This window comes from Ambystoma mexicanum, chromosome 2p (genome assembly GCF_040938575.1).
Source record: "Ambystoma mexicanum isolate Mex_15411 chromosome 2p, UKY_AmexF1_1, whole genome shotgun sequence".
Classification (NCBI taxonomy): domain Eukaryota; kingdom Metazoa; phylum Chordata; class Amphibia; order Caudata; family Ambystomatidae; genus Ambystoma; species Ambystoma mexicanum.
In genome coordinates this window covers 400691902-400763990 of record NC_090923.1, presented here as the reverse complement: position 1 = coordinate 400763990, position 72089 = coordinate 400691902, and positions in this window count along the sequence as shown.

Sequence of the window (72089 nt, the reverse complement as noted above, 5' to 3'; positions counted from 1 at the left end):
GGAGACATGAGTGGGGGCCTGGTGGAGGGTGCCCCTGGATGCTGGGGGTGGGGGTGTAGGGGGACATGAGTGGGGGCCTGGTGGGGGCTGCCCATGGTGGCTGGGGGTGGGGGTGGGCGGGAGACATGAGTGGGGGCCTGATGGAGGGTGCCCCTGCACTGCTGGGGGGTGGGGGTGGTGGGAGACTTGGGTGGGGGCCTGGTGGAGGGTGCCCCTGGTGGCTGGGGGGTGGGGGTGGTGGGAGACATGAGTGGGGGCCTGGTGGAGGTTGCCCCTGGTGGCTGGGTGGTGGGGGTGGTGGGAGACATGAGTGTGGGCCTAGTGGAGGGTGCCCCTGCACTGCTGGGGCGTGGGGGTGGTGGGAGACATGAGTGGGGGCCTGGTGGAGGGTGCCCCTGCACTGCTGGGGGGTGGGGGTGGTGGGAGACATGAGTGTGGGCCTGGTGAGGGTGCCCCTGGTGGCTGGGGTGTGCGGGTGGTGGGAGACATGAGTGGGGGGGCCTGGTGGAGGGTGCCCCTGGTGGCTGGGTGGTGAGGGTGGTGGGAGACATGAGTGTGGGCCTGGTGGAGGGTGCCCCTGGATGCTGGGGGGTGGGGGTGGTGGGAGACATGAGTTGGGGCCTGGTGGAGGGTGCCCCTGCACTGCTGGGGGGTGGGGGTGGTGGGAGACATGAGTGGGGGCCTGTTGGAGGGTGCCCCTGCACTGCTGGGGGGTGGGGGTGGTGGGAGACATGTGGGGGCCTGGTGGAGGGTGCCCCTGGTGGCTGGGGGGTGGGGGTGGTGGGAGACATGGGTGGGGGCCTGGTGGAGGGTGCCCATGATGGCTGGGGGGTGGGTGTGTTGGGAGACATGAGTGGGGGCCTGGTGGAGGGTGCCCCTGGATGCTGGGGGGTGGGGGTGGTGGGAGACATGAGTAGGGGCCTAGTGGAGGGTGCCCCTGCACTGCTGGGGGGTGGGGGTGGTGGGAGACATGAGTGGGGGCCTGGTGGAGGGTGCCCCTGGTGGCTGGGGAGTGGGGGTGGTGGGAGACATGGGTGGGGGCCTGGTGGAGGGTGCCCCTGGTGGCTGGGTGGTGGGGTGGTGGGAGACATGAGTGTGGGCCTAGTGGAGGGTGCCTCTGCACTGCTGGGGGGTGGGGGTGGTGGGAGACATGAGTGGGGGCCTGGTGGAGGGTGCCCCTGCACTGCTGGGGGGTGGGAGTGGTGGGAGACATGGGTGGGGGCCTGGTGGAGGGTGCCCCTGGTGGCTAGGAGGTGGGGGTGGTGGGAGACATGAGTGGGGGCCTGGTGGAGGGTGCCCCTGGATGCTGGGGGGTGGGGGTGGTGGGAGACATGAGTGGGGGCCTGGTGGAGGGTGCCCCTGGATGCTGGGGGGTGGGCGTGGTGGGAGACATTAGTGGGGGCCTGGTGGAGGGTGCCCCTGGATGCTGGGGGGTGGGGGTGCAGGGGGACATGAGTGGGGGCCTGTTGGGGGCTGCCCATGGTGGCTGGGGGGTGGGGGTGGGTGGGAGACATGAGTGGGGGCCTGGTGGAGGGTGCCCCTGGTGGCTGGGGGGTGGGGGTGGTGGGAGACATGGGTGGGGGCCTGGTGGAGGGTGCCCCTGGTGGCTGGGGGGTGGGGGTGGTGGGAGACATGAGTGTGGGCCTGGTGGAGGGTGCCCCTGGTGGCTGGGTGGTGGGGGTGGTGGGAGACATGAGTGTGGGCCTGGTGGAGGGTGCCCCTGGATGCTGGGGGGTGGGGGTGGTGGGAGACATGAGTGGGGGCCTGGTGGAGGGTGCCCCTGCACTGCTGGGGGGTGGGGGTGGTGGGAGACATGAGTGGGGGCCTGGTGGAGGGTGCCCCTGCACTGCTGGGGGTGGGGGTGATAGGGGACATGGGTGGGGGCCTGGTGGAGGGTGCCCCTGGTGGCTGGGTGGTGGGGGTGGTGGGAGACATGAGTGGGGGCCTGGTGGAGGGTGCCCCTGCACTGCAGGGGGTGGGGGTGGTGGGAGACATGAGTGGGGGCCTGGTGGAGGGTGCCCCTGCACTGCTGGGGGGTGGGGGTGGTGGGAGACATGAGTGGGGGCCTGGTAGAGGGTGCCCCTGGTGGCTGGGGGGTGGGGGTGGTGGGAGACATGGTTGGGGGCCTGGTGGAGGGTGCCCCTGGTGGCTGGGGGGTGGGGGTGGTGGGAGACATGAGTGTGGGCCTGGTGGAGGGTGCCCCTGGTGGCTGGGTGGTGGGGGTGGTGGGAGACATGAGTGTGGGCCTGGTGGAGGGTGCCCCTGGATGCTGGGGGGTGGGGGTGGTGGGAGACATGAGTGGGGGCCTGGTGGAGGGTGCCCCTGCACTGCTGGGGGGTGGGGGTGGTGGGAGACATGAGTGGGGGCCTGGTGGAGGGTGCCCCTGCACTGCCGGGGGGTGGGGGCGGTGGGAGACATGAGTGGGGGCCTGGTGGAGGGTGTCCCTGGTGGCTGGGGGTTGGGGGTGGGGGGAGACATGAGTGGGGGCCTGGTGGAGTGTGCCCCTGGATGCTGGGGGGTGGGGGTGGTGGGAGACATGAGTGGGGGCCTGGTGGAGGGTGCTCCTGCACTGCTGGGGGGTGGTGGGAGACATGAGTGGGGGCCTGGTGGAGGGTGCCCCTGCACTGCTGGGGGGTGGGGGTGGTGGGAGACATGAGTGGGGGCCTGGTGGAGGGTGCCCCTGGTGGCTGGGGGGGGGGGGTAGTGGGAGACATGAGTGGGGGCCTGGTAGAGGGTGCCCCTGGATGCTGGGGGGGTGGGGTGGTGGGAGACATGCGTGGGGGCCTGGTGGAGGGTGCCCCTGGATGCTGGGGGGTGGGGGTGCAGGGGGACATGAGTGGGGGCCTGGTGGGGGCTGCCCATGGTGGCAGGGGGGTAGGGGTGGGTGGGAGACATGAGTGGGGGCCTGGTGGAGGGTGCCCCTGGTGGCTGGGGGGTGGGGGTGGTGGGAGACATGGGTGGGGGCCTGGTGGAGGGTGCCCCTGGTGGCTGGGGGGTGGGGGTGGTGGGAGACATGAGTGGGGGCCTGGTGGAGGGTGACCCTGGTGGCTGGGTGGTGGGGGTGGTGGGAGACATGAGTGTGGGCCTGGTGGAGGGTGCCCCTGGATGCTGGGGGGTGGGGGTGGTGGGAGACATGAGTGGGGGCCTGGTTGAGGGTGCCCCTGGTGGCTGGGGGGTGGGGGTGGTGGGAGACTTGGGTGGGGGCCTGGTGGAGGGTGCCCCTGGTGGCTGGGGGGTGGGGGTGGTGGGAGACATGAGTGGGGGCCTGGTGGAGGCTGCCCCTGGTGGCTGGGTGGTGGGGGTGGTGGGAGACATGAGTGTGGGCCTGGTGGAGGGTGCCCCTGCACTGCTGGGGCATGGGGGTGGTGGGAGACATGAGTGGGGGCCTGGTGGAGGGTGCCCCTGCACTGCTGGGGGGTGGGGGTGGTGGGAGACATGAATGGGGGCCTGGTGGAGGGTGCCCCTGCACTGCTGGGGGGTGGGGGTGGTGGGAGACATGAGTGTGGGCCTGGTGGAGGGTGCCCCTGGTGGCTGGGGGGTGGGGGTGGTGGGAGACATGAGTGGGGGCCTGGTGGAGGGGCCCCTGTTGGCTGGGTGGTGAGTGTGGTGGGAGACATGAGTGTGGGCCTGGTGGAGGGTGCCCCTGGATGCTGGGGGGTGGGGGTGGTGGGAGACATGAGTGGGGGCCTGGTGGAGGGTGCCCCTGCACTGCTGGGGGGTGGGGGTGGTGGGAGACATGAGTGGGGGCCTGGTGGAGGGTGCCCCTGCACTGCTGGGGGGTGGGGGTGGTGGGAGACATGAGTGGGGGCCTGGTGGAGGGTGCCCCTGGTGGCTGGGGGGTGGGGGTGGTGGGAGACATGGGTGGGGGCCTGGTGGAGGGTGCCCCTGGTGGCTGGGGTGTGGGGGTGGTGGGAGACATGAGTGGGGGCCTGGTGGAGGGTGCCCCTGGTGGCTGGGTGGTGGGGGTGGTGGGAGACATGAGTGTGGGCCTGGTGGAGGGTGCCCCTGGATGCTGGGGGGTGGGGGTGGTGGGAGACATGAGTGGGGGCCTGGTGGAGGGTGCCCCTGCACTGCTGGGGGGTGGTGGGAGACATGAGTGGGGGCCTGGTGGAGGGTGCCCCTGCACTGCCGGGGGGTGGGGGTGGTGGGAGACATGAGTGGGGGCCTGGTGGAAGGTGCCCCTGGTGGCTGGGGGTTGGGGGTGGTGGGAGATATGAGTGGGGGCCTGATGGAGTGTGCCCCTGGATGCTGGGGGGTGGGGGTGGTGGGAGACATGAGTGGGGGCCTGGTGGAGGGTGCCCCTGAATGCTGGGGGGTGGGGTGGTGGGAGACATGAGTGGGGGCCTGGTGGAGGGTGCCCCTGGATGCTGGGGGATGGGGGTGCAGGGGAACATGAGTGGGGGCCTGGTGGGGGCTGCCCATGGTGGCTGGGGGGTGGGGGTGGGTGGGAGACATGAGTGGGGGCCTGGTGGAGGGTGCCCCTGGTGGCTGGGGGGTGGGGGTGGTGGGAGACTTGGGCGGGGGCCTGGTGGAGGGTGCCCCTGGTGGCTGGGGGGTGGGGGTGGTGGGAGACTTGGGTGGGGGCCTGCTGGAGGGTGCCCCTGGTGGCTGGGTGGTGGGGGTGGTGGGAGACATGAGTGGGGGCCTGGTGGAGGCTGCCCCTGGTGGCTGGGTGGTGGGGGTGGTGGGAGACATGAGTGTGGGCCTGGTGGAGGGTGCCCCTGCACTGCTGGGGCGTGGGGGTGGTGGGAGACATGAGTGGGGGCCTGGTGGAGGGTGCCCCTGCACTGCTGGGGGGTGGGGGTGGTGGGAGACATGAATGGGGGCCTGTTGGAGGGTGCCCCTGCACTGCTGGGGGGTGGGGGTGGTGGGAGACATGAGTGTGGGCCTGGTGGCCTGGTGGAGGGTGCCCCTGGTGGCTGGGGGGTGGGGGTGGTGGGAGACATGAGTGGGGGCCTGGTGGAGGGGCCCCTGGTGGCTGGGTGGTGAGGGTGGTGGGAGACATGGGTGTGGGCCTGGTGGAGGGTGCCCCTGGATGCTGGGGGGTGGGGGTGGTGGGAGACATGAGTGGGGGCCTGGTGGCGGGTGCCCCTGCACTGCTGGGGTGTGGGGGTGGTGGGAGACATGAGTGGGGGCCTGGTGGAGGGTGCCCCTGCACTGCTGGGGGGTGGGGGTGGTGGGAGACATGAGTGGGGGCCTGGTGGAGGGTGCCCCTGGTGGCTGGGGGGTGGGGGTGGTGGGAGACATGGGTGGAGGCCTGGTGGAGGGTGCCCCTGGTGGCTGGGGGGTGGGGGTGGTGGGAGACATGAGTGGGGCCCTGGTGGAGGGTGTCCCTGGTGGCTGGGTGGTGGGGGTGGTGGGAGACATGAGTGTGGGCCTGGTGGAGGGTGCCCCTGGATGCTGGGGGGTGGGGGTGGTGGGAGACATGAGTGGGGGCCTGGTGGAGGGTGCCCCTGCACTGCTGGGGGGTGGGGGTGGTGGGAGACATGAGTGGGGGCCTGGTGGAGGGTGCCCCTGCACTGCCGGGGGGTGGGGGTGGTGGGAGACATGAGTGGGGGCCTGGTGGAGGGTGCCCCTGGTGGCTGGGGGTTGGGGGTGGTGGGAGACATGAGTGGGGGCCTGGTGGAGTGTGCCCCTGGATGCTGGGGGGTGGGGGTGGTGGGAGACATGAGTGGGGGCCTGGTGGAGGGTGCTCCTGCACTGCTGGGGGGTGGTGGGAGACATGAGTGGGGGCCTGGTGGAGGGTGCCCCTGCACTGCTGGGGGGTGGGGGTGGTGGGAGACATTAGTGGGGGCCTGGTGGAGGGTGCCCCTGGTGGCTGGGGTGGGGGTAGTGGGAGACATGAGTGGTGGCCTGGTGGAGGGTGCCCCTGGATGCTGGGGGGGTGGGGTGGTGGGAGACATGAGTGGGGGCCTGGTGCAGGGTGCCCCTGGATGCTGGGGGGTGGGGGTGGTGGGAGACATGAGTTGGGGCCTGGTGGAGGGTGCCCCTGGTGGCTGGGGGGTGGGGGTGGTGGGAGACATGGGTGGGGGCCTGGTGGAGGGTGCCCCTTGTGGCTGGGGGGTGGGGGTGGTGGGAGACATGAGTGGGGGCCTGGTGGAGGGTGACCCTGGTGGCTGGGTGGTGGGGGTGGTGGGAGACATGAGTGTGGGCCTGGTGGAGGGTGCCCCTGGATGCTGGGGGGTGGGGGTGGTGGGAGACATGAGTGGGGGCCTGGTGGAAGGTGCCCCTGCACTGCTGGGGGTGGGGGTGATAGGGGACATGGGTGGGGGCCTGGTGGAGGGTGCCCCTGGTGGCTGGGTGGTGGGGGTGGTGGGAGACATGAGTGGGGGCCTGGTGGAGGGTGCCCCTGCACTGCTGGGGGGTGGGGGTGGTGGGAGACATGAGTGGGGGCCTGGTGGAGGGTGCCCCTGCACTGCTGGGGGGTGGGGGTGGTGGGAGACATGAGTGGGGGCCTGGTGGAGGGTGCCCCTGGTGGCTGGGGGGTGGGGGTGGTGGGAGACATGGGTGGGGGCCTGGTGGAGGGTGCCCCTGGTGGCTGGGGGGTGGGGGTGGTGGGAGACATGAGTGTGGGCCTGGTGGAGGGTGCCCCTGGTGGCTGGGTGGTGGGGGTGGTGGGAGACATGAGTGTGGGCCTGGTGGAGGGTGCTCCTGCACTGCTGGGGGGTGGTGGGAGACATGAGTGGGGGCCTGGTGGAGGGTGCCCCTGCACTGCTGGGGGGTGGGGGTGGTGGGAGACATTAGTGGGGGCCTGGTGGAGGGTGCCCCTGGTGGCTGGGGTGGGGGTAGTGGGAGACATGAGTGGGGGCCTGGTGGAGGGTGCCCCTGGATGCTGGGGGGGTGGGGTGGTGGGAGACATGAGTGGGGGCCTGGTGCAGGGTGCCCCTGGATGCTGGGGGGTGGGGGTGGTGGGAGACATGAGTTGGGGCCTGGTGGAGGGTGCCCCTGGTGGCTGGGGGGTGGGGGTGGTGGGAGACATGGGTGGGGGCCTGGTGGAGGGTGCCCCTTGTGGCTGGGGGGTGGGGGTGGTGGGAGACATGAGTGGGGGCCTGGTGGAGGGTGACCCTGGTGGCTGGGTGGTGGGGGTGGTGGGAGACATGAGTGTGGGCCTGGTGGAGGGTGCCCCTGGATGCTGGGGGGTGGGGGTGGTGGGAGACATGAGTGGGGGCCTGGTGGAAGGTGCCCCTGCACTGCTGGGGGTGGGGGTGATAGGGGACATGGGTGGGGGCCTGGTGGAGGGTGCCCCTGGTGGCTGGGTGGTGGGGGTGGTTGGAGACATGAGTGGGGGCCTGGTGGAGGGTGCCCCTGCACTGCTGGGGGGTGGGGGTGGTGGGAGACATGAGTGGGGGCCTGGTGGAGGGTGCCCCTGCACTGCTGGGGGGTGGGGGTGGTGGGAGACATGAGTGGGGGCCTGGTGGAGGGTGCCCCTGGTGGCTGGGGGGTGGGGGTGGTGGGAGACATGGGTGGGGGCCTGGTGGAGGGTGCCCCTGGTGGCTGGGGGGTGGGGGTGGTGGGAGACATGAGTGTGGGCCTGGTGGAGGGTGCCCCTGGTGGCTGGGTGGTGGGGGTGGTGGGAGACATGAGTGTGGGCCTGGTGGAGGGTGCCCCTGGATGCTGGGGGGTGGGGGTGGTGGGAGACATGAGTGGGGGCCTGGTGGAGGGTGCTCCTGCACTGCTGGGGGGTGGGGGTGGTGGGAGACATGAGTGGGGGCCTGGTGGAGGGTGCCCCTGCACTGCCGGGGGGTGGGGGTGGTGGGAGACATGAGTGGGGGCCCGGTGGAGGGTGCCCCTGGTGGCTGGGGGGTGGGGGTGGTGGGAGACATGAGTGGGGGCCTGGTGGAGGGTGCCCCTGGACGCTGGGGGTTGGGGGTGGTGGGAGACATGAGTGGGGGCCTGGTGGAGGGTGCCCCTGGATGCTCGGGGGTGGGGGTGTAGGGGGACATGAGTGGGGGCCTGGTGGGGGCTGCCCATGGTGGCTGGGGGTGGGGGTGGGTGCGAGACATGAGTGGGGGCCTGGTGGAGGGTGCCCCTGGTGGCTGGGGGGTGGGGGTGGTGGGAGACTTGGGTGGGGGCCTGGTGGAGGGTGCCCCTGGTGGCTGGGGGGTGGGGGTGGTGGGAGACATGATTGGGGGCCTGGTGGAGGCTGACCCTGGTGGCTGGGTGGTGGGGGTGGTGGGAGACATGAGTGTGGGCCTGGTGGAGGGTGCCCCTGCACTGCTGGGGCATGGGGGTGGTGGGGGACATGAGTGGGGGCCTGGTGGAGGGTGCCCCTGCACTGCTGGGGGGTGGGGGTGGTGGGAGACATGAATGGGGGCCTGGTGGAGGGTGCCCCTGCACTGCTGGGGGGTGGGGGTGGTGGGAGACATGAGTGTGGGCCTGGTGGAGGGTGCCCCTGGTGGCTGGGGGGTGGTGGGAGACATGAGTGGGGGCCTGGTGGAGGGGCCCCTGGTGGCTGGGTGGTGAGGGTGGTGGGAGACATGAGTGTGGGCCTGGTGGAGGGTGCCCCTCGATGCTGGGGGGTGGGGGTGGTGGGAGACATGAGTGGGGGCCTGGTGGAGGGTGCCCCTGCACTGCTGGGGGGTGGGGGTGGTGGGAGACATGAGTGGGGGCCTGGTGGAGGGTGCCCCTGGTGGCTGGGGGCTGGGGGTAGTGGTAGACATGAGTGGGGGCCTGGTGGAGGGTGCCCCTGGATGCTGGGGGGGTCGGGTGGTGGGAGACATGAGTGGGGGCCTGGTGGAGGGTGCCCCTGGATGCTGGGGGGTGGGGGTGCAGGGGGACATGAGTGGGGGCCTGGTGGGGGCTGCCCATGGTGGCTGGGGGGTGAGTGGGAGACATGAGTGGGGGCCTGGTGGAGGGTGCCCCTGGTGGCTGGGGGGTGGGGGTGGTGGGAGACATGGGTGGGGGCCTGGTGGAGGGTGCCCCTGGTGGCTGGGGGGTGGGGGTGGTGGGAGACATGAGTGGGGGCCTGGTGGAGGGTGACCCTGGTGGCTGGGTGGTGGGGTTGGTGGGAGACATGAGTGTGGGCCTGGTGGAGGGTGCCCCTGGATGCTGGGGGGTGGGGGTGGTGGGAGACATGAGTGGGGGCCTGGTGGAGGATGCCCCTGCACTGCTGGGGGTGGGGGTGATAGGGGACATGGGTGGGGGCCTGGTGGAGGGTGCCCCTGTACTGCTGGGGGGTGGGAGACATGAGTGGGGGCCTGGTGGAGGGTGCCCCTGCACTGCTGGGGGGTGGGGGTGGTGGGAGACATGAGTGGGGGCCTGGTGGAGGGTGCCCCTGCACTGCTGGGGGGTGGGGGTGGTGGGAGACATGAGTGGGGGCCTGGTGGAGGGTGTCCCTGGTGGCTGGGGGGTGGGGGTGGTGGGTGACATGGGTGGGGGCCTGGTGGAGGGTGCCCCTGCACTGCTGGGGGGTGGGGGTGGTGGGAGACATGAGTGGGGGCCTGGTGGAGGGTGCCCCTGCACTGCTGGGGGGTGGGGGTGGTGGGAGACATGAGTGGGGGCCCGGTGGAGGGTGCCCCTGCACTGCTGGGGGGTGGGGTGATAGGGGACATGGGTGGGGGCCTGGTGGAGGGTGCCCCTGGTGGCTGGGGGGTGGGGGTGGTGGGAGACATGAGTGGGGGCCTGGTGGAGGCGGCCCCTGCACTGCTGGGGGGTGGGGGTGGTGGGAGACATGCATTGTTGATCAGTAGTGCAAGGTGACATTTGGGTTGGCTGGGGGGCATGCCCATGGTGGATGGGCTGCCTGCGGGACATGAGCAGGGGTGCAGGGTAGTCCCCCGTGGTGTGGGCTGCCTGCAGGGGCCGTGGAGGTTGTGGAGCGTACACCTGGGAGGACCCACACGTCCAATTCACGTGTAGTACTCCCCAGAACCCCTAAAATACACATACCCTGCTGAAATTGGGTGTGGAACTTCCCGCGCACCCATGGAATACACGTACCCTGCTCGCACTGGGCCAATCGCGTTTGTAACTTCCCGCGCACCCCTGAAATACACGTACCCTGCTGAAATCGCGTGTGGAACTTCCCGCGCACCCCTGAAATACACGTATCCTGCTGGAATCGCGTGTGGAACTTCCCGCGCACCCCTGGAATACACGTACCCTGCTGAAATCGCGTGTGGAACTTCCCGCGCACCCATGGAATACACGTACCCTGCTCGCACTGGGCCAATCGCGTGTGGAACTTCCCGCGCACCCCTGAAATACACGTACCCTGCTGGAATCGCGTGTGGAACTTCCCGCGCACCCCTGGAATACACGTACCCTGCTGAAATCGCGTGTGGTACTTCCCGCGCACCCATGGAATACACGTACCCTGCTCGCACTGGGCCAATCACGTGTGGAACTTCCCGCGCACCCCTGAAATACACGTACCCTGCTGGAATCGCGTGTGGAACTTCCTGCGCACCCCTGGAATACACGTACCCTGCTGAAATCGCGTGTGGTACTTCCCGCGCACCCATGGAATACACGTACCCTGCTCGCACTGGCCCAATCGCGTGTAGAACTTCCCGCGCACCCCTGAAATACACATACCCTGCTGAAATCGCGTGTGGAACTTCCCGCGCACCCCTGGAATACACGTACCCTGCTGAAATCGCGTGTGGAACTTCCCACGCACCCATGGAATACACGTACCCTGCTTGCACGGGGCCAATTGCGTGTGGAACTTCCCGCGCACCCCTGAAATACACGTTCCCCGCTTGGCGTTTGCTGTTTGCCAGCCCGGTGAACTGGTCCAGGGTTAGCGCAGCCCTTTGCGATGATTTAGCGATTTTGATGGCTTTTCCTTGCGCGAGGGCGTTCTTGGGGGCGTTACTGGCGCTGCTGCAGGGTCGCTGCGATTCTCTGCGCCACGGCTGGTTTGGGAGCCTAAAATCCATGAATACGCTGTGCGCGGAAATCGGTTTTAGCGCACGTGCCTGGCGCAGACAATCGCACGCGGACACTCTGCGCCAGCCGCTTGCAACACTTTTCTGCGAAATTCTATGAATTACCTTCTAACCTCTTCACTTACAAGCCCACATGGGTTTTATCTAGTGCGGTGGTTGTGGGCAAGATGTCTGCTTTTGGGTGCATGGTTGCAGGCTGTATGCCATACACCCAAGCATGCACCCAAAAGGAAACTTGTAAGCACTGGAGTTATAAGCCATTTCACAAACATATATCAAAATGTATGGACATACACCTAAGATTTTAGGCCCTGCCCACAAACAGTGCAGCATTTCAGAGCTACAGAGACACCCCTAGTATTCAACATCAGTCAGGTGGCTGTGGGGAGGGTCTGCAGTCATGAGTGCATGGCCGCAGGCCATGCACCCAACAGCACAGTTATATGTAGTGTACTTACAAGGCACAATGGGTGTGATATGGTGTGGTAGTGCATCACTCAGGCAGCTGTGGGGAGGGGCTGCAATCATGGGTTCATGGCCGAAGGACATGCCCCCAAAAGCACATTTGTGCGTAGTGTAGTTATATGCCACAATGGATATCATATGGTGTGGCAGTAGTGGCCAGGATGCAGAGAAGTTGAACAAAGTAATAAGCACTGCAGTTGTAAGAAACTATGCATTTTATGTACGGTATACCCATACGTTGATAATTGTATGGCCTCAAACTCACATCTGTAGCCTGTGGCTACAAACTACTGCACCATATCACAGCTATTGGTACACTTGTACTATGCAACATCATTAAGATGGTTGTGGGGAGGGCGTAGCGTTTTGGGATCATGGCCAAAGGCCCTCATCTATTAGTAGCATTTTCATTTGTTTCAATACTCTGCATAATTCCATTGCAGCTTCTGCAGAAAGTTTGTAATAGTCTAATTTATTTTGATGCTCTACTGGAAGCAGTAGTATTCGGTGCAAAGTGACACCACCTATGTTGTAGGCAGCTAAACCTGTGGGGCCGTTACAACAGCTGACAGTTTGTTGTTTGTCAATTGTTGAAGGAACTTGCTGATGATTTTGATTAAGAATGTTTTCCCTGATCCAGCTTCACCACTCACGTACAGCAGTATAGGTTTGTAATTTTGGCAGCAACATTCTTTATTTTCGTGTTGTACACCATGTTCAAAAATGGTGCGCTGACCTTTGTTAAGTTTTGCTTGTTGTACAGTTAAGTCTTCTGTATCTTCTTGATACAGATACATGGTGTTTTCTACTTCTGCCATAGCTACTTCAGCCTCATTTGCTATTAGTGGTTGTCCTAGTGGTTCTTGACTTCCTATTACAAAAGGTTGACTACTGTCGGAAGATTCCTTATCTAGTTGGGTCTGAAGTTCTTCTTCCTGTTGCTGCTCATTGTGTAACATTGTTTTATATTGCGTAAAGTTCACATCGGTAATAGCGCTTTCATTTGCTTTGAAAGCATCTTCATAGCAGTCATAGTTATCTAGTATATCTTCCATGGTTCGAAAAGTTGTAATATAGTTCTTTCTGTTGAGTTTTTAATGACAATTTTACATGATTAAGCTTTGTTTGGTAAGTTTCACTAAGCTCCCTTCACAATCGGTCACTCTACATCTACATTTGCTTTCATCAGGTTTTACATTATTTTTGTATGCACCGTTTTGAGCTATGTGGTATAAATACATGCTTTCCAAAGTGCTACTCCTGTTTGGATAGTATGTGTCCAGTCAATTATTTTTTAGAATGTCTTGGCTGTTGGGATAATTTCTGGCAATTGTTTCTATGTCCTCATCTGATTTCTGCACTCTTTTTCTAGACTTAGCCATGCTATGTTGTCTGATTTTCCATACAAAACAGTACCAGTTAAATGAGCTGCTGCTTCATAGGCGCCCCATTCTCTATGAGAGAGCATTTTTATGCCTAGGCTGTACAATTTCTTTGATAATGTTTTGTCTGATGCTAGGTCATCCCAGAGGTCTTAAAGCTCTGTTTTTTCTACTTTTGTTAAGTATCAGCAACAGCACTTGAATTGTCTGCAATGTACTGCACATCTACGTTTGCATTTCATAAGAGGACAATGATTGCATTGTAATCATTGATATATTTTGATTCTTCCCTTCTTTTTATGTAACAAGTATTCTTAGGTGATTTACATTTAACACTATGTCGAACTGAAGACATGAAGTTGTTTACTTCACCTGTTTCTGTAACTGGTCTAGGGAAACCAAAGCAGCATTTGGTGTAGTATTTACCTTTCTTTTTGTATTTGCGGCGACAATATTCGCCACATTTTTGTCTTTGAAATTGTAAAATCTGCCCATGCAGCTCACTATGTGTCTGTTTTGCAGGGATTTCACAAGTGACATATTTTTGGATAAACTGCAAAACAGTACTATCACTGTCGTGACCAAATTTCGGTGCACCTTTGATCCATAACAGCATGTGAATATGTGGTGCTCCTCTCGCTTGATATTCTTTTCTCCAAAAGAAGTGTTGCACTTCTCCAAGGGGAGGAACAGTTTTATTGCAAATAAAGTATAGCATGGCAATGAAACGATGAAGGAAATATCTTGACACATTAACTGGATCTAGAGAGCAAAGTTCTCCAGGTGTTAATATATCTATGTTGTTTTTGGTGGTGTTTGCTCTGCGTAGGAACTCATGTAAATCTTCCCATGCATATTCTGCACAACTTAATGTAACAAACTAAGTAGGTGGTCCAAGGTTTCTGATCATACAACGCATGTCTCTGTGCCGTCGGAACCAGTATTCCTTTGTACCATGCATGTTTGCAAACAAATTTGTTATACTTGATTGTAAAACCTCATCTTTTTCTTGTACTTTTTGTATTAACTGCGTAGCTGACCTATTTTGAAAGTGGGTTCCAGATTTTGAAAATGTGTGCAACTCTGTAACATAGCATTGCTAATTCACTTTCATAGATTATTTGGAATATGTATTCCACATTTTTTCTAAATCTGGGATATTGCGAATACATTCATAATGAGCGGTATTCTGATGCCCCAATCTGAGTGGTTCTATCATCGTATCTTCCACCTTTGGCAGTAGGAAATAGCAATGGAAAAGCACATGTTTCTATACTTTTTTCCCATATACTCATTGGTGACCTTTGGTTTGTCGCATTTGGTAAGTTTCAAGTGCATCATCTATGCTTTCATTGGAATGCAATGGATGAATTGTGTAATGGTCCAAAAGAGTGGAAACTGTAGCAGGATCCAGAAGTTCGAATTGTCCAGTTTCTGATGGCTCTTGAATTATTTCAGTTGTTTCCCTTAAGCTTGCATCAATATTTATTTACTTGTAGTACTCATTATTGTCTTTTAGATATTGCAATGCTTGTCTAACTTTATCTAAGTCCACCAGTTGTTGCTCAATTGTGTTGTCCTTTGTTGGTACACCATTTACCAAGACTATTAAAGAATGCTCTATTGAACGTTGCACTCCTAGAGTGTGTACATTTTCCGTTAGATCTAATGGCAAATAAACTACTTTGCACCGATGCCTTTCACCAATTCAGAGGAAGGTAATTTTGCTGGTTTTGGATGAAGGCGTATAATTGCTTGAAATGGGTGAACTGTTTGAATTATTATGCTCTCGTACAAATTGAGTTGTTGCAGGATTTCTGGTAGTGGGAACAATTCCAAATTATTTGTAATAGCACACGAAGGAGTGTGGTTGTTGTCTAATTTTTTAGTACAGTAACTGCAAAATATTAGGCATTCAGTTAGTTTGTTTTCTGCTAAAAAGTAGAGAGCTAATTCAAACCATTTAGAATCTACATTGTCTTCTATTTTGTATGCTATGTCTACATTTTTTGTGTTCCTTTTGTAAAACGTTCTGCAGAAACACACACACACATGGTTTGGTACTTCAGCCAATGAAACTATTGAATTTTGTAAGTGGCTTTCACTTCCAAAATACTTTCTCTTATTATGGTCAATTTCTTCTTGTAAGTATTTGGGTGTACCATGCAGAAGAGTGTTATTTAAATTGCCTAATTCTGAAGCTGGACTTTTTGCATAGTATATTTTATACACTAGATTTCTTACATTTGATTGAAGTGTTGATATCCTTTTGATATCATGGAATGTGCTTTTGCAGATAGGCCCAGAAATGCAGGCTAATGTATGTCCTTGTAGTCCTGTGTATTTGAGCACTGGACAAATATCCATATTTTGCAGCACTTTAATTTTACTTTTGTCTTTACCTTTTACATACTGATTGAGGTACTGACGTAAAGATTTGAAAGCTTTGTTTGGAATAGCACACATTGATGTGCAAATCCATTTGTATACTGGACGGTGTGGTTCTGCTAAATAGAGAGGTAATTCTGAGTTTTCAGGGGATACTTTTGTAAGCAGTGTTTCTTGTTCCTTGATGGTAGTATTGATTTTCTCATACCCTCGTCCACTGCTATGGATGGCAATTGTGTTTGTTTGATTTTGTTTGTATGCTTCTTCATTAAAATATGGTTCTGTGGTTGTTGTGTGACTCCATTCACCACCACAAACATTTAAGAAATTATTTTTGTTCACATTCCGTTTATTGCTGATTTATTTTTGTAGTTTAGTGCTTAGTTTTGTTAGTGCTTTCATCCTATTTAACACTACTATAAACAACTTCCTTTTTTTATAGGAAAAGGAAGTTGTTTATAGTCCAGCTGTCCATGAGAGCTTGTAGGATTAACTTTTCACGGTAGGTTTTAAGAGGTGAGGATGATTTTGGTCCTCTTCTTAGTAGATTCTGAAGGACTCTGTGATGAAACATTTTTGATAAAATACTTTTTTAATATGGGTTCTTGTTACACTATCAGGATTATTAGGAGCATTGTTAGCTGTACTGGTAGCCGATTTTTTGCCAACATTTTTGTGTTTTGTGACACATTTTGATGGAGGAGGAAAAGTTCCAGTAGTTGAAGCTTCCTTTGTTTTGCTAACCGACTGCTTTAGCTGGTTTGTTCCATCATACTCTACAAATTCTACAACAGATGGATGCTTACATTGGGCACTTTTATTTTATGTGCTCTACTTTTGCTTCCTTTCTATGGAGTTGCATTTTGGTAGGCATTCTTTGACATCTGTTGAAAAAAAGAAGGCATACTTTGGTCTGGTGAACAATGTATGTGTGCTGTGTGCATGCGTGCATGAGTCTGATGGGGAAGCTCTTTGTCATGGTGTGTAAATGTGCATTGGACTCTTGCAATGATTATGTAAGACTATTTTACTGTTTGTATACTACTACAATGTGCTTCAGATGAGAGTACAAAGTGGGCTAGGGCCGACGAGAAGCATTATTAATAAACAAAATGCCATAAACTTGTAACAGCAAATTCTTTTCTAAATCTAACCTTCTAAGGATTACGTATGTTATTTGAGTTCCAAACACACATGTATTTGTGAGCCATTCTGCCTGTTATTCTTTGGTCAATAAATGGATATTTGTAGTTAGAATGGTTTAGAAATCAACGTTTGCTTTGGAGCCCAAATTAAACAAATTACCGACGCAGCCTCTTTGAGGAGTAGTTACAATATAAAGGTAGTACTGTACTTGCTTATTTTTCTAAAATGACCAGGTCTCTTCGGATATGTCGTCTGCAGTGTAGATGCTGTTGATTCTCAGGAGAGTAGTCTTCACTGCAATTCAAAAAAAATAAATGAATTACTTTGTGTGTTTACAGCAGTGATGATACTGCACACATTAATTGTGCATCTTTCGTTAGAGCATTCTCCTTTCATATTTCAACCCAATGAATGTGTGCATTTCACTTCACTATGTGCAGCCTTTGCATGGTATTTGCAATATGTTAATTGCAAGTCCTTCAAAGATAGTACAAGGTGTACTATCTCTAGGAGAGAGGTCTGTAAGCGATAGGGCATAGTAGTAGATGGTAAAAAAAAATTCTACTTGCAAATTAAAAGCACAATGCTGAAAAATCGGGAGACCCTCAGAGGGAGATGTCACCAAAGCAATTGGGAGCGCTTACTTTTCTTATACGATTACATTGCAAGTAGCATTACTGTATGCCATACACAGTACACGACTCTGACATTTTCTAATACAAAATCGAGTTTCGCCCTAAATAGGCATGCTTGTAACGTATGTATAAGTTATGCGGAAGACTGTAAGAAGTTCTGCGGTTTGTCAATGATAAATCGGACATCTTGCACTTAAAATGGGGAGCATTGGTATGTATTGCCTATGCATATTTAGCAGCATTACTTTGTTTAAATTAAATCATAAGGGTTGCACATGTTCTCTTATTAAAATATACATACCTGTACTCTATACTCATGCATGTGCGCATGCATGGAGCTGTACGTAGAAATTCTCAACACTGGCACAGTAGCTTGTGAAGTAGGTGCTTTGCAATGATATGTGACTTCCATTCACAATTTTCAACAGTAATTTTGAAGTGTGCAATGTTGATGACAGAGTTAGATTTAGCGATGTTCAATGTGATTGGTGGATGGTTGTGTGACTGCTTAGTTGTGTACAATGTGGGACTCGATTTACTACCACTGTGGAGAGGGTGGAAGCTGGGTAAGAGTTACGTGCTGCACACAGGCAACGCTTGTCTGTGGGTAGGGCGTGTCACATATGGGTTTCTACAGCAAACCCTGCATGGAAAGGGGACTGTAGGCATCAGCCAATCAGATGTTCACATTACTCTTTTGTGTCGAAAGACGGTGCATACACTGAAGATGGTAGCGGTGGAGAGGGTCAGGGTTTTGGTGCTTTTAGACATTTTTGTCCATGGCTTACAACACTATGCCGAGAGTAGGCATGTGGCACACCATTTCAATGTGAAAGGAGTGGAGGTGGTGTGGAACTCTGAGACTGATGTCAATGTTGCAGCAATTCTGCAAGTTTGCAGAGACATACGTACGATGACCTCTCCTCATGTGGTAATTTTGCACTGCGGTGCTTGCAATTTGGGCTACATGAGTTCACATACTTTGTTGGCAGATTTGGAACAGTTGGTTCAATCACTCATGAACTTCTTTCCAAGTGCGAAAGTAATTTTTTCTGGTTTACTCCCTTCAGTAAAATGGGACAACAATTATTTTTTCTGTCCAGATCAAAGTATTGGGAGATGTATCATTAATCGCGGCATGCATGCTTTTATGTTACACGCTGGTATGTTTTTCTGCAGCCACGAAAACATTGTTCCATTATTATTATTATTATTATTATTATTATTATTATTTTGAAGCAGATGGTGTTGCACTATCTTCTTTGGGAAATGCGATGTTCTTTTGGAACGTAAGGCTTGCTTTAGAGAAGGTTCTGTAATGGTTGTAGGATTAAAGTAAGGACAACAAATACAAAAAAATAAACAAAATAACAGATGTCTGTAAGGCATCTGCCCAAAAAAAAAAAAAAAAGAACTGATCATTTCAGATGCCCACCTTAAAGGGGAAAAAGGGGAATAATACTTTAATGTACCGTCGTCATGCTCTGATCCTATACATGTCCGCGGACATGGTGGTAATTTGCAGCCAGCGCATATCCCCAATAGGGATTCTGGGGTGGAGAGGCATGCAAATGAAAATGAGCAGAGCTAGGGATTGGTCATTAAACTTCAGTAGGTGTGTTCTGAACGGTGAGATTTAGTAAGACCGTCTTCTCCCTGACATGAGACCACACAGCCATGGCTTTGCGTGCTCAAAAACAGATTATCTGGATTTTGGGAGACTCATGGATACATTGGTTGAACGTGCATACAGAAATCTGCAGTTTATCTGCAGATCTCAGATTTCCTCATGTGGAAGTGCACTGGCGTGGCATGCGTGGAATGAGGTGGCTGGACTTGGTACCTCTCTGTGTTACTTTACTGACAGAGCGTCCTTCAGATATACTTATCATTAATTGCGGAGGAAACAGTTTAGGCCATGTCTCTGGAATTTCTTTGCAATTTGCAATGAAGGAAGGATTTGCGAAGCTCATGGACATGTTTCCAGATTGTCAAATACTGTTTTGCCGTATTGCACAAACACAAATATGGTTGCGTTCTTTTGCTTTTGGTCCACAAATGGAGAAAGCGAAACGCAATGTGAATAAGGCTGTTTGTGCCTTGTTAGGAGATGTTGGCATGGTCTCATTCCACAATGAAAACATTTTGTTTCGCAGCTCTTTCATTTTCCACAGAGATGGAGTCCATCTCAAATATGCTGGCAATCAGATTTTTCTTCGCAATGTACAAAATGCATTGTGACCTCTTTTGGATTCTCAATAACCTATGTGACAATCCTTTTTCTCCAATGCACAGTTTTTGACCCACACAACTCACCACCAAAAGGCTCTTTTCAGAGCCACCACTTACTCCCAGCATACACTTCATTGTGTTTGCTCCGCTTGCACCCTCCTTTTTTTTCCCTACGACTGTCCGCAAACTTTTCCAGAACTCCACGGGGGTCTACAACGGTCACTTAATAGTTCTATTGTTAAACTGAGAAAGGCGGCTCTGAAAAGAGCCTTTTTTGTAATTTTTGTTGTTTTCACGTTTATTGCTTCTCAGTACACGACACACTAGCAGAGAATGCCAAAGCAGGGTAAGGAAGGGACACCAGCCACGGGGATAAGAAAGGGCAAGTGGACAGAGAAAGATATAGGGTGAGCTTTACGAGGTAAGGAGCAGATCTTCTGGTAAACCGTGACCGTAGCCTCAAAAGCACTTCGAAAACTCCCCCCCCTGCAGAGTACTGCGTCACAATACATACACACTATTGTCACCTTTGAAAGGTAAGGGTCAACAGCATTGCGAATGGCTTGTGAGGCAGCAAGAGGGAGGCGCTCCCCCAAAGGAGTGTCTCTTGTGGTGAGAAGATCAGACACAGCGGATGCTGCGGAGGAACTCAATCGACTATGCTCTTCACATGGCACCACCTTGCGAATGTCCGCGGTGTGGAGCGAAGTGAGGTGTTGCTTCATGGTTGTCGTACCAAAGCTGTACGCACCATGTCTCCCGTGACTCAGCACCACCTCGCACTGGTTACACCTCACCAGGTTCACACGTGCTTTTGGTACGTTCCCATAAATGGAAAACAACAACCACACCCACGACTCCCGGCGAATGCTTGTAGTGTGGCGTTCCTCCGCCTCATTCTCTTCCTCCTCTTCTTCCTCGCTCTCTACATTCTCACCCATATATCTCTCTGCAGGCCCTTGGGGAGGTGGTGGTGGTGGCGGGTTTGGGGGTGGTGCAGAGGCTAATGAACCAACATCAGCCATGGATGCCATACCGATTACTTTCCTTTTGGTCACTACAGAAGTAAAGGCAGTACACCTCAATCTGCTGTAGCTAGAAGGACAATGAAGATACGCTTGGGGGTGTGCCATTTCTGTGTCAAAACAACAGAAAGAAAGTATTATTTCTGCACCACATACCAAAAAAAATACACACACATACAAAAAAATGACTCACTATTTTGATGTAATTTCCCTTTGTCCTACTGCGTCCATCCACTGTTGGTCCAGGCTGCAGAGTTTCTGTGAAGTGATTACGATGGAGGCATCCTTTTTTTTTTTTAATGGTACGATCCATTTAATTCTACATGGTTATTAAATGTTCGTTTTCATTTCACACCTTTAGGTTTCCATATTTACTTATTACTACTTTTAATGTCTTTATGTCCTTCTTCTATGTTGCACATTTTTTGTGTAAGACAATAGTACATTGACTTTTGTGATGTTATCTTTGATGTCCTGGGTGTTAGTCTTAGCAATGCACGTAGATGGTGCGAGTTATGGTTGCTTAGCATATCATAATTGGGGAATGTGCAGTATTTTTTGGTTTCACTGTGAAGTATAACTTCCCTTTAACAACATTTTTTTACTGAATGTACATATATATATATGGCAGGGAACAAAACAAAGGGGTTAAACATGTGATGTCGTCAGTGATGTCATCAATGGCATTTTTGATGCCATTGTTGATGTTCTGGGTGTTAGTGTTAGCAGTGCACGGTGGTGATGGCAGGTATGGGGCTTAGTTTACCATAACTGGTGAATTTTAGGGGTTTTTCGGTTTTAATTTGAACCATAATGGGGAGGTTGACATTTTTTTTTAGTGATGTGCACAGGTTTTTGGTAGGGCAACTTACCCATAACGTCCCCTCAACAAAGTTTTTTTTTTGTAGTGAATCATATCTAATAATATAACGGTAGCGGCCGTGTAGTTATGGTTAAGTTCCTGTTCTCATATGAAGAGCACCTTGCAAAAAAAGTATACGGGTCACTTTGAATTCTTTTACAAAGTTTGGTGATGTTTGGTCCAGGGGGGGAAATGTATAGGGGGGGTCCCAAAATGTCTTTTTTTCACATAGACTGAATGGGGGAAAACTTTGCGCATGCCTACAGGCCAAACCGCTGGACGGATTTTCACCAAATTTGCGGCAGGGGCAGGGGCTTGGTCCCGAAAGCGGCCTTTTGTAAATTTGGTGACAATCCGTCCAGTAGTTTTCTTTAAAATGAACAAAAAGTAGGTCTAAAAAAAATTAGTGATATCTATGTCCGCTCCACGGTCACACTTCCCTGTTCGCTCCGTGAACAATATAACGATTGGCTAAGAGGCTGGCGTCATGACCGCACACACACGACATCTCCACCGATTGGCTGGAGTGAGGCGTGATGTGCGTCACATTGTTTGGCTGTGCCTGACATCTTGGATCCGCCGACAGTGTGGCGGCGACCAGAGGTGAAATGCTTCTTTCGGAAACTTTTTTGGTGTGTCATAGTGCGTGGGGAGTAAGAGATGGGTGAAATACTGTATTTGTTTAGGAGGCAGGTGTTAATGATGTATTCCATATGCCCGCCTTGTCCGGGATGTTTGTAAGTACTGAAAATGAGGGGTATCATAAGGATTGTACTTCAGTCCGTGGTGTGAGCAGGCAACTTGAAACTGTTCTAAGGACACGCGTGGTGTTAGCGAACATTAAAATTGAGTACATACCGTAGTTAAATATTTGGTTTCTATGGGTGTGCTATTGATTTATACGGTGCCATGGGTGTGATATGCTTCAGTGGTTGTGGCCAGGGCCTAGAGTCTTGGGTGCATGGCCGTAGGCCGTAGGCCATACTCCCAAGACGCTAGGCCCTGGCCACAACCACCGCAGCATATCATAGCATTTGATACACCCGTAGTATCGAACATCAATCAGGTGGTTGTGGGGAGGGCCGACAGTCTTGGGTGCATGGCCAAAGGCCAAAGGCCATGCACCCAAGACGAAATGTATACATAGTGAAGTTACAAGCCACAATGGTTGTGATATGCTGTGGTGGTTGTGGCCAGGAGCTAGAGTCTTGGGTGCTTGGCTGTAGGCCGTAGCCCCAAGGCCATACTCCCAAGACTCTAGGCCCTGGCCACAACCACTGCAGCATATCACAGCAATAGATACATCTGTAGTATTGCATACCGATCAGGTGGTTGTGGGGAGGGCCTAGAGTATTGGGTCCATGGCCAAGGGCCATGCACCCAAGACCAAATTTATACTTAGTGAAGTTTTAAGCCACAATGGGTGTGATATGCTACAGTGGTTGTGGGCAGGACCTAGAGTCTTGGGTGCATGGCCAAAGGCCATGCACCCATGACTGAAGTTATAAGCAGTGAAGTTATAAGCCACCATGGTTTTGATATGCTGCGATGGTTGTGGGTAGGACCTAAAGTCTTGGTTGCTTGGCCGCAGGGTGTAGGGGGTAGGTTATACATCCAACACTCTAGGCCCTGCCTACAACCACTGCACTATATTACTGTCATAGATCAGACATATAGATTCGAATATGTATGACATGTGTGAAATTATACTTACTGTTTACTTTGTTGAGATTCCATATATTTCTTACATGACTTTAGTACTTTGTCGGAAATATCCCTTTTTAATTTCTGTGATAAAAGAAAAGAGCATGTTAGTGTTTGTATTTTATAAATACTTATGACATTGTACAATACACATTTTAGATTTTTTTTTACCCTCATATTTAGTTTACAGACCAGTGTACTGTGCATTTTGCACAGTTTCTTTGCTTGTTTTTCAAATCCTTGGGTCTGGGAAAAAAAAAATCCTTGTCGGATTAAAAAAACCCTTTCTTTGCTATGCAACAAACTATCTCTTTGTTTACTTTGAGTGTTTACCTGTTGTTTCTGATAAATTCTATGTATGTGGCTTGTTGCAGATTTTTTAAATAGTTAGATACCTGTTGGCGTATTCTAACTATGTATTTTTTGTTACGGATCTGTGGTATTCATTTATCTGTGTGGTTGTTATACACTCTTGGGCAGTTAGATACCTGTTGGCGTATTCCAACTATTTATAGTCTTTTACTTGAATTTTTTTTAATGTTGATGTACAGATTAGTTATTAAATTTTGGCTTTAAGAAAAATAAATACGCATTTGTAAGATTAGCTGGCAATCTCTGCTTTATAGTAATGGTACTATCATTACATTCGACCCATCCACATTTCTTTTTAATATATGCAGTGCAGTGACCTGTATTGGTTGTGGCTCCTGCGTGGTAGATTATACCTATTGTTGTAAAGGTTTTCTTACCAAGTGACACTTCACCATGCGTGAATTTAGTCAGCTTGCAGTTGTTTTTGGTACCATCTGCATTGTACCGTAGAAGCATAAGTATTATGTAGTTACTATGTGTTTTTATCAGTAAGGTGGAGCGATTATCTGAATTGCACATAGTACATAATCTGCCATGGTTTGCATTCTGTAGAAGTTGCTGAGATGGAATAGATTCACAATTATGTATGGATGCATACACAAATCGCTCATTTGGGATTTGTTCCTGTGTCACATTGGGCCTCATTACACGTTGTGTGATAACCATGGCGGTTGCTGCCGGTATTTTAACGTGTCCGCCTTGGTGGATGGCGGAATTACCGGCCTACTCCAAGGTGAGCGGGGCCGGTAATTCCCCATTCACCAAGGCCCTTCCCCATTCCCATTTTTGCCCCCATAGGGCATAATGTGATTGGGGAAGGTGGTAATTACAGTACTGCAAATTGTGGTACCGTAATTAGCACCGAGGTCTCTTTGCGGCACCCTACTTTAACGGCTGGTAAAACCAGCCGTTAAGGTCGGGTCCCGCAAAGGGAACTCGTAGTAAGGCGGTAAGGGTTTACCATTACCGGTGCCCTTACCGGTATCGGTAAACCCTTACCGCCTACCGTGTAATGAGGCCCATTGTCACAGAGAGTGTATGCATGTTTCCACATGTATGAAATCTGGAAGATTTCATTTATAGCTATGTTTTTGTTTTCCAGTACTTGTAGTAAGTAGATTAGAAATTCTAGAGGATCTTCTTGTGAGTTTTTACTGAATCTCACCATTCCAACAGAAGTAGTCGAATTCTTGTCTTATTCCGTGAACACTATACGTGTTGTCAGAATTGTGTGTTGTGTTTCTATGAAGGACAAACATTTGCAAACACAAATGGTCTGTACTGTGTAAGTAAACATTGTTAACAATTGGTGGCAATTGAAATAGAATATTGATTGCTACATTTGCATAGCAATTTACACCAGTTTCATTTGAAAATGTTAATGGACCAGCTAGTTCTGTCTCTGAGTGATTTTTTTGGAGTTTCTGTTCCTTCTTTGAAGAAGTACCTGATTTACATTCCGTAATAGGTTCTTCTTTGCTTGCGGTAATTGGTGAAGCTTCAGCTTCTTTTGTTTTCTTTGAAGGATTTGCCGTCAGATTCTGTTGCATTTCTGTTTGAATTAGTTTTCTTTTACCACATTTTCCTTTTTCTGGAACAGGATATGATTTCACTAGGGGGGTGTACAGTGTACAGTCTTTTGTATTCTAAAATTCAAGGAATATCAGCGTTCAGTTTACTTGCATAAAAGTTGATTAGAAATAGACCATCAAGTGTGCGTAAGCGTGATAGTGCTAAGTAGCTCATGCCTTCTTTAAAGACTGTGTTTCCTATATCTATCAATGCTTTGTCTAGGGTAAGACCTTGGGATTTATGAATGGTGACTGCATATGCAAGAGTTAGAGTAAAACTTTCTCTACGTACATACATGTCTTTGAAGAGAAGGAATCGAGCAGTTGAGCAACCTATCCTTTTCACTTCTGAAAGCTTGTCAAAGTGAATATTGACAAACTGAATGTTGTTGTCACGTGGGTATGTTTGAAAGCCAACAACTGTACCAATTGCCCCATTACCTAGCCCTTGTTCCACAACAAGGTTACTTTTAAACATTACTCTACAATTTAAGGATAATTTTAATATTTTTTCCAACCCAGCTGCGTTGGACATTGAATTTCTAAGGTATTTAGTCTTGTTGTGGCTTGCTCACACATGGGTAGTGTCATATCATGTACGTCTAGTTTGTCTGTGGAGCAAATTTCCATTATTGGTTGCATTTCTTTTTTTAACATTGTTTCATTGAATTTGAAACAGTTTGCAAGAGTTGGCATTAAGGCCATACAATTGACATTTTTGTGCGCTAATTGTTCCATAACATCAGTAGCACATGCGTTATCGCCATAATGTGCATGAATGTGCCATTTTTTCAATATTGCTTGAGCTTCTTGAGATAGTACACCAACTCTAATACTTTTTAAAATGTTGGCGTAAGTGAGATCTGCAGATTGACGCATGTTTTCTGTTAATTCTCTATTGGAAACGTTGCCAAAGGTTCACATTTCCTATGCTGCCAAAAGTTTTACGGCAGAGTTTGTGTCCTAAGGTTTTAAAAATAGGTTCACCTTTCACTGGTGTCAATTGAAGAAGATCTCTGAAAACGATAAGGTGTTTCTCTGCAAAGAGTTCTTCGTAGTTTGTTTTAAGTACTTCTTGCAATCTGAGGTGAATCAAAGCCAACATTTTGTTGGAGACCTTCCTCACTTCATCTATTAGTAACATTTTCATTTGTTTTAATACTCTGTGTAGTTCCAATGCAGCTGCTGCAGAAAGTTTGAAATAGTCTAATTTGTTTTGGTGTTCTACTGGAAGGAGTAGTAATCGTTGTAAAGTGACACCGCCTATGTTGTAGGCAGCTAAACCAGTGGGGGCAGTTACAACAGCTGACAGTTTGTTGTTTGTCAATTGTTGAAGGAACTTGCTGATTATTTTGATTAAGAATGGTTTTCCTGACCCAGCTTCACCACTGACGTACAGCAGTATAGGTTTGTAATTTTGGCAGGTACATTCTTTATTTTCGTTTTTGTACACCATGTGAAATTTCTTTTGTTACTTCTTCAAAAATGGTGCACTGGTCTTTGTTACATTTTGCTTGTAGTACAGTTAAGTCTTCTACATTTTCTTCATAGTGACACATGGGGGCCGATTCATGGAACAAACGTGCGCCGAAAATCTACGCGCAAGCAGGCGCAAGCGGAAAAAAAGAGGCGCACGCGCACGCGTGCGATTCATGGAAGTCCCTGCGCGTGTCTTCCTCGGGATGTGCACCAACCCCGTGCATGGCGCACACGTCACTGCAACATCGCGAAAGGCGTGCACGACGCGCACAGTGAAAGCGCACAACCGCAGCGCACACACCAGAAAGTGGGCGGGACATGGGGCGTAACGCGTGGAATGGGGAACAACATGCAAAAATAAGGGCGTAACTGGGGATGTACTGCAGGGAAGCAGACGGAACGCCCACACGCACTCGAACCACACGTATTCATGGAATCGAATAGGGCAAAGCCACGCACAGCCAAAGACACGCACAAGCTGAAACACGGCCGCCACACGAAGGCAGGCGGTAGAGTCCCAGCGCATCAAAAAAGTGGCGCGCGGGAAGTTAAATACGCGATTGAGCGGGGTACGTGGATTTCAGGGGTGCGCGAGAAATTCTACATGCGATTGGCCTGGGTACGTGTATTACAGGGGTGCGCGAGAAAATCTACACGTGATTGGCCTGGGTACGTGGATTCCAGGGGTGCGCAAGAAAATCTACACGCGATTGGCCTGGGTACGTGTATTACAGGGGTGCGCGAGAAATGCTACACGCGATTGGCCTGGGTACGTGGATTTCAGGGGTGCGCGAGAAAATCTACACACGATTGGCCTGGGTACGTGTATTACAGGGGTGCGCGAGAAAATCTACACGCGATTGGCCTGGGTACGTGGATTTCAGGGGTGCGCGAGAAAATCTACACGCGATTGGCCTGGGTACGTGGATTCCAGGGGTGCGCAAGAAAATCTACACGCGATTGGCCTGGGTACGTGTATTACAGGGGTGCGCGAGAAATGCTACACGCGATTGGCCTGGGTACGTGGATTTCAGGGGTGCGCGAGAAAATCTACACACGATTGGCCTGGGTACGTGTATTACAGGGGTGCGCGAGAAAATCTACACACGATTGGCCTGGGTACGTGGATTTCAGGGGTGCGCGAGAAATCCTACACGCGATTGGGCCTGTGCGAGTGGGGCAGTGTATTACGTGGGTGTGCGGGAAGTTGAAGAGGTGAATTGCCAGTGTGGGTCCTCCCAGGTCTCCCCTCTACCCCCTCCACGACCTCTGCAGGCAGCCCACACCACAGGGGACCACCCTGCACCCCTGGTCATGTCCCGCAGGCAGCCCATCCACCATGGGCATGCCCCCCAGCCAAGCCACATGTCCCCTTGCACCCCCACCCCCCAGCACCGTGGGGCACCTGCCAGCAGGCCCCCAACCATGTCCCACTCATGTCCCCTTGCACCCCCACCCCCCAGTCACCAGGGGCAGCCTCCACCAGGCCCCCACCCATGTCTCACACCACCCCCACCCCTCCAGTCACCAGGGGCAGCCTCCACCAGGCCCCCACCCATGTTTCCCACCACCCCCACCCCCCAGTCACCAGGGGCAGCCTCCACAAGGCCCCCACCCATGTCTCACACCACCCCCACCACCCAATCACCAGGGGCAGCATCCACCAGGCCCCCACCCATGTCTCACACCACCCCCACCGATCCAGTCACCAGGGGCAGCCTCCACCAGGCCCCCACCCATGTCTCCCACCACCCCCACCCCTCCAGTCACCAGGGGCAGCCTCCACAAGGCCCCCACCCATGTCTCCCACCACCCCCACCCCTCCAGTCACCAGGGGCAGCCTCCACCAGGCCCCCACCCATGTCTCCCACCACCCCACCCCTCCAGTCACCAGGGGCAGCCTCCACCAGGCCCCCACCCATGTCTCCCACCACCCCCACCCCTCCAGTCACCAGGGGCAGCCTCCACCAGGCCCCCAACCATGTCTCACACCACCCCCACCCCTCCAGTCACCAGGGGCAGCCTCCACCAGGCCCCCAACCATGTCTCATACCACCCCCACCCCTCCAGTCACCAGGGGCAGCCTCCACCAGGCCCCCAACCATGTCTCCCACCACCCCCACCCCCCAGCAGGCCCCCACTCATGTCCCCCAGCACTGTGGGGCACCTGCCAGCAGGCTCCCAACCATGTCCCACTCATGTCCCCTTGCACCCCCAGTCACCAGGGGCACCTGCCAGCAGGCCCCCAACCATGTCCCACTCATGTCCCCTTGCACCCCCACCCCCCAGCAGGCCCCCACTCATGTCCCTCTGCACCCCCACCCCCCAGCACTGTGGGGCACCTGCCAGCAGGCCCCCAACCATGTCCCACTCATGTCCCCTTGCACCCTCACCCCCCAGCACTGTGGGGCACCTGCCAGCAGGCCCCCAACCATGTCCCCTTGCACCCCCACCCCCAGCAGGCCCCCACTCATGTCCCCCTTGCACCCCCACCCCCCAGCACTGTGGGGCACCTGCCAGCAGGCCCCCAACCATGTCCCACTCATGTCCCCTTGCACCCCCACCCCCCAGCAGGCCCCTACTCATGTCCCCTTGCACCCCCACCCCCCAGCACTGTGGGGCACCTGCCAGCAGGCCCCCAACCATGTCCCACTCATGTCCCCTTGCACCCCCACCCCCCAGCACTGTGGGGCACCTGCCAGCAGGCCCCCAACCATGTCCCCTTGCATTCCCACCCCCCAGAAGGCCCCCACTCATGTCCCCCTGCACCCCCACCCCCCAGCACTGTGGGGCACCTGCCAGCAGGCCCCCAACCATGTCCCCTTGCACCCCCACCCCCCAGCAGGCCCCCACTCATGTCCCCCTGCACCCCCACCCCCCAGCACTGTGGGGCAACTGCCAGCAGGCCCCCAACCATGTCCCACTCATGTCCCCTTGCACCCCCACCCCCCAGCATGCCCCCACTCATGTCCCCTTGCACCCCCACCCCCCAGCACTGTGGGGCACCTGCCAGCAGGCCCCCAACCATGTCCCCTTGCACCCCCACCCCCCAGCAGGCCCCCAACCATGTCTCCTACCACCCCCACCCCTCCAGTCACCAGGGGCAGCCTCCACCAGGCCCCCACCCATGTCTCCCACCACCCCCACCCCTCCAGTCACCAGGGGCAGCCTCCACAAGGCCCCCACCCATGCCTCCCACCACCCCCACCCCTCCAGTCACCAGGGGCAGCCTCCACCAGGCCCCCACCCATGTCTCCCACCACCCCCACCCCTCCAGTCACCAGGGGCAGCCTCCACCAGGCCCCCACCCATGTCTCCCACCACCCCCACCCCTCCAGTCACCAGGGGCAGCCTCCACCAGACCCCCACTCATGTCCCCTTGCACCCCCACCCCCCAGCACTGTGGGGCACCTGCCAGCAGGCCCCCAACCATGTCCCCTTGCACCCCCACCCCCCAGCACTGTGGGGCACCTGCCAGCAGGCCCCCAACCATATCCCCTTGCACCCCCACCCCCCAGTAGGCCCCCACTCATGTCCCCCTGCCCCCAGGTCCTGACGAAACGCAATCATGGCAGTAATGGGCAGCATACCCAGCAAAAACACCCAGCCAAGGATTGCATCCACCCACATAGTAGATGCAATTACATGATACAACCCCAATGGCAAGTATGTAAATGAACACATGTCCCTCACACACACATACACAATGAGTGCAAGTGAATGTCAAAACCCATATCATGACATGCATGAAACCAATGAGAAAATACCACAAATGTAAGTAATAAATATATGTATTAAAGATGAAAATGAAGTAAAGAAATAAAACACACAACAATGGGGATGACAAAACAAATGGTCCATGTCCGAGAACAAATAGAAAAAATCAAAAAACAAAGGAATCCAAAAACTAATGTAGTCCAAAGCAAAATAATGGGGGGAAAAATAAGGAAAAACCATTGCCTCATGGTGAACACAAATATAAATCCAACAAATTTTTTCCAAACATCAAACTATGTACAAGAATATCCCAGGGTCCATGAGCCCAACACCATAAATTAAACCTACTATTACTAACTGATAATAAAAATATATACAGAAAAGTGGCCATTGTCCGAGCGGTCCAAAAAAAACTTAAAAAATAAAGGAAACCTAACACTAACTAACTAAAGAACTATATACAATGGCAGCGGGCAAGTCCTGCGGCTCACTCTGTGATGTTGCCGGCCAGGGCATCCTCGAACTCCATGTCGATGTCCCGGAGGCGGGACTCTGTCCTGGCCCCGAGGTCTCGCAGGGACAACCCCGTGTCCACCTCAAACTCCCTGCGAGCTTCCTCGAGGCACTCAGCCCGCCTCAACGCCCGACGCATGGAGAACTCCGCCCTGACCATGGTGAGCCGCTCCTCTTCCGCCCGCTGCCGCTCCGCACCTATCCGCTGGACCAACTGTTCCCACACGGAAGACACTGCCATCCCAGGGTTCTCCTGCCCTCCGGCCGATGCCTGCCCCTCTGATCTTGATGGCCCCGAGCCATGATGCCTCCCACGTCGAGCCTGCTGCTGCCTCTGACCACACTGCCTCTGCCAGCACGACGGCATCCAGGCTGATGGAATCCTCCAATGCCGTCGTGCACGTGCCCTGCCAGATGATGCCGGCACATCCTCCATCTGCAGGGGGATAGTTGCTGGTGTGTCCACCCCTGCTGGACCTTCGACTCCCGACTGTGGCAGGGATGGGGTCCCCACCGAGCTGGCTGCGTTGGTCGGGGCAGGTCCACAGGGGGCCCTGGTGGCATCTGGGCCGGAAGACGGCATGGAGCACGACTGGCGCATAGCCTCCACAGAGGAGGAGAGGGTCGCCAGAAGGCCACACACATGTAGGAAACCCCCGACCATGGCGGCTCCCAAATGGTTCACGTACGCACGGTGCTCTTCGTGATGATGTGCATGCTCCTCCCGGGAAGCATGCACCTCATCACGAATGCCAGCCGTGCGCAACGCGACACCAATCAGGACCCTCTCCACACGGCCAGGGGTCCCCTCGTCCGCAGGTAGAGGAGTGTCAGATGACATGGACATCTCCCCTACCTGCGGACGGGCCTGGGATGGGGCATCCCTGCTGGTGCATGGTGGTGCAGTCACAGTGTCAGGGACAGTGACATGCACAGGCACCTCCACGGCGACCTGTGCTGCCTCCTGCCCCTGGCCCTGGACTGCACCACTTGCACCAGCGGGGATGCCCCCACCAGGCCCCATGTGTGGCTCAGTAGCGGCCTCCTCCCCCTCTGTGGAAACCACCAACCTGGATGTCTCCACGCCGTCTTCCGCCGGTGCAAGCCCCTGTGGGGGCTCACCCACCCCTTCCGCTGCAGCCGTGGTGGCATCCCCGCCGCTCTGCTCCACAGCGCCTTCTCCGCCCTCTTCTTCACTTGCCACTGTGTAGAGGGAGACATAGAACACAAGCATCAGGGTACTGTACAATGGTCCCCTAGACAGGAAGCAACAGCAGATGAGTGGCACTGTCATACATCACTTCCATCATGTCCCTCCACAACACATGGGTCAGTGCAGGCAAAACACATACAGTAACAGGCATGGCGCATGCCATGGACATTGGCATACATGACCAAGGGACTCATGATTCATACAATGTTGGTTTTAAACTCACATGCATCATGGGTCTTGCCATCACATGCACACACCTCACCGTAGTTCCATCCATCTGGCCTCGTACACCACAGACGCAGTGGATACAAGGATGACTAGGCTGCATCAGTGAATCTGAACATTGTCACAGACATGTGTCATGCATCCATGGCAGTTACAAGTCACAGACACGCAGTTCAGACACACACACATGGGCACCATACGTGTACATGGGACCAGCACCCATCCCTCACCCCCACCCATGTCCAGGAACAGAGACTGCCATGCTTCCATGTGTCCATTCCGCACAGAGCCCCCCATGTTGCAATAGAACACATGCACCAACCATGTGGTTCACACATCACTGTACTCACATGCCTGACCATGATGTCCCTGCACACACACATACGTACATGGCCTATGTCACACATACAGGCAGGTATCAGACAACCAGCACACTGCAACATGCCCTGTCTCACACAGTAATGCTTGGCCACTTACCGGCCAACTCCAGATGGGTCTGCCTCCGAAGGATCTGGGCGTGGAGCGCTGGGTCTACGCGTTCCAGGACCCTCATCTGGATGTCACTCAGGCGTGCCCGGCCCCCCTCCGCGAGGCGCCGGGCCTTATTGAGGGTCCTGGACCTCAAGTCCTCCCAGCGCTTCTTGATGTGCTTGATGTCGCGGGTTGCCACCCCCTCCGCGTTGATGGCAACCACTACATCGTCCCAGATCCTCTCCCGTCCTTCCTTGTTGGCGCGTGGTCTTCCGAAGAGGGCATCATAATGCCCCAGGACATGCTCCACCAGGACACCAACTTCCTTCTCACTGAAGCTGGTGGCCCTCTGCCTCTCTGGCTGGGGGTCGCCACTGGTCTCAGATGGTGCTTGCCCCGACATGGCGACCCCCGAGGCAGGCGTGGGTGGGCAACTGGGTCCTGGGGCTGGGCTGTGGAGCGATGGTATCCCAGTCGGGAGTCTACTGTTCCAGCAGGGGTCGACACAGCAACTGGACCCCTGCAGATGGCTGATGTGCAGGCACCAAATGGCAGGGCACGGTGGCAGCAGGCAGGCAGGCAGCAGCAGATGGCACGTGGGAGGCTGCTCGGGGCACTGGGGGGCAGTGATTCGGCCTTCTGGGCAGGAGCGTGGTCTTCCGTGTGTATTTGCGTGGCCAGCTTGATACGGAGTGATTTGGCACGTGAAAAATCTGCACGTCAGCGTGTAATTCGAGGAAAGGCCCGTAGCGCGTAAGCGCGTCTGCACGCATACGCATTTTCATTGGACCAAAGGCCCTCAGCGCGTGAGCGCGTCTGTGACGTGTCGTGCGAGGGTGTATCCCTCATTGCACGTGATGACAGAACACACGTGGATTTCAACCAATCGCGTGTGGAACTACCCGCACACCCGGAAAAACACGTACCCAGGCTAATCACGTGTGGAAAACTGCATGTCTGCGTGTAATGCACGTAACCGCGCGTGAAAAACTGCACGTCCGCGTGTAATGCGCGTAATCGCGCATGAAAAACTGCACGTCTGCATGTGACGTGACGCGCGCGTGCGTTTCCCTCAGCACGGGTTAAAGGTGAGCGGGCCCAGCAGTTCGCTGTACGTGCCTTCCGTGGAGACCGACGTGTGTTGCTGCTTCCAGTTGTTTCGCGCGCCATCTACTTCACAGCTCTCAAGGACGTATCTCTTCTTTTGGCGGGGGTATTGGCTACGCGTGTTTTTCTGCATCGCGCTAGTCAGACGGTGAGTCGCAAACGCTCCTTTTCCCACTGCGGGTGCCCCTGTGTATTGCACCCATTTTCGATGTCATCGTAGCCTGCGTGTCCCACGCGTACGCGTTATTCGTGTTACTGGGTGCCACCGCGTACTGCGGGAGGTCAAATCCACGCACGTAGGCTGCAGGGTTGCGTGCACGGTTTTACTGCAGTTTTGGGGTGCCTGAGCGTTGCGTGACCCGTCACCACATCACCGGGGTCACATACAGCCTTGCAGGTGCAGGGGGGCTGTTAACATCTTGCTTCCCACCCCCTTCACCCCAATTGCCCAGGACAATTGTGGTGTACACCTCCCATTGGCACCACTCCATCTGTGCCAGCACTATTACATCTGTGCCATGGTTGGGAGGCCACCAAAGGTGAGGGGCGCCTCAGCTGGGCGTACTCCTCGTGGCGGGCGTGGTCGGGGACGTGGCCGTGGTGACCAGGGAGTAGGGGGACTCCAGGGTGTCCAGGGCAGCCACAGAGGGGGAAGAGGCAGGGGTGTGCCACTTGAGCACAATGTTGTGCCATGTGTCGGTGCAGCCATGCCACCACCCCCTGTGGTTCCGGGGGATGCAGCTCCTGCATCTGGCACTGGCACCCATATGACCCAGCAGTCCGTTCCATCGACTGCCACGGGCCCAAGGATAGCGGTAGCTGCAGGTGCAGCTGTGGACACCGCCACCCAGGCTCAGGGTCTGCCAGCGCAGGCTGCGTTGGCACTTGAAGAGCCCTTGGTAGATCTCCAACAGGCCAGGGGGGAAACCATAGGGGCACGCCGGGCTGCTCAGACCAAGACACGTGTCCCTGGGGCAGTCATGTCATCTGCTGCCCCGAACAGCCGGGTGTTGGCAAGTGCAGGGGCAGATGCACCCAACAGCACCCTGGTTGTGAGTCTGCCAACCAGGACCGTTGCGGTCAATGACCCTGCCACAGCTGATGTTGCTGTGCAGGGTCCATTAGTGGGCACCCAGCTGCCACTGACACAAGTCAGGCCTTTGGTCATCTCTCCACCTGCCACTCCCTCGGCTCAATCCACCGAACCCACTGGCCATACTGGTCAGGGCGGCATTAGCCAGCCAGGGTCTGCGCCACAGTCCAAGAGGAGGAAGGTTGCACCTGCAGCACAGGCTGGGACCCCACACACAGCCACGACCTCCTGCACGTCGAGGAAGAAGCCTTTCTGTAAGCAGGAACTGGACTTCCTCGTGGACTACGTGCGGGGACACAGCCGTGACATGCTAGTGGGTGCCAATAGTCAGACTACGGCTGCCCAACGTGACACCCACTGGAAGCATGTTGCGGAACATGTCAGTTCATTCGGCCATGAGGTGCACACGGCGCAGGAGTGGAAAAAGCGCTGGAATGACATCAAGCGCAGCACTAAGGCTAAGCGTGCCTCAAATTACAACTTGACTCTGGTGACTGGCGGTGGGCCTGCACCAGAGGAGGAAGAACTCACTCCGCATGAGGCTCTCGTTGCGGAGTTCATACCACCAGAATTGGTCGAAGGTGTGGGAGAGATGCTGGACTTTGATGCCCAGTCCAGTGAGTGTTGAAGCGTAGTTGTTGAGGAGGTGTGTGTTTCACTTGTGGGATGTGTTGTGCATGATTGCTGCTACATGTGACGTGTACATGGTTCTGATGTGTAAGTAATGCAATGCTACCGTCATGCATGTCTCCTCTGCCTGCATGCGGGACTCCATGTGGACATGCTCCCTTGCCCCTCCTCCGCCACTCTGCACCCCAGTTCCACCTTTGCACTGCTCTGCTACATTCTTGCCAATGTGTAGTTTCTTGTTCATGTGTCCTGTGTAGATGCTAACTTCCAGCTTAGAAACTGCCAGACATATGCCGTGTGGTACAGCCTTAGTACTCGATGCAGGGTATCCCACTTGTACTGTGCATGGGTCAGATGTCCCGCAGGGACATGAGTGCCCATTCATGCTCCATGTGCATTGCACGCATGCCCCTATGTGTCCTTGACTGGATGATCACTGTAATATGAGTCCTTGGTTACATACATTGCCTGCCATATTATCGGCCTCCCCATGTCAACTGTGGCTCAGTCCTGCGTTGCACACATGTTTAGGCAATGACAATCTGTGTGGCTCACAGGCCTCAGCCTGTTCAATGGCCAATGACTCTGTCCAACTCTTGTCGTGTCTTCTTCTTCCATCATGTGTCCTGCCCACTGTCCCAGCATCATTAGCAGTGTTGTAATTTGATTCACATTAAGCTGTTGATGCCAGTCAACACTGCTTGTCAATACACAGGTGTATGGGCAGCCTTTTGATACCATGCTAGGCATCCCTGCTTTGGTACTGGGGTGGAGGGGTGCTTGGCTGCTAGACATGATACACATTGAATACACAATGCACGTGATGTCTGAATTTGACATTGCACTGCCTTCACATTTCCTGGCACACACCATGGAGTGCTTGTACATGTAGGTAGTGAGTGGCGTACACATTTTCAGCACTGCATAGACCCACTTCCATGCAAACTGCCACCTTTCAACAGGTCTGATCACAGTGGCTATTCAAAGTAGACCCAGCATGCATGCCAGGTCATATGTTGTGTGTCACATGTCTGCCGGATGCCTTTGCTGTCGGTGTGTGTGTGTGTGTTGTGTGCTTCTGACATGTGTAGTGACCTTTTCCTCTCTATTTTTCAGGTGATGACGCAATGGATGCAGAGGATGGTGTTGTCATGCCAGACACAGGGTTGGTAAGACCACATCAACCCGGCACTAGTGGGGGTCGTGGGGTGGTAGGCCACGAAACCCCCCAAGTGCTGCAGTCCATCCTGTCTCTGGCTGCCTATGAGTCCAGCCTTGATGACGACTCTGACGTCCATGTTGAGTTGGATGACCATCAAGTCCATGTGTCAGGGGTGAGTGATTCTGATGTGGACACTCCTCTGTCTGCGACACCTGCACTGAGGGATCAGACAGTCTTGGTTCCTCCGCCCGTGGTGGATCGGGACGCAGGGTCACCCTCCACACCAGCCACTGATGTGCCTGGGACATCACGTCGACGGGGGCATGTAGTCGTGCAGCCGCAGGCGGTGCCAACACAGCGAGGACCTCCGGTCCTTGGGTCCCGCAGGGGTCAAGCCCGGCAACGCGGTCGCCGCGCGCAACCGCTGTATACTGAGTGGGAGCAAGACATGACTGCCAATTCCGAACGGCAGGGGGCAGCAATGGAGAACATCGCTGACAGCATGGAGCGTGTGGCCCGATCTGTGCTCCCCCCTGCTAGGCAGGTGCTTCTCCAGCAGCAGGCGGCACGGTCCACGGCCCGCTCGCTCAGGCTGGGCATGGCGGCCTCAGACAGGGCACGCCAGGCTGAAATGTCGTCTCTGCGTCAAGCAATTGCTGCTCACGCAGAGGCTCACATGGATGCCCTGAGGGAGGAGTATGCCTCCCTCAGATCCACTCTGGGTGTCCTTATGATGTCCCAGAGGCAGCAGGCAGAGGAGAGGTTTGCACAGCTTGAGCGCACCATCTCGGCTGAGCTACAGGCTTGCCGGGAGGTGCAGCGGTTGTCCAGCCAGGCCTTGCAGGAGGAACTCCGTGTTACACGTGCTACCTTGCAAGAGGAAGCACGTGTATCACGTGAGGTTCTGCATGCAGACCTATGTAACATCGCCACACAGAACCAGGCTCACCTGTCCGGCAGACTTGCTGCCGACGAGGGGCAAGCTGCGGCTAGGCGTGGCCAGGCTACTGTGCCACGTCCTCCTTTCCAGGATGAGCCAGACTCGGACGACCATCTATCTCCCACATAGGTCGTGCTGTGCAGGCGTTGAGCCCATGGAGGTATTTTTTTTTGGCTCAGCATCATTGCATGTGGATGTTGAGCAGCACCCTGTACCTCCCCCCTCCTGGGTGCCTCCCCTCCCCCCTGGGTCGTATGTGGCCATTTTTGATTTTTCTTTTAGTTTAGTTAGTTAAGTTTCTGTTTGATAGTTAGTTTAAATAGGTAATGTAGGTTTTCCATAGTTAGTGTAATTAGTTAATAGTTGAGTTAGTTTAAAATTTGTAGTCTATTGTGCTTTCATGTGACAGTGCGGTGCCTTGTGGTTTTTGAAGGCATCCACTGTCTGTTCCAGCTGGGCCCTTCATGGTTGTCTTGTGTATGTGTTTGCTGCTTGGGTTCCTTGACTCACATATGCCACTCCTGCCTACCTTATCCATGGGCTCGCAAGGATGGTTCGGTGTTACAGAATTTTACACAAGGGCTTTGGACTGTCATATCTGTGGCATGTCTGGTGCTTTGTGACTTGTGTTGACACCCCTAGTGGGGATGATTTAGGTGTAATTGTCCACTGTTCAGCTTTTGCTAGATGGGGTGTGTCATGATTAATGTGGACATTGATTGCTATGCATTGTGTATTATGTCTCATATCTTTCCTGTACACGTGCCTGTTGCAATTCATGCTGTAGATAGTGTTCCACACTTTGGAAGTCAAAGACGGACTGATGGTGTGATTTGTGATGTGACTCTCTGACATGGTCAAGTAATGAGATGCCTGATGAGACACACACAGATCACTTTGATGCATTGATCATTTGTTTCATGCACTTTCTGCAGGGGGATGAGGCACCAGAGCACCTTTGCCAGCAGACATGGCCCATTGGACGACGGAATTCCTGACCCGTTTGTTGGTGCCCACATGCACATGTGTGCACGAGCAGAGCCACAGTGATTGCAGACCCACATCCTAGAACTGCTGACATGTTCCAAGGAACTCCAGGCAAGGTGAGCATCACAGGGGGGCCACGACACAGCAAAGCTTGCACCAGGCGAGTTGCACATGCAGGCTTAGTCACAGCACTGAGGGTGAGCTTAGATGAATATTGGTGTTGAAGCACACAATGCAGCTCAGATGTGTTTGTGGACTGATGGCTGTTGATAGTAGGGTTGTCTGGGACACATGCAGGGGCAGTGGCACATACCCTGCGGTACACCAAGGTTCATTGAAGCACTTGTATCAACCATGTAGCCTTCCGAGACATGGAAAGGGGCAGCTCACAGGGACATACAGCAAGGGACATACTTGGGTGCAGTGCATGTCTATTCCACGTACTTCATGATAAATGCACTGCCAACTTTGTTTTGGTCATGGTGGTACGCAACTTGCTCTGTAGTCATGGCTTGCCATATGGGTCTGTCTGCTTACCCAGGGAACATTGCATGTTGTGAAGATTGTGACACATTGGTGTTCCATTTGCCACGCACCCACCAGCGCCTGACTTACTGCATTGACTGTGTATGACCTGTCACAGGGGTGATGTTATATATGGGTACGAAGCATCGAGCACTGATTTTCTGTTTGTAGAGTAGTTTGTTGCTATGGGGCATGTTTTGTGTTGTGTTTTCGTGTAATTGGCACATACAGGTTGTTGACTGTGTCTCTCTTTGCAGCATTGCAGTGCTCCTGTAACCGGCCCTGAGAGTGCGCAGGCAGGAGGCCAGCACTCAAAACCAGAGCTAAGTGTCTTGTTGTTTTCCTTACAAACTGCCCTGCATAGGCTTGCTGGGGAGTGTACTGATGCACGGATGTAGGTGTGGTCCTATTTGGTATGTTTTTTTTCCCTAATCACCCGTGAACCTATGCAATTATGAAACCTGTACCCTCTACCCGGTGTTCCTGCTTCCCGTGCCTATCCAAGCAACGTTCCCTGTCCCTCTTTCCCCACTGGGGTTGCGGATGCCTGTGTAAGCCCCGAACTTGCAGGCGCCAAAACCCTAGAGGGGGTGGTTGGTTCGTACCACTCCTGAGCCTGGACTACAGAAGGCCATGACAATGATGTCCAAGTTTGTTTGGATTGTGTATGTGTTCATGCAGGTTGTACATTTTCGTGCATTCCCTAGTTTCATGTGTCATTCCTCCTCCCCTCACCTGCCACTCATTCCAGTCATCCAGTGTGTCTACACCTGTCCCGACTGCATATCCCTGAACCTCATTCCCCACCATGATCTCAGTGGCCTGTGTGAGTTTGACCTTGCAGGCACCCGGGACATGGTGTGGGTGGTTGTTTCATGAGACTCCCGCGCCTGGACACGGGACCTTTGACAGTACACATCCATTCATGGTGCATCATCCTATGTCATGTACCACACATGTCTCACATCCTGTCGTGACATTGTTCTGCTGTGCTACCTTGGTTGTTGCATCATTGTGGTAATACTTGGCGTTTGTGAGGTACTGCTACGTCAAGTCATCTACTGGAGGGTGTTTGGGTTCGTTTTCATGCCTTGGATTTTGTGATTTTGGAAATGAGTGTGGATTCTGAGGGTTCAGGCATCTTTTTACACACAAGGTGGGAGATGGACACGAAGGGTAAAGGTGATCCTGTGGCCAGGTGGAAATGAGGGTTGGAGGCTCCATGACCCAAGTGCAGTTGTTCAGCGGGTCATGGTCATTTGCGCGGGAGGGGGGGTTGTTGTTGATAGTTGCATTGCCCTGCAGTGTGATGGGAACTCTGACATTGTAATGTTGTTGTCCTATGTACATGTTGTGTTCTGCTGATCAATGCATGTTCATGTGTTGTGTTTTCCTTTCAGGTGCGAGGGGATAGTTGTGGTTTGACATGCTGGGGTGTACACATGGTGGATGTTCACATGTGATGTGTAGGGAACACTGATGGTCACTTGAGTGCACATGCATATGTGGAGTGCATGTCCCTGCAGAACCACACACTTGCACTCGGATGCACTCCATGTACTCCCACCCTTGCATATCCACGTGTACACTGTTTGCCTTCTGGTGCCCACTGTGTCCCGGCAGCACATGTTCTGTGACCGATTATGGTTCCAGTACATGCCAAATTTGATGTTTGATGTAGTCTGTCACTTAGATGTGATGCTCAGGGTGTGCATCACACGCAATGGCTGTTCACTGTGCTGTGCGCTGAGCAGTGTGATGCAGGAGTGGGACACTGCACACATGAGCTGCAGTGTTGATTTTGCAATGCATAATGTGCATATAGACAGGCATTCATTGTGATGTTACGTCTACGACTGTTGCAATGCATTTGGAAACGACTTATTTTGGGTGGGACATTTTGTTGGTCTGTCATTTCATCTGATTCCGGGTCAGGCATCATTGTCCGATGCCACTGTACATGTAGGACATGGCAATGTGTACCTTATTGTTACTGCGTCAGTGTATGGGTATTGCTTGCCATGTCATGTTGATGTTTGGGAGGGTTTGAGTGACATGACAGTGATGGCCATGGCCTGTTTTGCAGGTGTGTGTGATGCACACCTTGCATGTCCAGGTCATCCGCTTCTCAGAGCAACTAGCTGGGGGTAGGTTTCTCTCCGCAGCAGGGCCCTCCCCCTGGAACAGACTTCCTGCCTGACTTGAACTTGAGGGGAACCATCTCCAGTTCTGGAAGCACCTCAAGACCTTCCTCTTTGCTTCTGCTTACTCTCTGCCTCTCCCTTGCAGAATTCTTCACTGGAACTGCACAGGAGCTGCTACTGGGACACTCTCACCAACCTCGGTCCCTGGCCCAGCCACTGTCCACTTGCACTGCCACCCTGGCAACCCCTGCACTGCAGTACTGTCTCTCTATCCCTACAGCCCTCCCTTCCCAGCACTTGTCTGCACTTATCTTTGCAGTTGCCACCAGGCGACCTATGTATTATTCTTTTGGCCTACTTCCCCTGTACTGGACTCCCCCCCACCCTTCCCCTTGCACTTTTCCCTTCCCCCTACCCCTGCACTTGCACAATCTCAATGACACCTGGCCTAGTAGTACCGTTCTCTGTGTTCCCTTGTTCCCCCCCCCTGCCTCATTGCGCCTTGGAATACTTCTGTATGGCCCATGTCATGTCACATGTCATATGTGTGCATTTTGGTTGCACAGGATAGCTTGTGTTTAAGTAGCTAGGGATGCAGACGATGTGGCACTTCCATGGCAACTATCTCAGGGTGGTAGGGTTGTGACAGTTGACTGTCACTTTGTCATCATCGATTGTCACCTGGTATGTGCCAGGCCTGTGTGCACTCCGCAGGGGTGGGAGTTTAGGTGAAAAATGTGGCCACAAGCTGGGTCCGGGCTTCCTCGCCACGTGCCCTGTCCCCTCCCATGGGCAGCGCCTGTGCCTGTGGTTGGGGATGTGGGAGCACCACCATGTCCACCGGGACGCCCTGCCGTGTTGCAACATTGTGCAGGACACATGCTGCCACAATGATCCTGCACACTACTGGTGGTGCATAGAGTAGTTGCCCACCAGAGCGGTCAAGGGAGCGGAAACGTGACTTGAGCACTCCGAATGTGCGCTCCACTATGCCCCTGGTTGCAATATGGGCGGCGTTGTATCTTACCTGGGGTGGTGTGGTGGGGTTCCGGATTGGCGTCATCATGTGGTTGCTCAGAGGGTAGGCACTGTCCCCTGGGGAGGTGATAATAATTGAGATTATTAGGGTTGGGATATTTGTCTGTGTGTGACTTGCATGCATGTGCAAGGGCATTTGAACTGACCTAGGAGCCATGTGTCGCCATGCTGCCCAGCTTCCAGGGCCCGGCTCAGGGCGGACATTCTGTATATGAAACTGTCATGGGTGGAGCCAGGGTAGTTTGCATAGACAGAGGTGATGATTCCCTGTACATTGATGGAATGCCAGTGCTTGCGGTTTCGGTAGATGTGCTCAGTGGCCCTAGGTGGACGTAGGGCCACATGGGTGCAATCTATGGCACCGAGCACTTTGGGGAAGTGTGCCACCCTGAAAAAATCCAGGACAACGGCCTGCCTTTCTGCGGGTGTTCTGGGCATGTATATGTGCCTGCGGACTGAGGGGCGCGCTGTCATGATTGCCAGTACCTGGTGTAGGCAGCGTGACTGCGTGGCCTGTGAGACCCCCCCCACTATGGCAGTGGTCCGCTGAAACGACCCAGTGGCCAAAAAATGCAAGACATTGAGCAGCTTCTCCAAGGGGCTCAATGCTTGGGAGCAAAGGGTGGGGGATGTGAGGTCATCTTCCCACTCCCTGACCAGGTCTAGGATGATATGGGGTGGAAACCTATACCTGCCGTAGACCTGGTCGTCAGGCATCCCAAAAAGGCTTGTCCGTGGTGCAAAAATGCGTGCCCTGGTATTCTCCTCCTCCTGCGGTGTCCCACAATCAGTGCAGCAACAAATGGGGCATTCATCGTCGCTGTATATACGCGTTTGTTGTTTGCGTGCACTTTTATGCTGTGTGTGGGCGCGGGACGCCTCCGTGTGGGCGGACTCGTTGGTTTCCCGTATTCGGGTGTCATCGCGTGTGATTGGAGGGGAGCGAGCGTACACGCGATTGGCCTGGGTACGTGTGTTTCGGGGTGCGCGGGTAGTTCCACACGCCATTGGCCTGGGTACGTGTGTTTCGGGGTGCGCGGGTAGTTCCACACGCCATTGGCCTGGGTACGTGTGTTTCAGGGTGCGCGGGTAGTTCCACACGCCATTGGCCTGGGTACGTGTGTTTCGGGGTGCGCGGGTAGTTCCACACGCCATTGGCCTGGGTACGTGACGCCATTGGCCTGGGTACGTGTGTTCCGGGGTGCCGTGAACTTTCACACGCGATTGGTTGAAATCCACGTGTGTTCTGTCATCACGTGCAATGAGGGATACTCCCTCGCACGTCACGTCACAGACGCGCTCACGCGCTGAGGGCCTTTGGTCCAATGAAAATGCGTATGCGTGCAGACGCGCTTACGTGCTAAGGGCCTTTCCTCGAATTACACGCTGACGTGCAGAATTTTCACATGCCAAATCACTCCATATCAAGCTGGCCACGCGTAAGCACACGGAAGACCACGCTCCTGCCCAGAAGGCCGAACTACTGCCCCCCAGAGCCCCGAGCACGCTCCCACCTGACATCTGCTGCTGCCTGACTGCCTGCTGCCCACATGCCCTGCCATTTGCTGCCTGCACATCAGCCAGGGGTGCTGTTGGTGTGACCACCCCTGCTGGAACCAAAGACTCCCGACTGGGATTCCATCGCTCCACAGCCCAGCCCCAGGACCCAGTTGCCCACCCACTCCTGCCTCTGGGGTTGTCATGTCGGGGCAAACTCCATCTGTGACCACTGACAACCCCCGGCCAGAGAGGCAGAGGGGCACCAGCTTCAGTGCCGCCGAAGTTGGTGTCCTGGTGGAGCAAGTCCTGGGGCAGTATGATGCCCTCTTCGGAAGTTCCCGCGCTGACAAGGAAGGACGGACTCGGATCTGGACTGACATCGTGACTGCCATCAACGCGGAGGGGGTGGCAGTCCGCGACTTCCAACATGTCAAGAAGCGCTGGGAGGACTTCAGGTCCAGGACCCTGAACAGGGCCCGGCGCCTCTTGAAGGCAGCGGATGCCAAGGGGCGCCGGGGCCACTTGTCGGAGGAACAGATGAGGGTCCTGGAACACATATCCCCAGCGCTCCACGTCCAGGTCCTTGAGAGGCAGACCCGTCTGGAGTCGAGCGGTGAGTGTACATGCATCCTGATTGTGAGCAGTGCGTGTGGTGATTGTTCAGTAGTGTGCAGGTTGCACATCTGTTTGTATGGGGTCGAGTATGGGTGCGGGTGTACAGGTCCGTGGGGCTGACACATGCGAGGGCTGTAATGTGTGAGACATGGATGGTGCATGTGTGTGTGGGCTTGCATGCCAAATGCAGTTGTGTGGGCACACAAGTTTGTATGAATGTGTATGTGAGTAGACATGTCCGTGATGTCACGCATGTATGTTGTTTTCAGCTGCATGTATCAGCGCTGTGTACATGTGCATGTGTGTGTATTTGACAAGGGTGCAACATTGATGCAACATGGATGCATGTGACAGCGGTATGTGGAAGCCTGATGGGCAGATGTGACATGGATGCCCGTCTGAACACTGCGACACTTGCCAGAGGTGTACACATGCATGCAAGTGTGGTGGTGTGTGTACATGTGTGGTGCACTTCCTGTGTTGCATGTGATGTCTGGCTCACCTTTGGCTGCTCATGCTGTTGTATGTGTATGGATGGTGTTGGCAGTTGCGATATGGCTGTGGTATGGCTCGTGTGTGCGAGTTGTAATGACATGTGTGTTGGGGATCGTGATGACATGTCTGAGGTTTGCCAATGCCACTCATGTACAACTGTCATGTGTGTATGTGTCCATTGTACATTGCCCTGATGCGTGTGTTTTGTTTCTCCCTGTCTGCAGCATCAACTGATGAAGAGGGCGGAGAAGGTGCTGTGGAGCACAACAGCGGGGATCCCACCGCCAGCCGGAGACGCAAGGCCCGGCTCCCCTCCCATGTTGTCATCTCGTCGGGGACTGAGGAGTCCGGTGCCGCGTCCCAGGCCGCAGCTGCCGGGGGGAGGTCCAAGAGGCGGAGGTTGCAGTTGGACTCCTCGGCAGCAGAAGGGGCAGCTGGGACCCCACAGGGCCCAACGGGGGAAGATGGCACAGAGTCATCCAGGTTGGTGGGGGGTTTGGTGGAGGAGGAGGCCGTGCAAGCACCAGAGACGGGGTCTGGGGGTGGGGATCCCACTGGTGCTAGTGGTGCAGTGCAGGACCAGGGACAGGAGGCAGCACAGGCCGCCGCGGAGGTGCCTGTGTGCAATCCTGTCCCTGATCCTGTCCCTGCATCATCTTGCACCAGCAGGGATGCCTATGTCCAGACCAGTTTTCAGGCAGGGGATGAGCTGACGTCAACTGGCCTTCCTCTGCCTGCGGACGTGGCTATCCAGGCCCGGGTTGAGCCTGTCCTGGCTGGTGTGGCGTTGCGTCAACGGGCCATGCGAGGTGACCTGCAGTCTTTTCATGAAGAGACTGCACGTCATCTCGAATGGCTCGTTGACCACGTCAGCCTGCTGGGACAGGTCACCCAGGCTGGATTCCTCCGTCTGATGGGGCTTGCCACGACCCCCTCCTCAGCTGGACCCCCTACGCGCCAGTCGTACTCTGTGCCATCTTCCCACCCATCAGTCACCTGGGTGCCCTGTGGAGCTGCCTCTGACGGTGCGGCCAGGCTGGTGGAGGAGGCATCCCTGCCACAGTCGGGAGTCGGACGTCCAGCAGGGGTGGCCACGTCAACGACTGCACCCCAGCCGGCGGAGGATGTGCAGGCAGCAGGAGGCAGTGCAGGGGCAGAGGCACAGCAGCAGCAGCACCATGGTGGGAGCCATGAAGGCTCGGGGCCTTCGACATCGGAGGGGCAGGCATCGGCCGGAGGGCAGGAGGACCCAGGACAAAAAGTGTCTTCCATGTGGCAGCGGTTGGGCCACGCCATAGATGCGGAGCGGCAGCGGGCGGAAGAGGCACGGCTCTCAATGGTCAGGGCGGAGAACTCCATGCAGAGGGCCCTGAGGCGGGCCGAGTGCCTCGAGGCAATCCGCAGGGGTTTGGAGGTGGACACGTCGACGGCCCTGCGGACCCTCGGGGCCATGGAGGAGGACCGCCTCCGGGACATTGAGGAGGAGTTCGATGATGCCCTGGCCCGGCACATCCAGAAGTGAGCCGTGGAACTAGCCCGCTGCCCTTGTACATAGTTATGTAGGTAGTGTTAGGTTTCATTTTTGTTTTTGTTTCATTTGGACCTTTTGGACATTGGCCACATTTTTGTATATATTTTTTTTATTAGTTAGTGTAGTTAGATAGGTTTCCTTTATTTTGTTGGGATAATGGACCCTGGCTTCTTGCATTGTACATAGCTGTAGACTTGTACATACTTTCTTTTTTAACATTCTCCATGGATCAATGGCTTTTATTTTTATTTCCCATTGGATTTTGTTTTGTGGACATTGACTTTGTACAACATTACTTTGGATTTCAATATTTTTTTTTTTTTAATTTTGAACGGACATGCTTCTTTTCATTTTTTTACATTCACATTTCTGTTTCTTCATTTTTGATTCTATTCATGTTTCCTTTAATACATTATTTTTTTGTTGAACTTCAATGTGTGGTATCTCATTGTTTTCATGCATTTCATGTTCTGTTTTTTGAGATTCACTGACACCCATTGGGTGTATGTGAGGGACATGTGTTTGTTTCGGAACTTGCAATTGGTGTTGGGTGATGTAATTGCAAATTATGAGTGGGTGGATGCAATACTCGGGTGGGTGTTTTGCATTTGGGGGCTGACCATAGAGACCAGGGTTCTGGATTGTGATGACATGTTGGGTGGGGAACATGAGTTGGACATGGGTGGGGGCCTGGTGGAGGCTGCCCCTGCACTGCTGGGGGGTGGGGGTGCTGGGAGACATGGTTGGGGGCCTGGTGGAGGCTGCCCCTGGTGACTGGAGGGGTGGGGGTGGTGGGAGACATGGTTGGGGGCCTGCTGGGGGGTGGGGGTGCAAGGGGACATGGTTGGGGGCCTGCTGGCAGGTGCCCCACAGTGCTGGGGGGTGGGGGTGCAAGGGGACATGAGTGGGACATGGTTGGGGGCCTGCTGGCAGGTGCCCCACAGTGCTGGGGGTGGGGGTGCAGGGGGACATGGGTGGGGGCCTGCTGGGGGGTGGGGGTGCAAGGGGACATGGTTGGGGGCCTGCTGGCAGGTGCCCCACAGTGCTGGGGGGTGGGGGTGCAAGGGGACATGAGTGGGACATGGTTGGGGGCCTGCTGGCAGGTGCCCCACAGTGCTGGGGGGTGGGGGTGCAAGGGGGACATGAGTGGGGGCCTGCTGGGGGGTGGGGGTGCAAGGGGACATGGTTGGGGCCTGCTGGCAGGTGCCCCACAGTGCTGGGGGGTGGGGGTGCAAGGGGACATGAGTGGGACATGGGTGGGGGCCTTGTGGAGGCTGCCCCTGGTGACTGGAGGGGTGGGGGTGGTGGGAGACATGGGTGGGGGCCTGGTGGAGGCTGCCCCTGCACTGCTGGGGGGTGGGGGTGCTGGGAGACATGGGTTGGACATGGGTGGGGGCCTGCTGGCAGGTGCCCCACAGTGCTGGGGGGTGGGAGTGGTGGGAGACATGGGTGGGGGCCTGGTGGAGGCTGCCCCTGCACTGCTGGGGGTGGGGGTGCTGGGAGACATGGGTTGGACATGGGTGGGGGGCTGGTGGAGGCTGCCCCTGCACTGCTGGGGGGTGGGGGTGGTGGGAGACATGGGTGGGGGCCTGGTGGAGGCTGCCCCTGGTGACTGGGGGTGGTGGGAGACATGGGTGGGGGCCTGGTGGAGGCTGCCCCTGGTGGCTGGGGGGTGGGGGTGGTGGGAGACATGGGTGGGGGCCTGGTGGAGGCTGCCCCTGCACTGCTGGGGGGTGGGGGTGCTGGGAGACATGGGTTGGACATGAGTGGGGGCCTGCTGGCAGGTGCCCCACAGTGCTGGGGGGTGGGGGTGGTGGGAGACATGGGTGGGGGCCTGGTGGAGGCTGCCCCTGCACTGCTGGGGGGTGGGGGTGCTGGGAGACATGGGTGGGGGCCTGGTGGAGGCTGCCCCTGGTGACTGGGAGGGTGGGGGTGCTGGGAGACATGGGTGCGGGCCTGGTGGAGGCTGCCCCTGGTGACTGGGGGGTGGGGGTGGTGGGAGACATGGGTGGGGGCCTGGTGGAGGCTGCCCCTGCACTGCTGGGGGGTGGGGGTGCAGGGGGACATGAGTGGGGGCCTGCTGGGGGGTGGGGGTGCAAGGGGACATGTGGCTTGGCTGGGGGGCATGCCCATGGTGGATGGGCTGCCTGCGGGACATGACCAGGGGTGCAGGGTAGTCCCCTGTGGTGTGGGCTGCCTGCAGAGGTCGTGGAGGGGGTAGAGGGGAGACCTGGGAGGACCCACACTGGCAATTCACCTCTTCAACTTCCCGCACACCTACGTAATACACTGCCCCACTCGCACAGGCCCAATCGCGTGTAGGATTTCTCGCGCACCCCTGAAATCCACATACCCAGCCCAATCGCGTGTAGATTTTCTCGCGCACCCCTGAAATCCACGTACCCAGGCCAATCGCGTGTAGATTTTCTCGCGCACCCCTGAAATCCACGTACCCAGGCCAATCGCGTGTAGATTTTCTTGCGCACCCCTGAAATCCACGTACCCAGCCCAATCGCGTGTAGAATTTCTCGCGCACCCCTGAAATCCACGTACCCAGCCCAATCGCGTGTAGATTTTCTCGCGCACCCCTGAAATCCACGTACCCAGGCCAATCGCGTGTAGAATTTCTCGCGCACCCCTGAAATCCACGTACCCAGCCCAATCGCGTGTAGATTTTCTCGCGCACCCCTGAAATCCACGTACCCAGGCCAATCGCGTGTAGAATTTCTCGCGCACCCCTGAAATCCACGTACCCAGGCCAATCGCGTGTAGAATTTCTCACGCACCCCTGAAATCCACGTACCCAGGCCAATCGCGTGTAGAATTTCTCGCGCACCCCTGAAATCCACGTACCCAGCCCAATCGCGTGTCGATTTTCTCGCGCACCCCTGAAATCCACGTACCCAGGCCAATCGCGTGTAGATTTTCTCGCGCACCCCTGAAATCCACGTACCCAGGCCAATCGCGTGTAGAATTTCTCGCGCACCCCTGAAATCCACGTACCCAGCCCAATCGCGTGTAGAATTTCTCGCGCACCCCTGAAATCCACGTACCCAGCCCAATCGCGTGTAGAATTTCTCGCGCACCCCTGAAATCCACGTACCCAGCCCAATCGCGTGTAGATTTTCTCGCGCACCCCTGTAATCCACGTACCCAGGCCAATCGCGTGTAGAATTTCTCGCGCACCCCTGAAATCCACGTACCCAGGCCAATCGCGTGTAGATTTTCTCGCGCACCCCTGTAATACACGTACCCAGGTCTATCGCGTGCGGGGACACCCGCACACCCCTGAAATACACGCTCCCGCTCTGCGTTTGCTGCTGCCCTTTGCGCTGGATTGGGGATTTTGATGGCTTTTCCCTGCGCAAGGGGCGTTCTTGGGGGCGTAACTGACGCTGCTGCAGGGTCGCTGCGCCACTCTGCGCCACGGCTGGTTGTGGATGTTGGAATCCATGAATACGCTGTGCGCCTGAATGTGTTTCGGCGCACGCGGCTGGCGCAGACTACCGCACGCGCACACTGTGCGCCAGCCGCGTGCGCCACTTGTGCGCCGAATTCTATGAATTGGCCCCATGGTGTTTTCATTTTCTGTCATAGCTAATTCTGCCTCATTTACTATTAGTGGCTGTCCAAGTGGTTCTTGACTTCCTGTTACAGAAGGTTGACTACTGTCGGAAGTGTCCTTATCTGGTTGGGCCTTAAGTTCTTCTTCATGTTGATGTTCATTGTGCAACATTGTTTTGTACTGGGTAAAGTTCACCTCAGTGATAGTGCTTTCATTTGCTTTGAAAGCATCTTCATAGCAGTCATAGTCATCTAGTATCTCTTCCTCTTTTCTCAATGGTTTAAAAAGTTGTAGCAGGGACATGTAATATAGTTCTTTCTGTTGAGGAGTTTTTAATGAAAATTTGACAAGATTAATTAAGCTTTGTTTGGTAAGTTTCACTAAACTGCCTTCACAATCAGTCACTCTATATCTACCTTTGCTTTCATCGGGTTTTATATTATTTTTGTATGCAAAGTTTGGAGCTATGTGGTATAGACACATGGTTTCCAAAGTGGTAGATAGTATGTGTCCAGTAAATTGTTTTTTAAAATGCCTTGGCTGTCGGGATCATTCCTGGCAATTGTCTCTATGTCCTCATATGATTTCAGAACTCTTTTTCTAGATTTAGCAGGACCATGACTTATCCATACTATGATCTGCCACTTCATAGGCACCACATTCTCTATGAGAGAGCATTTTTATGCCTAGGGTGAACAATTTATGAGATAGTGCTTTGTCTGATGATAGGTCATTCCAGTGGTCTTGAAGCTCTGTTTCTTCTGCTTTTGTTAATTAGGCTGTAACATATTGTGCAACTGCAGTGGAATTGTCTGCAATGTACTGCACATCTATCTTTGCATTCCATAAGAGGGCAATGATTGCATTGTAATCATTGATATATTTCGATTTTGCTGTTCTTTTTATGTAATACGTGTTCTTAGGTAATTTACCTTTTACACTATGTCGAACTGAAGACATGAAGTTGTTCACTTCAGCTGTTTCTGTAACTGGTCTAAGGAAACCAAAGCGGCATTTGTTGTAGTATTTCCCTTTGCTTTTGTATTTGCAATGACAATATTTGGCACATTTGTGTCTTTGAAATTGTAAAATCTGTCCATGAAGGTTACTATGTGTCCGTTGTGAAGGGATTTCACAAGAGATATATTTTTCGATGAACTGCAAAACAGTGGCATCACTGTCTGGACCAAATTTAGTTGCACCTTCGATCTATAATAACATGTGAATATGTGGTACTCCTATGGCTTGTATTCTTTTCTCCAAGTATTGCACTTCTCTGAGGGGAGGAACAATTTTATTACAAATAAAGTGTAGCATAGCAATGAAACGATGAAGGAAATATCTTGACACATTAACAGGATCTAGAGAGCAAAGTTCTCCAGGTGTTAGTATATTTATGTTGGTTTTGCTGTTGTTTGATATGCGTAGGAACTCATGTAAATCTTCCCATGCATATTCTGCACAACTTAATGTAACAAACCAAGTGGGTGGTCCAAGGTTTCTGATCATACAACATACATCTCTGTGCCGTCGGAACCAGCATTCATTCATACCACGCATGTTTGCAAACAGATTTGTTATACTTGATTGTAAAACCTAATCTTTTTCTTGCACTTTTTGTATTAATTGTGTAGCTGACATATTTTGAAAGTGGGTTCCAGATTTCAATATCTGTGCAACTCCGTAACATAGTGTTGCTAGTTCACTTTCAAAGTGTAGGTGGAATATGTATTCCACATTTTGTCTACATCTGGGATATTGAGAATACAATCGTAATGAGCGGTATTCTGATGCCGTAATCTGAGTGGGTCTATCATCGTACCTTCTGCCTTTGCCAGTAGGAAATAGCAGTGGAAAAGCATGTGCTTCTATACATTTTTCCCATATGCTCATTGGTGACCCTTTGGTTTGTCGCATTTGGTAAGTTTCTAGTGCATCATCTATGCTCGCATTAGAGTGCAATGGATGAATTGTGTAATGGTCCGAAAGAGTGGATACTGCAGCAGGATCCAAAAGTTCAAATTGACCAGTTTCTGATGACTCTTGAATTATTTCAGTTGTTTCCCTTAAGCTTTCTTCAATATTTATTTCTTTGTAGTATGCGTTATTGTCTTTCAGATATTGCAAGGCTTCTCTAACTTTATGTAAGTCCACCAGTTGTTGCCAAATATTTTTGTCTTTTGTTGGTACACCATTTACTAAGTCAATTGAAGAATTCTCTATTGGACGTTGCACTACTAGAGTGTGCACATTTTCTGTCAGATCTAATGGCAAAAAAACTACTTTGCCACGAATGCCTTTCACCAATTCAGAGAGAGGTCATTTTGCTGTTTTTGGTTGAAGGCGTATTATTGCTTGAAATGTGTGAACTGTTTGAATTATGATGCTCTCATACAAATTGAGTTGTTGCAGCGGTTTTGGTAGTGGGAATAATTCCCAATTTTTTGTGATAGCACGTGAAGGAGTTTGGTTGTTGTCCAGTTTTGTAGTGCAGTAACTGCAACATATTAGGGGTTCTCTTATTTGGTATTTGTTTTCTGCTAAAAGGTAGAGAGATAATTCAAACCATTTGGAATCTTCATTGTCTTCTATTTTGTATGTTACCTCTATAGTTTTTGTGGTCCTTTTGTAAAACGTTCTGCAGCAACACACACACACATGGTTTGGTACTTCAGCCGATGTACTTTTAAATTTTAGTATTTCTTTTTTGTATGTGTGTAATAGAAGGTTGCTATGTGCAGAATTGTTGCTAGTCTGTTCTAAAACTATTGCATTTTGTAAGTGGATTTCACTTCCAAAATATTTTCTCTGGATATGGTCGATTTCTTCTTGTAGGTATTTGGGTGTACCATGTATAAGAGTGTTATTTAAATTGGCCAATTCTAAAGCTGGACTTTTAGCATAGTACACTAGATATCTTACACTTGAATGATGTATTGATATTCTTTTGATATAATGGAAGGTGCTTTTGCAAATAGGTCCAGAAATGCAGGCTAATGGATGTCCTTCTAGTCCTGTGTATTTGCGCACTGGACAGATATCCATATTTTGCAGCACTTTAATTTTGATTTTGTCTTTACCTTTCACATACTGATTGAGGAACTGACGTAAATATTTGGAAGATTTGTTAGGAATGTTACACATTGACGTGCACACCCATTTGTATTCTGGACGGTCTGGTTCAGTTGAATGGAGAGGTAATTCTGAGTTTTCAGGGCATACTTTCGTAAGCAGTGTTTCTTGTTCAATGATGGTATTATTGATTTTTTCATACCCTTGTCCACTGCTATGGATGGCAATTGTGTTTGTTTGATTTTGTTTGTTTGCTTCTTCATTAAAATATGGTTCTGTGGTTGTTGTGTGTCTCCATTCACCTCCACAAATAATTAAGAAGTTATTTTTGTTGACATTCCATTTATTGAGACGTTTCTTTTGTAGTTTAGTATTTGTTTTTTTAGTGGTTTCATCCTATTTAACACTAAAATAAATAACTTCCTTTTTAGAAGGATTGCACTGTCTATGAGAGCTTGTAGGATTAATTTTCTACGGTAGGTTTTAAGGGTTGAGGATGATTTCGCTCCTCTTCTTATTAGATTCTGAAGGACTCTGTGGTGAAACATTTTTGCTAAAATACTTTTTTTACTATGGGTTATTTTTACTATATCAGGATTCATAGGAGCATTGTTAGCAGTACTGGTAGCCGATTTTTTGAAAAGAGTTTTCTGTTTCGTGCCACATTTTGATAGAGGAGCCAAAGTTTCGGTAGTTGAAGCTTCCTTTATTTTGCTAAATGGCTGTATGAGCTGTTTTGTTCCAATGTTCTCTGCAAACTCTGGTAGAGATGGATGCTTACATTGGACACTTTTATTTTCATTTACTCTATTTCTGCGTTCCTTTCTACGGACTTGCTTTTTGGTAGGCATTCTTTGGGGTCTGTTGAAAAAAGAAGGCATGGTTTGGTCTGTTGTACAATGTATGTGTGCTGTGTGCATGCGTGCATGAGTTTGATGGGGAGCTGTTTGTGGTGGTGTGTGAATGTGCATTGGGCAGTTACAATGAGTTGGGAAGGCTATCTTTCTGTTTGTATATTACTACACTGTGCTTCAGATGAGAGTAGAAAGTGAGCTAGTGGTGAGGAGAAGCATTAATAGTAAATGTAATGGTATAAAATTAAAACAGTTATTTGTTTTGTAGTACTAACATTCTAAGGCTTCTGTATCTGATTTGTGTTCCAAAAACACAGGGATTTATGTGCCATTCTGCCTGTTATTCTTTGTTTAATAAATGAGGATTTGTGGGTAGAATAGTTCAGAAATCAATGTTTTTTTTGGTGCGCAAATTACATAAATAACCCACATAGTGTCTTTGAGGAACAGTAAGAATATAAAGGTAGTACTGTACTTACTTTTTTTTGCCGAATGACCAGGTTTCTTCGAAAATGTTGTTTGCAGTGTAGATCCTGTTGATTTTCAGGAGAGTAGTCTTCACTGCAATTGTAAAAGGAAGAAGTTAGTAACTTTGTGTGTTTAAAGCAGTGATGTTAATGTACACTGTATTTTGCATCTTTCGTCTGAGTATTTTCCTTAGATATCTCAACACAGTGCATGTGTGCATTTTATTCCACTATGTGCAGCCTTTATATGTTATTTGCAGTATGTTAGTTGAACCTGCTTCGCAAATGAGTACAATTTTCAGTTATGAAATCCCCTTGTTTTTTTTAAGCTGTGTTGTCTATAACAGGTTTGTAAGTGATAGGTCATTATAGTAGATGGGAAAAATTTGACTACTTTCATATTATAAGTACGAATGCAAAAAATCGGGAGAACCTCAGAGGGAGATGTCACCACAGCAATCGGGAATGTTTATTTTTCTCATACGATCGCATTAGAAGTAGCATTAATTTAGGTGGTAGACAGTAAAAAATGGTGACATTTTCTAATGGAAAATCGAGTTTCACGCCTAAATCGGGAGGGTTGTTACGTATGTATAGGTTATGCGGGAGACAGTAAGAAGTAGTGTGGTTTCTCAATGAAAAACCGGAAGTCTTGCACTTAAAGGGGGAGCGTTGGTATGTATTGGCTATGTAGATTTAGTGGCATTAATTTGTTTAAATGAAATCATAAGGGTTGCACATGTTCTCTGAATAAAATATGCATACCTGTACTTTGTACTCATGCATGTGTGTATGCATGGAGCTGTAAGTCGAAATCCACGACACTTGCAAAGTAATTTTTGAAGTAGGTGCTTTGCAATGACATGCGACTTGCATTCAGACTGATCAACAGTACATTTGAAGTGCGGCATGCATGCTTTCATGTTATGCGCTGGTATGTTTTTCTGCAGCCACGAGAACATTGTTTCCAGTAGTGTGGCTTATTTTGAAGCCAATGGTGTTTCGTTATCTGTTTTGGGAAATGCCACGTTCTTTTCGAATTCTGTAATGATTGTAGGAGTCAAGTAAGAAGAAAAAAAATCAAAAAAACACAAAATAACAGGTGTCCGTCATGCATCTGCCTAAACATTTTTTTAAAAAACTCTCTTTTCACAGCCCACCTTAAAGGGGAAAAGGGAAATCGTATTTAAATGTACAGTCGTCATGCTCTGATCCTCTACGTGTCTGCGGACATGGCGGTAGTCTGCAGGCAGCGCGTATTATCAACGGGGTCTCTGTGGGTGGAGACGCATGCAAATGAGAATGTGCGAAGCTAGGGATTGGTCAGTAAAGTTCAGTGGGTGTGTTCCGAACGGAGAGATTTAGTCAGAACGTCTTTTTTCTGACAGGAGACCAGACAGCTATGGCTCTGTGTGCTCGAAAACAGATTATCTGGATTTTGGGAGACTCATGGATACATTGGTTGAAGGTGCATGCAGAAAGTCGCAGTATAACTGCAGATCTTGGATTTTCTCATGTGGAAGTACACTGGTATGGAGTGCGTGGAATGAAGTGGCTGGACATGGTACCTCTCTGTGCTACTTTACAGACAGAGCGTCATCCTGATATAATTATCATTCATTGTGGAGGGAGCAGTTTAGGGCATGTCTCTGGAATTTCTTTGCAATTTGCAATGAAGGAAGGACTTGCGAAGGTCATGAACATGTTTCCAAATTGCCAAGTAGTTTTTTCCCGTATTGCACAAAGACAAATGTGGCTGCGTTCTTCTGCATTTGGTCCACGAATGGAGAAAGGGAGGCGCAATGTCAATAAGGCTGTTTGGCCTTTCTAAGAGATGTTGGCATGTCCTCATTCCACAATGAAAACATTTTGTTTCGCAGCACTTTCATTTTTTGCAGAGATGGAGTCCATCTCACATATGCTGCCAATCAGATTTTTCTTAGAAATGTTCAAAATGCATTGCAACCTTTTTGGGATTCATAGTGAGCTATTTGGCAATCTGTTTTTTCGAATCCACAGTTTTTGAAACACACAAATCACCACCAATTACTCCCGGCGAAAAGTGCATTGGTTGTGCTCCGCTTGCACCCTCCATTTTTGTGCGTCCTACGACTGTCCGCAGACTTTTTGAAAAATGCACGGGGGCCTACACCGGCCACTTGATAGTTTCATTGTTAAACTGAGAAAGGCGGCTCTGAAAAGAGCCTTTTTTGTATTTTTTGTTGTTTTCCATTTTTTTATTTTTTAACACACGACACACTAGGAAAGGAGGGTGAAGGAGGGTAAGGAAGGGACATCAACCACAGGGATAAGAAAGAGCAGGTAGAGAGAGACAGATGTAGGGTGGACTTTACTTAGGTAGGGAGCAGTTCTTCTGGTGCTCCATGACCATAGTCTCAAAAGCACTTTGAAGAGTCTGCCCCCTGCATAGTACTGCATCGCAGTACATACACAATATTGTTATCCTCGCAAGGTAAGGGTCAACAGCATCACGAATGGCCTATGAGGCAGCTGGAGGAATGCGCTCTCCCACAGGAGTGTCCCTTGTGGTGAGAGGATTGAACGCAGAGGATGCTGTGGAGGAACTCAACCTACTACGTTCTTCACATGGTACGACCTTGCGAATGTCCGCACTGTGGAACGAAGTTAGGTGTCGCTTCATGGTTGTCGTACCAAAGCTGTACGCACCAGGTCTCACACCACTCAGCACCAATTTGCACTGGTTACACCTGACCTGGTTCGCCAGTGCTTTTGGTACGTTTAAACAACTGCCACACCCACGACTCCCGGCGAGTGCTTGTAGTGCGGAGTTCCTCCACCTCATTCTCTTTTTCCTCTTCTTCCTCGCTCTCTACATCCTTACGCCTATTTCCCTCTGCAGGCCCGTGGGGAGGTGGTGGTGGTGGAGGGTTTGGGGGTGGTGCTGAGGCTAATGAAACAACAGCAGCCATAGATGCCATTAGGATTGGTCAGCTACTATTCGCTATAGCGGTAAAGGTAGCACAACTCAATCTGCTATAGCCAGAAGTACAATGAAGATGAGCTTGGGGGTGTAGCTTTATATAGGGGTGAAGGGGTGCGCCGCGTGACCATATCGATCACTCAAAAGCGTTGCAAAAATTCTAAACAATACGTTGAAAGGTAGGGCCATTGTATGGGATATGTGAAATGGTGATTTTATACTGTAAAATAATTTCCCATGTCTATATAAATTCTTTTGAAATGTTGCGGAAGCACACAAACCGTGCAAATTAGGCCACACGCTCAGCGTGGGTGCAGTCACATGATGATGTTGTGAACACATCCGCAAAGGAAATGGGTGCCCACTGGACACCAAATGCAGAGTAACGGCGTGCACATGCGCGCAGGTGTTCTATAGACAGTGTTCAGGTCCTGAAACTAATTAAAAGACCTACACAAGTGAGACGGACAGTTACGGACAGGCGCAATGTTCGCAGTACTTATGGGTGTGATGCGCATGTGTGTAGATGTTCTGCTGATTGTACGGCCAGGCACAGTGTCCTTAGGACACCTCCATTTTGTTTGACTACAGACATGCCGGCCACCGCTCCTGAAATATGGACAGTTCTTTCTTGGCTGAGGACAGTACGGAAAGGTATAGTGTCCTTAGGACACTCCCATTTTGTTCATTTACAGACATCCTGGACACCTGGTGTGTTCTAACACCATGTTTTAGCTTGGTTGTGACCAGTACAGAGAGGTATAATGTCCTTAGGATGCCGCCATTTTGTTCATTTACGGACAATTTGGAGACGTGGTGTGTTCTGAGATTAGTTCCATCTTGGTTGCGAATGGTACGGGCAGGGGTATTGCCCTTAGAACATCCATATTATATTCATTACGGCCAGCCGAAACAGGCGCGCTGTACGCTGACATTTTAACTCTTTTTAAAAAAAATGTTTGATCCAAATCATTCCACTACAACTAACATAAAAAATGTCAATGCGCGCACATACATCAATCAAGAGAAATACAGGGGGAAGCAGATACTGAAACGAATATAGGGGAATTAGGGTTTAACACGGGCGGTTCGTGCGGGGGTGATGGGATGGATGTTTTGTCAAAACGTTTATGTTCTTCTTGAGGGTTTGGGATGCTTCACTAGGAAATGGAGAAGGAGGACAGGTACAGGTGGGGCAGTGATATCTTATTTTTCCTCTCACGTATTCCTCCACAAATTGCCTTAACCTGTTAAAATTCTCATTTAGTATGTCCATTTTCTCTTCTATCCATTTCAGGCTGTCTTCCTCTCTGTTCTTTGGTGGAATTTCTTCTTTTTTTACCTGGTCTGTTAAAAATAAATATATATATGTTAAATGCCCATAAAATACTGAGTATTAATTTGCTTATGCAGAGAAGGTGTACCATTATTATTGCTATCTTCCGACATTTCCCCATGCGAAAAATTCTCCTCCAGCCACTCCAAAGGACTGCACATTTCTGTGTCAAAACAACAGAAATACATAATTTTTTCTGCACCTTATACAAAAAGTACACACACATATAAGAAAAATGAAGTTCACTTACTATTTTCTTGTAATTTGTCTTTGTTGTGCTGTGTGCGTCTACTGTCGCTCCTGGCTGCACAGTTTCTGTGAGGTAATTACTTTGGAGGTATATCTTTTTTTTGTTATGGTATAATCCCTTTCATTCTACATGGTAATTAAATGCATGGGTAATGTTTGAGACGTGTAGGTTCAATTGGTTACTTATTAGTACTTATAATGTGTTTATGTGTTCTTTTTTAAACTTGTGCATTTCTCATATGGCACAATAGTACAATTTCAAATACCCCCTGACTGTTTGGGTAGTGTTGATCTCGACTGCGCCCATCTGCAGACAGGCGCTCTGTCCGTGCCTTTCAAATATCATTAGCAAGGGGGTTCTGTATGTCCTATGTTACATGTATATAAAGTAAGGGAATTATAGTACATATCTCCCAAATTCATATCATGAAAGTGTATATTCAGTAAAAAAAACTTTGTTAACGGGATGTTATGATTAAGTTGCCCTACTAAAAACCTATGAAATTCAGTAAAAAAAAACTTTGTTAAAGGGACGTTATGGTTAAATTGCCGAAGGCCTTGCACCCAAGAACAAAGTTATAAGTACTAGACGTGGAAGCCACTGCACACCCATCCCATGTAAGATGTATGGACATACAGCTAGGAGTGAAGCCTCTGGCCAGAAGCACTAAAGGATACCACACCTATAGAAAAATCCCCACTACCACACATCACTGAGGTGGTTGTGGAGAGACCCTGCAAACATTATTGAGGTGGTTGTGGAGAGACCCTGCACTCTTGGGTGCATGGCCAAAGGCCATGCACCCAATAACACAGTTATAATATCTTCATGATGTATTTCCTATGCCCACCTTGTATGCACAGAAAATGATGGGTCCAATAAGGGCAGTATTTCAGTCCATGCAGTGGACAGGAAACTTCTAACTGTTGAAAGCACACGCATCGTGGTAGCCAACATTGAAATTGACAACATGCTGTGAATGCATTACTTTTCCAGATGGCTATTATTATATTCATTAGTATGCCGCCATGGGTGTCACATGCTACGGTGGTTGTGGCCAGGGCCTAGAGGCTTGGATGCATGGCCGTTCGATATACCCGTAGTATTGCGTTTCGATTGTGGGGAGTGCATGAATTCTTGGGTGCATGGCCATAAGTACTAGATGTGGAAGCCACTGCACACCAATACCATGCAAGCTCTATGGACATACACCTAGGAGTGAAGCCTCTGGCCAGAAACACTGAAGGAAACCACACCTATAGAAAAAACCCCACTACCACACATCACTGAGGTGGTTGTGGGGAGACTCTGTAGTCTTGGGTGCAAGGCCGAGGCCATGCGCCCAATAACACACTTATACCTTCTTCATGATGTATTTTCTATGGACTCCTTGTATGCACAGAAAATGAGGGGTCCAATAAGGGCAGTATTTCAGTCCGTGCAGTGCACGGGGAACTTGTAACAGTTCTAAGGACATGTGTGGTGTTAGGGAACATTGAAATGAACCCCATGCCGTAATTGCAATACTTTTTCCTATGGTTATTGTATTCATCAGTATGCCGCCATGGGTGGCACATGCTACGGTGGTTGTGGCCAGACCCTAGTGTCTTGTCTGCATGGCTGCAGACGATGGTCCGAAAATAAATGTATAAGTAGCTAATTTACAAGGACCATGGTTTTGATATGCAGCGATGGTTGTGGCTAGGACGTATACTCCTTGTACCTTGGTCGTAAGGCGTAGATGGTAGGTTACACACGGAAGATGCAAGGGCCAGCCTACAGGTACTGCAGCATATTAGTACCATAGATTAGACGTGTAGATTTCCATGTGTAGAAAATGACTGCCAATATACTTACTCCTTACTTTATTCAGAATCCACATTTGTAAATGGTATTCGTACTTGGCGGAAGTATCCCTTTTTCCATTTCTGTGATAAAAGAAACAGGTATGTTAGTCTTTGCATTTTTTGAAAATGTACTACATTGCTTAATTGACAGTTTACCTTTTTTTTTTAACCCTCATATTTAGTTTACAAACCAGTGTACTGTGCATTGCGCTCAGTTTCTGTGTTTGCTTTTCTAATCCTTGGGTCTGTGGAAAAAAAAATCCTTGTCGGATTAAAAAAAAAACTTCATTTACTATGGTACTAACTACTTCCTTGTTTCATTTGAGTGTTTCCTTCATCTTTCTGATTAATGTTATGTTTGTTGCCTTCCTGCCGATTTTTGCCAACAGTTAGATACCTGTAGGTGTATTCTACCTGTGCATTTGTTCCCAACGATCTGTGATATTCATTTATTTGTGTCATTCTTACATCCTCTTGGGTAGTTAGATACCTGTTGGCGTATTCTAACTGTTTGTAATCTTTCACATAATTTTGTTTAAAAATATTGAAGTACACATTATTTCGTAAATTTTGGCTTTAAGAATATTAAATACGCATTTGTAAGATTAGCTGGCAATCTCTGCTTTAGAGTAATGGTGCTATCATTACATTCAAACCATCCACAATTCTTTTTAATGTATGCAGTGTGGTGACCTCATTGGTTGTAGCTCCTGCATGGTAGATTATACCTACGGTTTTAAAGGTTCTCTTTCCAAGTGATACTTGATCGTGTGTGAATCCAGTCAGTTTGCAGTTGTTTTTGGTGCCATCTGCATTATAACGTAGATGCATAAGTATTATGTAGGCACTATGTGATTGTATCAGTAAGGTGGAGCGATTGTCTGAATTGCAAATAGTACATAATCTGCTATGGTTTGCATTTTGTACAAGTTGCTGACATGGAATGCTCTCACAATTTGGTATGGAAACATACACAAATCGCTCATTTGGGATTTCTTCCTGTATCACATTGCTACAGAGAGTGCATGTATGTTTCCACATGTACAAAATATGGAAGATTTCATTTACAGGTATGCTTTTGTTTTCCAATACTAATAGTATGTACATTAGAAATTCATGTGGATCTTCTTGTGAGTTCATAGTGAATCTCACCATTCCAACACAGTCGTCCAATTGTTGCCTTACTCCAAAAAAAACTGTATGTGTTGTCAGGATTGCTTTTTGCATTTCTATGCAGCACTAACATTTGCAAACACAATTGGTCTGTACTGTGCAGGTAAATATTGTTAACAATTGGTGGCAATTGAAATAGAATATTCATTGCTACATTTGCATAGCAACTTACCCCACTTTCATTTGCAAATTTGAATGGTCCAGCAAGTTCTGTATCTGAGTGGATTTTTTGGAATTTCTGTTGCTTCTTTGCCGACATCCTTGGTTTACATTCCCTAATAGGTTCTTTTATGTTTGCGGTAATTGATGAAACTTTAGCTTCTTTTCTTTTCTTTCCGGAATTTGCTGTTGGATTCCGTTGCATTTCTGTTTCATTTACTTTTCTTTTACCACGTTTTACTTTATCTGGAACAGGGTATTGTTTCAGATGAGGGGTGTACAGTGAACGCAATCTATTGTATTCTAGAATGCAAGGAATATCAGCTTTGACTTTACTTGCATCAAAGTTAATTAGCAATAGACCGTCAAGTGTACGTAAGCATGATAATGCTACGTAGCTCATACCTTCCTAAAAGATTGTGTTTCCTACATCTTTCAATGCTTTGTCTAGGGTAAGACCTTGGGATTTATGAATGGTAACTGCATATGCAAGAGTTAGAGAAAATTGCTCTCTACGTACATACATGTCTTTGAAGAGAAGGAATCGAGCAACTGAGCACCCTATCCTTTTCACTTCTGAAACTTTATCAAAGCGAATATTGACAAACTGAATGTTGCTATCACGTGGGTATGATTGAAAGCCAACAACTGTGGCCAGTGCTTCATTAACTAGCCCTTGCTCTACGCCAAGGTTACGTTTAAGCATTACTCTACAATTTAAGGATAATTTCAATATTGTTTCCAAACCAGCTGTGTTGGAGATCGTATTTTCTAAACTATTTCATCTTGTTGTGGCTTCTGACACATGGGTACTGTCATACCATGTACGTCTAGTTTGTCTGTGGCACTAATTTCCAATATTTGTTGCATTTATTTATTTAACATTGTTTCATTGAATTTGAAACAGCTTGCAAGAGTTGGCATTAAGGCTATACAATTGACATTTGTGTGTGCATAACATCAGTTGCACATGCATTGTCGCCATAAAGTGCATGTATGTGCCCATTTTTCAATACAACTTGTGCTTCTTGCGATAATACACCAACTCTAATACTTTTTAAGATGGTGGCATACGTGAGATCTGCAGATTGCTGCATGTTCTCAGTTAATTCTCTATATTAGAAATGTTGCCAAAGGTTAACATTACCTATGTTACCAACAGTTTTCCGGAAGAGTTTGTGGCCTAAGGTTTTAAAAATCGGTTCACCTTTCACTGGTGTCAATTGTCGAAGATCTCTAAAAACGATAATGTGGTTCCCTGCAAAGAGTTCCTCGTTGTTACTTTTAAGTAGTTCCTGCAATCTGAGATGAATTAAAGCCAACATTAGGTTGGAGACCATGCTCACTTCATCTATTAGTAGCATTTTCATTTGTTTCAATACTCTGCGTAACGCCATTGCAGCTTCTGCAGAAAGTTTGTAGTAGTCTCATTTAATTTTATGCTCTACTGGAAGCATTAGTAATCAGTGTAAAGTGACACCGCCTAGGTTGTAGGCAGCTAAACCAGTGGGGGCCGTTACAACAGCTGACAGTTTGTTGTTTGTCAATTGTTGAAGGAACTTGCTGATGATTTTGATTAAGAATGTTTTCCCTGATCCAGCTTCACCACTGACGTACAGCAGTATAGGTTTGTAATTTTGGCAGGTACATTGTTTATTTTTGTTTGGTACACCATGTACAATTTGTTTTGTTACGTCTTCAAAAATGGTGTGCTGATAGTTGTTAAGTTTTGCTTGTTGTACAGTTGGGGCCTCATTACACGATAGGTGGTAACCATGGCGCTATTAGCGCCATGGTTGCTGCTGGTATTTTACTGTGTCCGCCTTGGTGGATGGCGGAATTACTGCCCTACTCCAAGGTGAGCGGGGCGGTAATTCCCCATTCACCAAGGCCCTTCCCCATTCCCATGTTTGTCCCGATAGGGCATAATGGGAATTTGGAAGGTGCTAATTACGGTACTGCAAATTGCGGTACCGTAATTAGCACGGAAGTCCCTTTGCGGCACCCTACTTAAACGGCTGGTAAAACCAGCCGTTAAGGTCGGGTCCCACAAAGGGAACTCGTAGTAAGGCGGTAAGGGTTTACCAGTACCGGTGCCCTTACCGGTACCGGTAAACCCTTACTGCCTACCGTGTAATGAGGCGCATGGTGTTTTCTACTTCTGCCATAGCTACTTCAGCCTCATTTGCTATTAGTGGTTATCCTAGTGGTTCTTGACTTCCTGTTATAGAAGGTTGACTACTGTCGGAAGAGTCCTTGTCTAGTTGTGCCTGAAGTTCTTCTTCCTGTTGCTGCTCATTGTGTAAACTTGTTTTGTACTGCGTAAAGATCACATCGGTGATAGCGCTTTCATTTGCTTTGAAAGCATCTTCATAGCAGTCATAGTTATCTAGTATGTCTTCCTCTTTTCTCAATGGTTTGAAAAGTTGTAACAGAGACATGTAATATAGTTCTTTCTGTTGAGGAGTTTTTAATGACAATTCTTCCTGATTAATTAAGCTTTGTTTGGTAAGTTTCACTAACCTCCCTTCACAATCGGTCACTCTATATCTACGTTTGTTTTCATTGGGTTTTACATTATTTGTGTATGCAAAGTTTTGAGCTATGTGGTATAGACACATGCTTTCCAGAGTGCTACTCCTGTTCGGATAGTATGTGTCCAGTAAATTGTTTTTTAGAATGTCTTGGCAAAGCGGCATTTGGTGTAGTGTTTACCTTTGTTTTTGTATTTGCGGCGACTATATTTGCCACATTTGTGTCTTTGAAATTGTAAAATCTGCCCATGCAGGTCACTATGTGTCTGTTGAGAAGGGATTTCACAAGTGACATATTTTTGGATAAACTGCAAAACAGTGCTGTCACTGTCGTGACCAAATTTCGGTGCTCCTTTGATCCATAACAGCATGTAAATATGTGGTGCTCCTCTCGCTTGATATTCTTTTCTCCAAAAGAAGTGTTGCACTTCGCCAAGGGGAGGAACAGTTTTATTGCAAATAAAGTGTAGCATGGCAATGAAACGATGATGGAAATATCTTGACACATTAACTGGATCTAGAGAGCAAAGTTCTCCAAGTGTTAATACATCTATGTTGTTTTTGTTGCTGTTTGCTATGCATAGGAACTCATGTAAATCTTCCCATATATATTCGGCCCAACTTAGCGTAACGAACCAAGTCGGTGGTCCAAGGTATCTCATCATACAACGCACGTCTCTGTACCGTCAGAACCAGTATTCCTTTGTACCACGCATGTTGGCAAACAAATTTGTTATACTTGATCGTCTTTTTCCGGTACTTTTTATATTAACTGCATAGCTGACATATTTTGAAGGTGGGTACCAGATTTAAGAATTTGTGCAACTCCGTAACATAGTGTTGCTAATTCACTTTCATGGTATTCTGATGCCCCAATCTGAGTGGGTCTATTATCGTATCTTCCACCTTTGCCAGTAGGAAATAGCAGTGGAAAAGCACGTGCTTCTATACTTTTTTCCCATATGTTCATTGGTGACCCTTTGGTTTGTCGCATTTGGTAAGTTTCTAGTGCATCATCTATGCTTTCATTGGAATGCAATGGATGAATTGTGTAATGGTCCAAAAGAGTGGATACTGTAGCAGGATCCAGAAGTTTGAATTGTCCAGTTTCTGATGGCTCTTCAATTATTTCAGTTGTTTCCCTTAAGCTTTCATCAATATTTATTTCCTTGTAGTACTCATTAATGTCTTTTAAATATTGCAATGCTTGTCTAACTTTGTGTAAGTCCACTAATTGTTGCCAAATGTTTTTGTCCTTTGTTGGTACTCCATTTACCAAGACTATTAAAGAATGCTCTATTGAACGTTCCACGCCCAGAGTGTGTACATTTTCCGTTAGATCTAATGGCAAATAAACTACTTTACCATGAATGCCTTTCACCAATTCAGAGGAGGTAATTTTGCTGTTTTTGGATGAAGGCGTATAATTGCTTGAAATGGGTGAACTGTTTCAATTATTATGCTCTCATACAATTTGAGCTGTTGCAGGATTTTTGATAAGGGAAACAATTCCAAATTATTTGTAATAGCACGTGAAGAAGTGTGGTTGTTGTCTAATTTTGTAGTACAGTAACTGCAACATATTTGGGGTTCACTTATTTAGTATTTGTTTTCTGCAAAAAGGTAGAGAGATAATTCAAACCATTTAGAATCTTCATTGTCTTCTATTTTGTATGCTATGTCCACATTTTTTGTGTTCCTTTTGTAAAACGTTCTGCGGCAAAACACACACACATGGTTTGGTACTTCAGCCAATGACCTTTTAAATTTTACTATTTCTTTTCTGTATGTGTGTAATAGAAGGTTGCTATTTGCAGAATTGTTGCTGCTATGTTCTAAAACTGTTGCATTTTGTAAGTGGCTTTCACTTACAAAATACTTTCTGTGAATACGGTCAATTTCTTCTTGTAAGTATTTGGGTGTACCATGCAGAAGAGTGGTATTTAAGTTGCCTAATTCTGAAGCTGGACTTTTGTGCATAGTATATTTTATACAATAGATTTCTTACATTGGAATGATATATTGATATCCTTTTGATATCATGGAAGGTGCTTTTTCAAATAGGCCCAGAAATGCAGGCTAATGAATGTCCTTTTAGTCATGTGTATTTCCGCACTGGACAAATATCCATATTTTGCAGCACTTTTACTTTTGTCTTTACCTTTTAGATATTGATTGAGGAACTGACGTAAAGATTTGAACGCTTTGTTTGGAATGGTACACATTGATGTGCACGGGCATTTGTATTCTGGACGGTGTGGTTCTGCTGAATCGAGAGGTAATTCTGAGTTTTCAGGGAATACATTTGTAGGCAGTGTTTCTTGTTCCATGATGGTAGTATTGATTTTCTCATACCCTCATCCACTGCTATTGATGGCAATCATGTTTGTTTGATTTTGATTGTATTCTTCTTCATTAAAATATGGTTGTGTGGTTGTTGTGTGACTCCATTCACCACCACAAACATGTAAGAAATTATTTTTGTTCACATTCCGTTTATTGCTGAGTTTATTTTGCAATTTAGTACTTAGGTTTGTAAGTGTTTTCATCCTATTTAACACTAATATAAACAACTTCCTTTTGAGAATGATTGCACTGTCCACGAGAGCTTGTAGGATTAACTTTCTATGGTAGGTTTTAAGGGGTGAGGATGATTTTGGTCCTCTTCTTAGTAGATTCTGAAGGACTCTGTAACAAAACATTTTTGATAAAATACTTTTTTTACTATGCTTCTTGTTACACTATCAGGATTATTAGAAGCATTGTTAGCTGTACTGGTAGTTGTTTTTTTGACAACATTTTTGTGTTTTGTGACACATTTTGATGGAGGAGGTAAAGTTTCGGTAGTTGAGACTTCCTTTCTTTTACTAACCAACTGCATTAGCTGTTTTGTTCCAACTTTCTCTACAAACTCTTGGGTGGGTGCTTACATTGGGCACTTTTATATTATTTGCTCTACTTTTGCGTTCCTTTCTACTGAGTTGCTTTTTGGTAGGCATTCTTTGGTGTCTGTTGAAAAAAAGGTATACTTTGGTCTGTTGTCCAATGCCTGTATGCTGTGTGCATGTGTGCATGAGTCTGGTGTGTCGATGTGCATTGGATTCTTGCAATGATTTGGTAACTCTACTTTATTGTTTGTATACTACTAAAATGTGCTTCAGATGAGAGTACAAAGTGGGCAACTTGTGACGAGAAACATTATTAATAAACGAAATGCCATAAACATGCAACAGCAACTTCTTTTCTAAATCTAACCTTTTAAGGATTACGTATGTTATTTGGGTTCCAAACACACAGGGATGTGTGAGCCATTCTGCCTGTTATTCTTTGTTCAATAAATGGATATTTGTAGGTAGAATGGTTTAGAAATCAATGTTCGCTTCGGTGCCCAAAGGAAACAAATAACCCACACAGCCTCTTTGAGGAGTAGTTAAAATATGAAGGTAGTACTGTACTTACTTTTTTTTTACAAAATAACCAGGTTTCTTCGGTGCAAAAAAACAAAATCAATTACTGTGTGTGTTTAAAGCACTGATGATACTGCACACATTAATTGTGCTTCTTTTGTCACAGCATTCTACTTTCATATTTCAACCCAGTGCATGTGTGCATTTCACTTCACTCTGTGCAGTCTTTGCATGGTATTTGCAATATGGTACTTGAAAGTCCTTCAAAATTGTTAACAATTTTAAGTTTATGGAAATGCCTTGTTTTTTACACAGTGTACTATGTATAGAAGAGAGGTTTGTAAGCGATAGCGCATAGTAGTAGATGGGGAAAAAATGCCTTCTTGCAAATTAAAAGCACGATGCCGAGAAATCGGGAGACCCTCAGAGGGAGATGTCACCACAGCAATCGGGAGCTCTTACTTTTCTCATACGATTAAATTGCAAGTAGCATTACTGTAGCCCGTACACAATACACAACTCCGACATTTTCACATACAAAATTGAGTTCTGCCCTAAATAGGCATGCTTGCAACGTATGTATAGGTTATGGGGAAGACTGTAAGCAGTCGTGCGGTTTGTCAATGATAAATCAGAGCGTTGGTATGTATTGACTATGCACATTTAGCGGCATTAATTTGTCTAAATTAAATAATAAGGGTTGCACATGTTTTCTGATTACAATATACATACCTGTATTCTATACTCATGCATGTGCGCATTCATGGAGCTGTACGTAGAAATTTGCAATACTTGCAAAGTAGCTTGTGAAGTAGGTGCTTTGCAATGATATGCGACTTCCATTCAGAATCATCGACAGTAATTTTGAAGTGCGCAATGTTGATGACGGAGTTAGAATTAGCAATGTTCAATGTGAATGGTGGATGGTTTTGTGACTGCTTAGTTGTGTCCATTGAGGGACTCGACTTGCTACCGCTGTGGAAAGGGTGGAAGGACTGGGTAAGAGTTACGTGCCGCACGTAGCCAACGCTTGTCCGTAGGTAGGGCGTGTCACATACAGGTTTCTACCGCAAATCCTACATGGAAAGGGGACAGTAGGCATCAGCCAATTAGATGTTCATATTACTCTTTTGTGTCACAAGATGGTGCGTACACTGAAGATGGCAGAGGTGGAGAGGGTCAGGGTTTTGGTGCTTGGGGACATTTTTGTGCATGGCTTACAACACCATGCTGAGAGTAGGCATGTGGTACACCATTTCGATGTGAGAGGGGTGGAGGTGGTGTGGCGCGCTGACACTGATGCCAATGCTGCGGCAATTCTGCAGGTTTGCAGAGAAATGCGTACAATGACCACTCCTCATGTGGTAATTTTGCACTACAGTGCTTCCCATTTGGGATACGTGAATTCACGTACTGTGTTGGCAGATTTGGCACAGTTGGTTGAAGCACTCATGACCATCTTCCCAACAACAAAAGTCATTTTTTCTGCTTTACTCCCTAGAGTAAAATGGCACAACAATTCTGTTTTCTGTCCAGATCAAAGTATTGGGAGGTGTATCATCAATCGCGGCATGCGTGCATTCATTTTACGAGCTGGTATGTTTTTCTGCAGCCACAATAACATTGCTGCAAGCGATGCAGATTATTTGGAAGCAGATGGTGTTGCTTCTTTGTGAAATGCGATGATGTTCTTTTGGAACGTAAGGCTTGCTTTAGAGAAGGTTCTGTAATGGTTGCAGGAGTAAAGCAAAGACAAAAAATACAAAAAAATAAATAAAATAACAGATGTCTGTATGGTATCTGGCCAAAAATAAAAAAAAAACTTCTCTTTTCAGAAAACACCTTAAAGGGGAAAAAGGGGAATAACACTTTAATGTACCGTCATCACGCTCTGATCCTATACATGTCTGCGAACATGGCGGTACTTTGCAGCCAGCGCATATCACCAATGGGGATTCAGGGGTGGAGACGCATGCAAATGAGCGGAGCTAGGGATTGGTCCATAAAGTTCAGTAGGTGTGTTCTGAATGGCGCACTTTAGTAAGACCACACAGCCATGGCTTTCCATGCTCGAAAACAGATTATCTGGATTTTGCGAGACTCAAGGATACATTGGTTGAAGGTGTATGCAGAAAGCTGCAGTTTATCTGCAGATCTTGGATTTCCTCATGTGAAAGTGCACTGGCATGGCGTGCGTGGCATGAGGTGGCTGGACTTGGTACCTCTCTGTGTTACTTTACTGACAGAGCGTCCTCCAGATATACTTATCATTCATTGCGGAGGAAACAGTTTAGACCATGTCTCTGAAATTTCTTTGTAAATTGCAATGAAGGAAGGACTTGTGAAGATCATGGACATGTTTCCAAATTGTCAAATACTTTTTCCCCGTATTGCACAAAGACAAATATGGCTGCGTTCTTCTGCCTTTGGTCCACAAATGGAGAAAGCGAGATGCAATGTGAATAAGGCTGTTTGTGCCTTTTTAGGAGATGTTGGCATGTCCTCCTTCCACAATGAAAACATTTTGTTTTGCAGCTCTTTCATTTTCCGCAGAGATGGAATCCACCTCACATATGCTGGCAATCAGATTTTTCTTCGCAATGTACAAAATGCATTGTGACCTCTTTTGAATTCACACTAACCTATCTGACAATCCGTTTTCTGCAGTCCACAGTTTTGACCCACACAACACACCACCAAAAGGCTCTTTTCAGAGCCACCACTTACTCCCAGCATACACTTCATTGTGTTTGCTCTGCTTGCCCCTCCCTTTTTTCCCCTTCAACTGTCCGCAAAATTTTCCACCGCTCCGTGTGGGTCTACGACCGTCACTTCATAGTTCTATCTTTAAACTGAGAATGGTGGCTCTGAAAAGAGCCTTTTCTATAATTTTTTTTGTTTACAAGTTTATTGCTTCACATCACATCACATTCTAGGAGAAGAGGCCAAATGAGGGTTAGGAAGGGACACCAGCCACGGGGATAAGAAAGGGCAAGTGAACAGAGAAAGATATAGGGTGAGCTTTATTTAGGTAAGGAGCAGATCTTCTGGTGCTCTGTGACCGTAGCCTCAAAAGCACTTCAAAAACTCTCCCCCCTGCAGACTACTGCGTCAGAATACTTACACACTATTGTCAACTTTGAAAGGTAATGGTCAACAGCATTGCGAATGGCTTGTGAGGCATCTGGTGGGAGGCGCTCCCCTACATGAGTGTCTCTTGTGGTGGGAGGATCGGACATGGAGGATGCTGTGGAAGAGCTCAATCGACTACGCTCTTCACATGGCACCACCTTGCGAATGTCCGCAGTGTTGAACGAAGTGAGGTGTTGTGTCATGGTTGTCGTATCAAAGCTGTACGAACTAAGTCTGCCGCGACTCAGCACCACCTTGCACTGGTTACACCTCACCACGTTCGCACATACTTTTGGTACGTTCCAATAAACAGAAAACAACCGCCACACCCACGACTCCCGGCGAGTGACTGCCAGACCCACGACTCCCGGCAAGTGCTCCTAGTGCCGAGTACCTCCACTTCATTCTCTTCCTACTCTTCTTCCTCGCTCTCTACATCCTCAACCATATATCTCTCTGCAGGCCCTTGGAGAGGTGGTGGTGGTGGCGGGTTTGGGGGTGGTGCAGAGGCTAATGAACCAACAGCAGCCATGGAAGCCATACCAATTAGTTTTCTTTTGGTCACTACAGCAGTAAATGCAGTACACCTCAATCTGCTATAGCTAGAAGGACAATGAAGATGCGCTCGGGGGTGTGGCCATTTATAGGGGTGGAGGGGTCTTGTGTCTGTCTTCATCACTGCAAAACAGTACAAATATTTTACACACCAAGTCCTCATGTCAGCTATTGTCTGGGATATGTGAAATTATATTTTTACACTCGACAATACTTTGCCTTGTGTCTACAAGTTCTTTTGGACTGTTGCGGAAGCACACAAACTGCACAAATTGGTCCACATGCTCAGCATGGGTGCGGTCACATGATGATGTCCTGAACACATCCACGTCAGAAATGGGAGTCCACTGGACAGCAAATGCAGAGTACCAAACGTGCGCATGCGCGCAAGTGTCCTACGGACAGTGTTCGGGTTCTCGAACTTATTCAAAGTGCGACACAAGTGAGACAGACAGTTAGGGACAGGCGCGATGTTCGATATACTCACGGTTGTACTGCGCATGTACATACATGATATGTTCACTGTACGGACAGTTCAAGTGTCCTTAGGACAACACCATTTTGTTTGCCTACGAACTTGCCGGCCACCGCGCTTGTTCTACAGACGGCACCATTTTGGCTGCCCCCGATACGGACAGGTATACTGTCCTTCACACACTCCCATTTTGCTCATTTACAGCCATCCCGGACATCTGGTGTGTTCTACGAACGTGTTTC